Genomic DNA, 72,089 nt, shown 5'->3' on the forward strand with positions numbered 1-72,089 from the left:
TTGCCAAAAAGAAGAGTTTGACCTCGATCGAATAACGACGGGTTAATATTTTGACGAAAGTTTGAAATAACACCCTTAAGGCCAAGGGCCTTCGCCAAAAAGACGAGTTCGACCTCGATCAAACAACTACGGGTTAATATTTTGACAAAAGTTCAAAATAACACCCTTAAGGCCAAGGGCCTTCGCCATAAAGAAAAAGAGAGTTTGACCTTGATCGAACGACGACGGGTTAATATTTTGACGAAAGTTCGAAATAACACCCTTAAGGCCAAAGGCCATCGGCAAAGAAAAGAGTTCGACCTCAATCGAACAACAACGGAGTAGTATTTCATCGAAAGTTTGAAACATACCCGGGGCCAAGGGCCATTTTAAATGAAAAAGGGTGGAAAATAAAATTGGGTCTCACGGCGGGATAATATTTCGATATAAACTAGAAAGTAACATCCCTACGGCTAAGGCCGACATTAGAAAAAGCGTTCGGTGCCATCCGAACTGCAATGGGGCGGTACTTTGACACAAGTTCGGAAGTATAACCCCGACAATTATGGCCGCCATCGAAACCCTACTCAACACGTGTGACGCTAAATTCCCTAAAAATCGGGAACTCACCATACAGAGATCTATTTCTTTGCACAAGAGTTACGAAAAACAAGATAGGGAAAGAAATACAGGAGGCGTGCAACAATGAAAAATTCCTCTTTGTACGAAACTACTGCGCAAATAGTCGCAGGTTACACACGGTTAAACCGATAGAGTCCAAGAAAAAGCAATAAACAACTAATAAAAAAGAAGAGAGAAAATGAACAAAGACAACATTTCTTTTCACTCGGCGTCATCACCTCCACCCTCCTCACCACCATCTTCGGGAAGTCCTCCTTCATCATTACCACCCTCATTGACCTCCGGCATCGCAGGGTCATATCCACAGTTAACACGAGTTTCTCGTGCCTTCGTCCGTGCTCCTTCATATGCAAGCTCGGGAACACTGCCCACCTCCTGTAGACTCTTGTAGATATCCCACTGTGCTTCAGCATAAACCCTAAGCTCATGCAAATGACAGGGAACAACAATAGAGAAAGATCTGACTTGAGCCAATAGTTGCTCCTTTTAGGCCTCAAGATCAGTGACCCGGTCCCCTAAGGTCGACACCTCCCGATTGATCTCACCAATATGCTCCTCAAGCCTCGCTTCCATTAGCGTGGTCGTCGCCCTCTCCAATTCCTACTCAGATTGGAGAATGTTGATGGTGTTCTCTAGAGCCGCCGCCCTCGCCAAAGCCGATGACCAAGCACTCTCAATATTTTCCAACCTGAAAACCTTTCTCTCCAACTCGGTCAACTTTCCCATCTACTCTGCGCTCATCGTCTCGACCCTGATAAGATTTTGAGCCATCTCAGATTGCATCGACCTCAGTTTCTCCTAAAGGTATTCGCACTCTGCAGCAACCCCTTTGCCTAACTCAAGCTCTTCGTCCTTTGCATGAAGTTGCTCCTCAAGTACGCTACTTCTGCGAATAACCTCCATCAATTAATGGTCCCTCTTCTGCAATTCCTCGACGGAGGATCGAGTATCAGGGTTCGCCTTCAGCCGCTCGTGCATCTCACGACACTTATCGTGATAGCGCCGATATTTCTCCAGCATTGTCAGGAAAATCTTGTCCTGAGTATTAGCCCTACGAGCATTTTCAATCTCCACCATATACCTCTGAAAAACAAAAAGACAAGCTAAGGCCAGATGGTCAAGAAAAACGAAAGGAACATAAAAGAAAGGTGAAACGTACCCTCAAGCCCATAGCGGCCACTTCATGCATCAAATCAATATCAGGAACATTCTGAAGAGCCTCGCTCTCGGTGGCAGAACACAAAAGGTCAAACTGCAGCACCAGATCCTCCGTATATCCTAGAAGGTTGATATCCAATGAGATCTCAAGAATATGGATCAGACCTCCCGCATGAACCACCAAATGAGTAAGGCCCTCTTCAAATATCCTAACATCATCAGGATCAAGATCAGACTCAGATTCGTAGTCATCGACCATGACACCATTTCCCCTTTCTGGGGCCGAGGAGGAAGCACGACTAGGTATCGAGGACGAAGGTCCGTCCAAAGCATAGTAGTAACAACGGCCTCAAAAGTCTGACCCCCCATCGCGGCAGGTCGCTAATCAATCATAACGGCAGGGATCTCCATCGATGGGGCAGACACAACGGTTCACGTTGTCTCTTTAGATCCCGTCAAGGGAAGGTCTTCCTTTAAATGTATCACAGGCGAAGGAGCTGTTTCGGACTCCACTCGCCGCCTCTTTGATAGCCCCTCCCTATCTTCCGCATGGGAAGACTCCCCCACTAAGGAGGTGACAAGGGTCGGAATCTCAGTGCTAGGGGTAGCCTCCGTGCGCACGGCCGTAGCCATAGACTCATTGAAGCGGCCCTTGACGAAGGTCGGGCAGTAGACACTAAGGTAGGAAGAGTGGACGAGGCAGGTTGACAAAAATCTCGTGGAGGAGTCCTCGCTCTCCGCACTCTCCCTAGCATCGACGAACATCACATAAGAAATAAAGTAATAAATAAAAAAGAAAAAGGGGAAAATAGCGAACAAAAATGATATTACTCACCAGTAAGGGGCTTGCGTCCATATTTCTCATAGAAGGACGACCAAGTGTAGACCCTCGTCGTATGAGGAAGGATGGTGTTCACCTACTCGTGGATACCATCAATAGGTGCAGGGGGTAGTTTCGCGGCTGTAAAAACATAAACAGATTAGTACCACCCATAGGAAAGCAGTCGAACATCATTTCGACCAAAAGTATAGAAACTTATGTGCGAATTTCCATTTCTCAAGGAACCCCATAGGATCCACCACGAGGTGCTCGGTCCGCACATAAAAGTAATTCCCGTAGAAGCGAGGGTTGGCTTTGTCGTCCATCTTCACCACTAGGCCCTTCGACCCTTGGTGGCGCATGTGAATCATCATGCCACGAATGAGTTGGGGGAGAAGATATTGAGCATGTGCCCTAGAGTGATCTCACGACCGGCAAGCTTCACAAACTTGAGCAACATGAGGAACAATTCACATAGGTACGGCGAAAGTTCAGCCAGGCATACCTCATAAAAGCGGCAAAAGTCTACCACTAAGAAAGAGAGAGGAAGCGCGTACCCAACAATAAAGGGGTAGGCGTAGAACGCGCAATACCCTGGGCGGTCAAAATGAACTATGTCATTCCCTACCGCCGGTAGCATTTCGACGTAGTGAGGAATTCCCCACCTAGACTTCAGTTCTGTGATCCCCTTCTCATTTATGACAGAGGAAGCAGGTTCCGGCTCCTCCTCGGCGGGATTGTGGAAATCGTTCCATGCTTTCCCAGGGCGAGGCAAGATCTCATCCACCGACTGGACCTCCTCATCTTCTATCACGTTTACTCCTCCAATGGCCAGAACATCGCTTTCTGACGCCGAAATTGTGGTAGGGAGGTCAGCGCGAGAAGTATCTCCAGCAATTTGTATCAATTTGATAAAGCAAAGGGATGAAGAAAAGGAAACACGAAAATTCCTGGCTAACTGGAGAAAATCAAAAATCTGAAGTATCAGGAGAAAAGAAGATTCGCAAAGTTCTTTCAAGTAAAGGAAAATAAGTATGTCATTCGAATGGTGCATTCCTTATATTTATAAGGGACATAAATTCCCCAAGAACGAAACACAAGAGTCGCCAATCGAAGTTGATAGGACATGAAACGGTTCAATCCCCTAGGAACATGTGTCATAAAGGCGGCAACCACGAACAACGTTTCAAGTTAAATGATGTTTCGGTTCCGAAATGGCCGTAACAGTTCAAGGATATCGAAAGGGCGTCGTTACGTTACTTGACTCTAAAGACCATACCCAAGGGGTAGGTAGTCAGATTTCTCTTAGATATGTAACAATCATAATCCGTCTACCAAACACGACAAGAGACGACCCCGGCAGACGGAGGGACTAACTGTATTGGTCAAAATCTTACTGTTGTGGTCAACCCAACCGAGATCCCGTCCAAGCGGCGAGATAGCAGAAGACGACAAGGTTTGCTCCAAACCCCGTACTCACAACACTCGTCAAGTCAAAGAACAATACTCAGGGAACGATGAAAGCGGATGTGGTATGAAAGTGTATTAACCCAAGGACATAATAAAGATTCCATAACTATATAGGAAGGGAACCTTCCGACAGAGGGGGGCTTTTCTTTCTCTCTTTCCTCTCCTCTGTAGGCTAAAAATATTTCCAAGAAAACGTCTTGGCATGAGACAATTAAAGGCTTGATGTAAACCGGAGAATTATTGTCCCTACATACTATTGTAAGTAATAAGTATTTTATTTTATTTTTTAATTATCAATTACTCTCTCTCTCTCTCTCTCTCTCTCTCTCTCTCTCTCTCTCTCTCTCTCTCTCTCTCTCTCTCTCTCTCTCTCTCTCTCTCTCACACACACACACACACACACACACACACACACATATATATATATATATATATATATATATATATATATATACATTTACATGTCCATTTTAGCCAATCAAGAGAAAGACAACTTTTTTTTTGTTTTTTAAATCATTTCTCATGACATTTTGAAATGGTATCATTATTATGGGTAAAGTAATAAAATACATACTTTATTTTTTTTTATTTTAAAGGGAGTATAAAATCAAAACTAAAAATGAACGAGAGGGAACACTTTCTTATTCTTTTATTCTCCTAACTTCAAATATCAAATAAAACTTTGGGGTATTATTAATTTTATCCTGTGCCAGAAATTATTTATATTTGGTAGCCGAAAAAGTGTATAAATTTTGTATAATATTTGTAGATAACATAAAAAATGTGTGTGTGTGTGTGTGTATATATATATATATATATACACACACACACTTTTGTCACGACTCAAACCGATGGGCCGCAACGGGCACCCGGTACCTACGTAACGTATCTTTCATATCATACTATCATAGCTAAATGAGCCAGAGAGACTTTCGTGAGATAAGTAGAATAAAACATGGGGAAATACTTGACATTGGACAACCCAACATGTAATCCAAACTTATACATATGACGTACGGACCTATAAGGCCGACATGATCCTTTATGCACTCAAAATATAGGCCGACAAGGCCATACAAGTATATGTATACATGACATCTGTCTACAAGCCTCTAAGAATATATAATATCATAAAGGTCGGGACCGGTCCCTGCCATACTAATCAATATATGTCCTAATTATACTGACCAAATAAGCAATGCCGGAGCAATTGGAGTGTACCAACATCTTTCGCTGAGATGATAGCCTACTTGGAGGGGTCTCGACCTGTCTATCGGGACCTGCGGGCATGAAACACAGCGTCCCCAGGCAAAAGGGACGTCATTACGAATAATGTACCGAGTATGTAAGGCACATAAATAAGTACATAAAAGACATGGAAGAAATATAGAGTAAATGACTCAACCTGTAAGTTTGGATAACTCTGTAAATCATGAAATACTTATGGTGTCATGAATATACGTATGAATTTCATGTCGTGCATAGGTACATGTGTTCATAATATCATCAAGCCTCTGAGAGCATCCTATCATATTATCTCGGCCACTATGGGCAAAATCATCAACGTATACCAGCTAATCAGGTGGTGCTGCGTATATAACGTCGTAACCTTTTTCCATATCCCATATACATATATATACGTATATACACGTATATAACGCCATCTAGTCATGGGTCAAAGTAAATGAATGCAATGCATGAGAAGTACGTCAATAAAATCTTTCGGAGTGTCATAAGACCATTATGTCTTTGATTTATATCATGAAATAAACTTTTTTCAACTTATGTATTTTTTTGAGACCCGTGAATAGATGATAGAATAATATAACACACGGGGAATCAAGAACTTAAGCATCTCTAGTATTTCTATGAATAGAATCATATATGAAAATTGTGCATTTGCCCGTTTCGTTTGTGTCGTATAGATCATGCCAAAAGAAAGAAGGGATAGCCTTAATATACTTGAAGTAGGAAAAAATCAGTATGATATTCTTGGAAAAGATTGCATTGTACTCCTTTAGAACCGCAAAATTTTACGTTGCTAAGGTGCTAATAATTCTTGTTGGAATTTTTAACGCCTAATGTTGAAAGCTTATAGGAATTGTTGCAAGAAATTTTTGTTGAAAGCTTATAGGAATTGTTAACGTCTAATGTAGTGTTCTTGTATTCAAAATTTTAGAAATGAAGTGTCTTTTAATTATCATAGTAGGTTGCCACCTAATCAACACTGACTAAGAGTCATTTGTTTGGTTTAGTGCTTGCTGCCACGTGGGAGTGGGTGGGGATTTTAATCTTATCCAATAATTAATTAATTAATTAATTAGGTAATATCCCGCTACCTTGTAATTAACTAATTACCTGTATAATTAAGAATTGTCTCAAATTATTTGAAATTTTACTTATTCTTAATACACTTTATACATCCTACTATCATGGTCATATGGTACCTTATATGGTACTAGTCCATAAATGCTCGGTATTATAGCTCAGACCGTATTTTATCCCAAAATGTCAAATTTTGACAAAACTCATTTTCTTCGATTTGCTTACCTTCTCACCTTCCCAAATTTACTCATCACTTCTTTGAAATAGCATAATGCTTATAATCACAAAATAATTCCATTCCCGAACTTGTGTCGATTAACTTACAACGAAACTTTAACGTTAGAAAATACGGGATGTAACATCTTATTTCCGAGCTTCCGTTAATTTATTTATGGCGCACTTTCACGTATGAAAAATATGGGGTGTAATATCATTCCCCCCTTTGGAACATTCATCCTCAAATGTTGACTGTTGCTCTTATCATTTTCATAACTTATAGCTCTTGTGAATACCTTAATACTCTCCTTGCCATTTAGGTAATTGTTCTATGAATAAATTCAAAGGCCAGGGCATTCTTCCCCTTTAGGACTCTTTCTCATGCCGTGACTTGTGGCAGGAATCCTTCCAATCTCATAACTGTTGCTACCTTCCTTCATGCAGCCTGTGCGATTTTGACCTTGTAAGTGCGCTAGGCGACTCTTCTCTCCTTTTTCCTCCAGCGTTTAGTCAATCTCTAATCCTTACTTTATGAACATATACAGAGCTTGACAAGATGTCCCTCTAGCATCTATAGGTATACTGAAGTTCTTCGCTCGATACTTTGTTGCATTACGAATATTGTTATACCTTATTCCACGGATCTGTTTATCCATCCGTATGACTCTGCTGCATCAAGATAGGTCATACTATACCATAACTCTTACTTCAATTTATCGTTACTGAGGTTTGCTGCCAAATTCCAGCTTACTCTCGTTGCTTATACTATATGCATAAGTCTAAGTCCTTTAATGCTTCCTCATTACTGTTCATCTTAAGAGTGACGACCTAACCTTATTTTATACTTTGTGACTTTTATCCATCCATTTTTTATTCACCTCAATATCGATCTACAATCCACCACTGATATTTTGTCACTTTCTTACTAGTTTTTTCTTATCCTCACTCCTGTCTTCCTAAAACCTTATCGCTCTACCATACTTTAGCTTCCGACTGATTTCTTTATGCTTTTCTAGAACATCAAGCGAGGCATCACGTCGTCTCAAACTCTTCCTTACTCTTTTAACTAAACCTCTCGATACCTACAAACCATAGGCTGGAAGGTATGCCATTGTCGATGGCGCTATCGATACTAAATACCAGCGCTTCTAGCCTTCTATCCGAAATATGGACTATTCCCAACCTTCTGCATCTGAGTATCTCGTACGTTGTTCACTTTTACCTTACTTACCTTAAAATCTCGCATCACATCTTTTTCTCTTTCATGACCTCCTTTCCACATAGGTATCAACGACTTGAAGCTCTATTATAATACTTGCATCTTTGGTGCATACACAACCCGGTGGGAGCTTCATATTGACTTCTTATGCTGTTATAAAATATGGCTACTGTACTATCTCTCTTGTACCTCTGTTATCTAATAGTGATTCTGCCATGTTATCAAGCACAATTTCTATACTTTTCTAGGTCCAATAATCAGACTTCTGATTTACTTCGTTGTTGTAACTCTTTAGTTTCTTCTTTCTTTTGATCGGCTTTTATGTAGGCTTAAGCTAGTTTCCAATCTGTGGCTCATAGTATTAGTTATTACTTTTAGCCTTTCATGGGCACTATAGAATATCCATGATACCTTCATCTAACAATTTAATCCTTTGTCTATGACCTGGACTCAAATCTTTCTTTTAACTTATACCGGAGTCTTCTACGACTGTATGATTGTCAACATATATTCTACATGGATAATGCTCCGAAATCTTATGTGCGTTCGCAACATAACTAACTCTGGATCATTGATCGAATAATTCCTTTCGTTCCTTCTTAGCTTTCTGCTCCCTTATTGCGTGCATACTTAGCTTATATTAGTTCTCACGCATGCCGGAATTTTGTGCACTTCATATGGTCTCGAATATTACTTTTGGTTCATTTTCCCGTTCATTAGCCATGATAGGTGCCACTTTCTTATGAAGTGCATACAATGTTGTTGTGAGACTATTGCTACAAGACCATTTCCTCTTTTAGATCACTGCGCTTAGGTTGAAGCCTTCTTTCTTATATCCACAGCTAGTCTTTTGGTTGTAGTAATTAAGGGCCTTCTGACACTTTTAAAGCTGCTTATTATATCGAATACTCGCCGGAATTTTTGATGTTCTTCCTCGCCTATAATTATCTGTAGTTCTTACCTCCACGCCCTTGTGCTTTTAGGGTTGCTCAACAACTGATAATTTGATTGTTTTCCTAGTAGCACTCTCTTTTATTTCCCTAACACTTATACGGTACCTTTAACTACTCCAACTCTTATCTGAATATTTCTTAAGGATTATGATGTCACATTTGCAAGACTGAATTCCCCATGTTGGGGTTCATTATGTTTATCTTGCATGATCTATTGATTTGTCGATATCCTCTTGTCTAGCCATAACTAGGCTCTTCCTGAATCAACTACTAACTACTCATTGGCCCATTCTCATATCAATATTCCATGTAACCTTTCATGGGTTATTTCCTTTGTCTTAACTTATGTCTCGCACTAGTTATTTATCTATCAATAACATCTCGGGCAGGAACCTAACCTTCTCTCCTTAACGTTGTACTTGCATAATGTTCTGGGATTGTATCCTATCTGTAGGCTTTGAATAAGTGCAATCTCATCCCTTTCTTATTTTTATTGCACTCTTCCTTTACCATTTCATAGCTACTAGAACCACTTAATTCTGACTTAACGTCATATCACTCCATATTCCCCCTTTAAGGGAGTACTAGGAGTTGAAGCCACGAGGATCTACCTATAGATGTGTTACCTCTTCATCTTTGGTGTCTTTTCACATCATCGATGACCCTTACTTGCCTTGTGGCAATCCTTCTGTACCAAGGATAACAAAATTCCTTACTCGCGATGGTAACACCTAGTGTAATTGGCACACACTGTTCCTTAAGTTTAATGACACCTAATGTAATTGGCACACACTGTTCCTTAAGTTTAACTTTACTCACATTGCTTGCTTTAGGGAAGCGTCTGCCTGAATGACCATTCTCTGACTTTCTCATGAATCTTCTTCTGTTGTCCATTCTATTATTGCCAGAACGAAATATGAAATTCTCATGATGCCGACTATTATCAAATCACTCAGTCCCTAATTCATGTTTAGCTTATCTTGTTCACCAATCCATACTAGTTTATATTACTCTGGGGTCTAACTTTTCCTTTTAGTAATCGCGTCAGAGTTGCAAACTTATTTCTAGAAATGAGGATATGACTTTATGGCCTATATTTTTTTGTTGTCTCATGGCCTGTCACCTCTCGTTTTTTCCTTCACTTGACTATAGATTCTGTAATACTGTCATCTTTTGATCTACTGTTTGTCATCCATGTATCACATCTTACTCATAATGCTTCCTTATCGCTCTTCTTATTTTCCTGCTAATATTTCTGCCTATCCCTTTCTTTTGAAAACTCCAACAAGACATTCTTTTGCTTTTAGCTCCCCTTACTTCATTCATTGGCTCGTCGGTTTGCTCAACGTTCTCGCTCTACTAGGGACGGGAGCCACATTAAGATAATATTTACCCCTTCCAGGATTCCAGTGTCTATCGTTTTAGTACTCATATCTAGTTGAACTATTTTAGAGTGTCCCATCTAAGTATCTCACAAGGAGATCTATTAGCACCTTTGTAATATCTTTCGAAAATGCCAACTAACACAAACCATCCATCTATCATTTTGGGTTACTCTAACCCTAGTCGGATCCTGCTATCCTGTCCTTCTCTTAAACTATATCTGTTAGCTCCCATAGGGCATGACTGAGATAGGTGTGGCTGATTATACGTACATTTGTTAGTGTTGAAGGTAACTCAAAATGCTTATATCTCCCTTCTTGAATGGTAAATAATTATAATTTTTATTAACTGGGTACCTCGTACCCTTCTTCACCTTGCTTCTTTTACTTGCTGAAACTTGTGTCTAGCTTCTTATTCTGTTATTCCTTTTTACTGTAAGGGTGGATAAGCATTCTTTCCTTAAAGCTTCTTATCAAGAACCTTACATATTTTAGTACACGCGTGATCTGCTGAAGACCTCACATTTACTCATCATAAGCAAGACGCAAAATCAAGTTCCTCTAACTCAACACTTCCACAGCTATATCTCTTATCGACCGTCTTTTTGAATATAGGTGTCATCTTATTACGAATAAAATAGAAGTTTGGAATTTGAATTCTTATAAGTGAGCTCTACCACACGATCTAGAATAAGAAGAAAGAGTGATAGTCCTAAATGTCATGTAGTCTCGTGGTTATAAGTGTGGTGCACAACATACCCATAAACAAGACTCTACTAGACACGGCTTGTAGACTTCCTAAGACAGAACTGCTCTGATACCACTTTTATCACGGCCCAAACCGATGGGCCGCAACGGGCACCCGGTACCTTACTTAACCGGGTACCTACATAATGTATATTTCGTATCATACTATCATAGGTAAATGATCCAAAGAGATTATCGTGAGATAAGTAGAATAAAATATGGGGAAATACTTGACATTGGACGACCCAACATGTAATCAAAACTTGTACATATGACGTACGGACCTATAAGTTCGGCATGAACCTTTATGTACTCAAAACATAGGCCGACAAGGCCATACAAGTATCCGTATGTATGACATCTGTCTACAAGCCTCTAAAAATATATAATATCATAAAGGTCGGGACCGGGCCCCGCCATACTAATCAATATATGTCCTAATCATACTGACCAAATAAGCAACTCCGGAGCAATTGGAGTGCACCAACATCTTCCGCTAAGCTGATAGCCTACTTGGAGGGCTCTCGACCTGTCTATCGGGACCTGCGAGCATGAAACACAGCATCCCCAGGCAAAAGGGACGTCAGTACGAATAATGTACCGAGTATATAAGGCACATAAATAAGTACATAAAATACATGGAAGAAATATAGAGTAAATGACTCAACCTCTAAGTCCGGATAACTCTGTAAATCATGAAATACTTATAGTGTCATGCATATGTGTATGAATGTCATATCGTGCATAGGTACATGTGTTCATAACATCATCAAGCCTCTGAGGGCATCCTATCATATCATCTTGGCAAGTGTGGTCAAAATCATCAGCGTATACCAGTTGGTCAGGTGGTGGTGTGTATATAACGCCGTAACCTTTTTCCATATCCCATATGCATATATATATATATATATATATATATATATATATATATATATATATATATATATATATATATATATATATATATACACACACACACACACACACACACACACACCATGGGTCAATGTAAATGAATGCAATGCATGAGAAGTACGTCAATAAAATCTTTCAGAGTGTCATAAGACCATTATGCCTTTGATTAATATCATGAAATAAACGTTTTTCAACTTACGTATTTTTCTGAGACCCATGAACAAATGATAGAATAATATGACACACGGGGAATCAAGAACTTAAGCATCTTTAGTATTTCTATGAATAGAGTCATGTATGAAAATTGTGCATTTACTCGTTTCGTTTATGTAGTATAGATCATACCAAAAGAAAGAAGGGATAACCTTAACATACCTGGAGTAGGAAAAAATCCGTATGATATTCTTGAAAAAGGTTGCACCGTACTTTATTAGAACCGCAAAATTTTACGTTGCTAAAGTGCTAATAATTCTTGTTGAAATTTTTAACGTCTGATGTTGAAAGCTTATAGGACTTGTTGCAAGAAATTTTTGTTGAAAATTTATGGGAATTGTTGCAAGAAATTTTTGTTGAAAGCTTAAAGGAATTATTAACGTCTAATGTAGTGTTTTTGTATTGAAAATTTTACAAATGAAGTGTCTTTTAATTATCATAGTAGGTTGCCACCTAATCAACAACGACTAAGAGTTATTTGTTTGGTTTAGTGGCTTGCTACCATGTGGGGGTGGGGTGGAGATTTTAATCTTATCCAATAATCAATTAATTAATTAGGTAATATCCCGCTTCCCGATAATTAACCAATTACCCGTATAATTAAGAATTGTCTCAAATTACTTAAAATTTTACTTATTTTTAATACACTTTATACATCCTACTATTATGATCATATGGTACCGTGTATGGTTCTAGTCCATAAATGTCGGGTATTATAGCTCGGACTATATTTTATCCCAAGATGTCAAACTTCGACGAAACTTATTTTCTTCGATTTGCTTATCCTCTCGCCTTCCCAAAGTTACTCATCACTTGTTTGAAATAGCATAATGTTTATAATCACAAAATAATTTCATTCCCGAACTTGTGTCGATTAACTTACGATGAAACTGTTTGACTCAAAAGATATCGGAACCTTTTTGAGCAAATCAATTAAAGAAAGTGAAGGGGTAAATCTTAGTTAAACATAATAAATTCCAGATCAATGAGCTAATTGAAAGAATAGTACATGAGATGAAATAGAAGTAATCGATCTTATTGAAACTCTTCGTTGCGGCCCACTTTAATCGCTGGGGGAGATAGTTTTACATGTTTTTTCCTAGAAGTTACTTTATTCTTCTTCTTTACTATAATGGTTACAGAGAAAGAAGCTCGGGAGAGCACATGAAGAAGAAATAAGAAATCCTCCCCTTTACAATGGTTTTCTCCCTCCTATATATAGTCAAGGGACCTTTGCTATTTACATGGTCCGATGCTCTCTCATACCAAGTTTGTCTTGGTCGTCCTCTAGACATTATTTCTTCTCACTCGACGGGTAACGAGAGTGCCGGATGTGGAATAGGCAATGTCGTCTTTCGCTGTCTTACCGTCTGGACGGGACATTGATCAGCTTGACCGCAGCGGTCAAATTTTGACCAATACAGAAACTTTAATATTCGAAAATGCGAGATATAACATCTCATTTTCGAGCTTCCGTTAATTTATTTATGGCACACTTTCACGTACAAAAATATAGGATTTAATAATTTTTTCGTCTATTATTTTGAAAGCGGCTATATAATGTCGTTTTCCCTAAAACAATTCAAAAACCAACCTGCTTAAATGTGAGCTCAAAAACATTCCGGTTATCTGCTACCTTATTCGCAACAATACTGACTCTTATCACAATTTACTACTTTTAGGGGCGTAGCTAGTAATATTGTTCACGTGTTCGGCCTAATCTAATACTAATTTTGGTCTAAAATATATATTAGTCTAAACATATTTATTAAAAATATACAATTATTAATTTAGATTCTAATAATTTAAAATTTCGAATTTTCGATTTAAAAGCTTCAAATCTTAGATGCATCTCTAACTATTTTAGTCGTATGCTCAGTGTTTAACTTATTGCTATCAGGAGAAGGAGAAGAATGATTTGATTTTCTGTTACAAATAAAGTAATCTAAGGTTTGCACCCAAAAAAAAAATCTAAGGTTATATTATTCAGTACTACTTAGAAAACAAAAAAGTGAATCAAAATTTTTTCTTTATATCTTTAAAGAGTAAAAGGACAGTTAAGTTGTATCGAAGTATAAAAGGCCACTTGTCACATGTCTTAATCAGTCATGAAAGTCCACGTAATGCGAATGCAGCAGCCCCCTGACTTATTACTACTTGTTTGGATGTGGCTCTTCTGCAAAACCGGATAAGTATTAGCCTTCTAAATTGATTAAAATAATGGTTCTCTTTTCTGGATAAGAATAACTACCGGAATAGACGTCAACCCCAATCATCCCACTTTCACCGCTCACCTCCATTACACCCGATCCCTCTTCCTACGTATATGATTTGTCACAAAATATTAAGTACTTTTTTTAATATTATAATAATAATTTAAGATTTTACAAAATTGTGATTAAAAGATTAATTGAAACAAATATCATCAACTTAGTATTTTAGCTTTTGAGTTAAGTAAATTTGATCTCTTAATAATTTTAAAACTTAACAATATAATTAAAAAACAGTATTTTTAATATAGAAATAAAAAATAAGTCGAAGAAGATTATATGCACAGTTTCAGCAGTAAAGAGTTATGAACAGGTGGACATGCTCCTCAGAATTACCATATCATGATCCACGTGGATCTTCTTTTTATTTTTTAATTACTGAAATTCTTATTGGTACTAATATCGGAATAGGGACTAGTATTTTTTTTTAGTGTAATAATTGGATCACTTTCATAGAAAGCAACAAGCATCGAATTATTGATTTATTTGTCAGCAGTTTCAATCACTTTGTTAACAACCAGAGAGGAAGAAAGAGTGAATTTTGTAGGAAAAAGAAGAAGAAGAAGAAGAAGAAGAAGAAGAAAGAGAGAGATGGTGATGGAAGAAGGATGTCAAACACCAAGAAGCCCAGAAGCAAAGGTAGGTATGCAAGTGGAAGATCTATGGGATGTACAAGAACCACAGCTTAGTCCTACTGAGAAGCTCAACGCTTGTTTCGAGAACATTCCTGTTTCTGATTTTCCTCCTGCTCCTTCTAATCAAGGTAAATCTACTACTTTTCCTTGTTTATCATAGGTTTCTTGTTGTTAAAGCAATATGATCGTCGTCTTAATTATCTGAATTCTGCATACTGATCCTTTAATTATTTGTTTTAGAGGTCAAGAATTTTAATTGTAGCTTGTTGGTGTGATTGATAACACGGCGAGCTGGGGTGAATTTAACATTTTCCTTCATTCTTAGCTGAAGGAATTTATAGGATTTGTGTCTACTTTTGCTCAATCGACTGTATGTAGTTCAAATACGATCATGCTTACATGCTTTATCAAGTGAATCGTAATCACTCTACCCTGAGATCTGATCAGAGTTGAGAAACGTGATTATTTTTGTTCCTTTTTTCTCTTTTACACCCCCCCCCCCCCCCTGTGTGTGTTTTGTGGTTAGCTCTCTGTCTTCTGACGTTCTATTATTGATGCTTTCACTCTCTTCCCTTTACGTTTGCCTAGCATAGCAAGAAAATACAAAGTAAGCTACATAATCTTGCCTCATTCAAGTTGGGAGGAGGTTTCGTAGATATTTTTGGTTGGTTAAGCGTTGTTTATTTTGAGTTGAAAATTATTGAGAAACTGAATCTAACAATTAGAGAAATTTTCTGCATACTGTAATTCTCTTATACGCATCTTGTTGAGTTAAGCGACCTAAGTTAGGATTCTTAAATGCCTGCCAGTGAAAATTGATCAGTTAGCCGTTAGTGTTCTATGGTTTATTTCTCTTCTGGTATTAATAGTATCTGGTTGTTGCAATGATTGTTATTCTTATCTGCAGTAATTGAGATAAGATCAGATGCAACTTTGGCCGAAGCTGTTAAGTTACTATCGCGGCACAAAATACTAAGTGCACCTGTTGTGGATGTTGATGCCCCTGAAGATGCTAGTTGGATTGATAGATATATTGGCATCGTGGAATTTGCCGGCATTGTGGTATGGATCCTGCATCAGGTATGCACCCATACATAAATCATAATTAAACATGTATCTTCTCATTCACAACTAGGGAATTGTTGATCATATGTTGCGTTTAAAAGTTGGGGAAAGGTTAAAAGCAAGTTCTCAAATGGATCAAGGTCTAATAAATTGTTACAAAAACAGTGGTATTCTTGTTGTACATTGTCCTCCTTTCCTATGAAGATGCTTAAACCAATTTGTCACATACTTTTCAGTCAGAAAAGATGGAGGGCAACTCTGCTTTTGATTCGGTAATCGATGGACCAGATGATACACTCAGCCCTGCATTGGCAGCGGCTGTTAGCGGAGTCTCTTCTCCGAGATTCAGAAGTTTGCATCCTGAATCTCCAACTGCGACTTGTGGAAACTTTTTTGAGACATTAACTTCGTCAGATCTCTATAAGAATACAAAGGTTATTCTTTATACTGAATTAGTTATTTTTCCTTAAACATTTACTGATTTTCCTTTTAGAAAGCTATTCGGGCAATTGTACTGACTAACACGTGGTTACTTAGGTTCGGGACATTTCGGGTTCATTCCGCTGGGCTCCATTTCTGGCTTTGCAGAAATCAAACTCTTTTCTGACAATGCTTCTCTTACTATCAAAATACAAAATGAAGAGCATTCCTGTGGTTGATTTAGGGGAATGGAAGATTGATAACATCATAACTCAATCTGCTGTTATACACATGCTAGAAGAATGTGCTGGTCTTCATTGGTTCGAGAGCTGGGGTTCTAAAAAATTATATGAACTTGGCCTCCCTTTAATGAAGCCAAGTAGCATCATTCAGGTATGAACTTTGGAGTTTTTATGCTTCTGTATTGAGCATGCGGTTTGTTGTTTGTAAATAACCAAGTAACTGTTCCATAATCTATGGACATATATTATTGAGTTGCCCTTCTATTTGCTATGGTGTTCATTTTATTGCAAATCTTGCTAAAAGATGATACTTCAATTTTAAGATTCCTTGTGTTTCTATTTCTTTATCATGTGTTTCGGTATGCGAAACTAAGTGCTTGAAGTTAGTATGCCAGCCCTTGTGCATATTTGTTGCAGCTGGTTACCTGATTGACTGATTTATATGTTTTCTTTGTGCTTTTGTAAGTGCTCCATTTTGTTCTGTTTTATTTTATTCTTTTCCGTGCCCCCTACTTTGGCTGCACGGTTGATGATCCACTTACAATCACATGGTTGGTAGTTGGTTTGTTTTGGTAAATATTTTCTTTTATACGTTATGATCAAGCAGATCAATGCGAGAGTTTAAAGAAAAGATATCTACATTCTATACATATTGGCTGAATAGCATATGACACTTAGAAGCTATCAACTGTTACCTTCAACAAGTTCAGTTTCTGCTGTCACGAAGCAACAAAGGATATAATTGCTTTGAGTAGCTTGATCTTCTGCTATATTGTTGCTATAATAAGTTCAAGTGTTATGTATAGAAACTACCCCATAATAGAGCACAATTTTGTTTCCATTGCATAGAAATATGAATCTAAGGTCTCAAAAGCTCAAATTTAAGCAGAACCCGAGCTCATTGTGAACGATTGATTTTCCAGATTTTTATTCTCTTCCTTCGCAGAGTAGCTCATATTTTGCAATTTCCCGTCCGCAAATTTGATCTACCTGTTCATTTTTCTGTCAGATTACCTATATGAGCTGGCAGGACTCTGCAAGTGATAAAATTAGAGTGTATGTCTTCAGCCACATGTCTTCTGTTGATACCAACACCATACAACTTCTGCTATTGAGCATGTGGTTACAATTTTTTCACGTCACCTTTTATTTTAGGAACTGTCTCAATTTGGAGAATTCGTTGGCATACAAGCTGCTAAGTGCCAAGCATCTTATTTGTTGTGTTCTAGCCATTTTTTTACCTTTGCAGCTGGTCTTCCAAGTCCATTATTCTTTTGAGATTCTACTAGTTTTTGCTGTTATATCTTTAAATTGCAGTAATCAAGAAACTATGGAAAAAAACCCATTTATCTTTAAGCTTCTTTAGGTTGATCTAGGTCCGCAAAGCAATGGAACAAACTATTTGTATGAGTAACTCATTCCTTAGGCGGCCGTGTCAGTTTATCATTTAAGTGGTATATCCTTGGACAATTAAGCCTTGAGATAGCATTTGGTTCTAGAAAGAGTGAGTAGTAACAGCGCCCAAAAACTTAAGAATCCTATGAACCAGATATTTCGATATAGCTTGGGAGAGTTACTTTAACATGCAATGAACATTCATGTCATTATCACCCAACCAGCAACTTGATGGAGATGCTATGTTTTGACGCTTATTATTTTTGCGTTCTTTTCAAGTCAAAAACACGTACCAATTCTACAGGCAAGTTTTTCTGACACATCTGCATGGTGTATTTTGTAACCTCCTAGCTGTATCTGCATTCTCTTTTCCAGGTGAATGAGGATGAACCAGTGCTGCAGGCGTTCAAGCTGATGAGACAAAAGGGAGTTGGAGGAGTCCCTGTGGTCGAAAGTGGTGGAAGGAAAGCTATTGGTAATATAAGCATCAGAGATATTCAGTTCCTTCTCATTGCTCCTGAGATCTACAAGGACTACAGGTTTGCTTTGGCCTTCATACATTTATATGTTCAATAACCACTTAAGAGAAAACATATAACTAACAATATAATTTCAAGGCTGTCACATGCAAAGGCAGAAATGCTACATACTTTTCTAGACATGGAACAGCATAAATGCTAGCTGTAAACATGTTTTAAATAGCATATTTTCCTATTTAGTCTGCAAACAGTTTTAAGTCCGTCTTATCTTTCTTTGTTCTTTTTATTGAATCTGAACCAATCATTTTGGCATTGATTTCTTTATCATTCACACTAAAGCACATCCTCTTATGACATTCATTGGATCACACATGGTGTGGAGATCAAATAATGCACCAAGTGTATCACTTCATTCCTCTGCCAAGAAGTGCGATGAGTGCATTTAATGACAAAATCATCCTCATTCTCTAATTGGTTATCGCGCTGCAGATCTATAACAGCAAAGAACTTCCTGACATCAGTTCAAAGCTATCTGGAGAAGCATGAGAAGCACTCCCCTTATTTAAGTAGCATGGTTACTTGCAGAAGGGATAACAGCCTTAAAGAAGTTATCATGAAGCTGGATTCAATGAAGATACACAGGATCTATGTCGTCGATGACAAGGGAAATCTCGAGGGGGTACTCACACTTCGAGACATAATCTCAAAGCTAGTTCACGAACCTCGTGGTTACTTTGGTGATTTCTTTGATGGTGTTTTGCCATTGCCAGCAAATAGCAGGGTCTAAGTCGTAATAATAACTTTAAGAACTTATGCTGATCTTTTACTTCTCTAGTGAACTGAATAATTCTAATATGTGTGGAGTCTGTTTAAATTTTGGTTTTCTTTCAAGGTGAGTTTCTTGTAATTTTGGGTTGTTTCTTACAAGTGGATTCCTTTCTCTTGTACACAAGACCCTTCTTGGTGCTGTAGAAATTGAAAGAAATGCAAAGGCTTTTTTTCTACTCTATCCTGTCTTTCAATGTTTGGTGTGACTTAAGCTATTATGCAGAAATTTGTATAGCAAAGCACCATATATATATGAGTATCTGGCAATATCAATAGTGCTCCGCCCAAAATATTAGGCGTGAAGCCTGTCTTGGTGGCAATATCAATAGTGCTCCGCCCAAAATATTAGGCGTGAAGCCTGTCTTGGTGGCAATATCAATAGTGCTCCGCACAGAAATGAAAATACATATAATCATAACCAATAGTCTTCTGTTTACATCTTGTGCACAGTAGGACAATATCAGTTGTTCATTATAATACTATTTTTGTGTATTACTTGCAAATAGTATCACAAATAACCAACTTCCTATTGTAGGACAGGTAAATAGTAGACTCTGAAAGCTTGTGGCACTTGAGTCATTCGAGATGACAGTTGTTCAATGGTGTTAGGATGCCATAAACAAAATGCCTAAGTTGGCAAGTGAAGTCAAGCATCTCTTTATAAAGGTGGAACTCAAAGGGGATCCTAACGCCCTTCAGCCTTTTCCAGTTTGATTTTGTTGATTTCTTTAACAGCCACCCCAAGCTAATAAAATTTGACCTCCATGGTTCCGTGCTGCTCTTTCTCAAAGAAAACAATTTGAGAAATATGAGTCTGCTATTTTTCATTGCCCAACTGTTCCACATGGTGCACTTAACGCTTGTGTCTTCAAGCACATAATAGCTTGTAGTCCACTATTTCCTATGAGTACAGGATGTAATGCGCATCTTAGTAGTCAATCTTGCTAATCTGAAAGCAATAGCATAGCAAAATAATAAGCAGGAAAAGAGAAAGATAAAAGCTACCATTCAACATGTAAATTTCAATAATTGCAGTGAAGCAATCTTAAGGAGCTAACGGCTTAATTATGCTATAAAACAAAAGGATGTTACACAATTATTCTCCTTTAAAGGCATAAAAAACCAACAATCAACTTACCGCTTTTGATGTCCCACGATTCTGCTCGTTTAAAAACGAAGGAGAAGGATAGGGGTCGCTAGGTCAGAAAAGCGATAACTAAAAAATCTCCCCAAGTAGGATTCGAACCTACGACCAATCAGTTAACAGTCGACCGCTCTACCACTGAGCTATTGGGAACATCGGACTTAATGTTGGAAGCCGACTCTCGTTCTTTGGACCAACCTATGACCGAATACAAATGAGTTCGTCGCTCCTTTTCATATATTGGGAGAAAAGGTTACGATAGCAAGCCTCTCCCCGGCCGGAGAGCCTCCAGGACAAGGAGGCGGCAATAAAATCAAATTTACTGCTGAAGAATAATATAGTAAAAATGCTCATAAATAAAATAAAATAAGGAAATTTGACTAAACCATTAATTTTTCCTTGTTTATTCTTTTTCCTAATATCTATCTTGTTCATGTGTATATACCTACATCTAGTATCTCCTAGCAAGCAACGACAATCTCCTCGATGGGAAAATTAGAGCTTCACTTTTTGCTGCAACAGCTGGCTATTGGATTCGTTTGAACTTAACAGAATACATTAACCATACATTATTCAGGTTCCTTGTTTTTATTTTTTATTTTTTTGGTTTCAGGTTCATCCAGTATAAAAAATTAAATTAAAAAGGTAGAAGCACCAATATTTTGTGTAATTTCTACTCCAATTTCAGAAACGCAACTAAACTTTCAGATAAAAAGAAGAATATGGCTTAATCATTAAACCAGACGACATAAAGAACATAAACTCCAATATATTGCATCTAGTTTCAAATAACAGATAAGGAAAGAATTATGGATATCCCGTGCAACCACATGGAATGTGTGTATGTGTTCAAGTGTTTCAGAATAAATTCTGCAGCTGACAAGTTCGACAAGAACCAGAATGTACATAGACTTCCACAGTTGAAGAGCAACTAACCAATACATAATTGCAATGTGATAACTAAAAGTGGCTTCATCAAGATTATAAACTTGCTAATCCCTTAATATTCAATAATCTCTTCTTTCTATTAATAATGCACCTTAAATTTTACAGGCTTGATCAATTGAATTCCTAGAGCCTTTGGGAATATCATCCTTCCTCCAAATACAAATGAACAGAACACACTTTTCAAAGTGGACTAAGACGCTAAAGCTAAAGCCCTTCCTGTAAGATATATATATAAAAAAAAGAAAAAAAAAAAAAAAAAAGAAGAAGAAAACAAAAACATGAAACTGGGTAGAAATATCTTGCTCAAGAGACTCTTCATACTTCTCTCCTGCTCAAGCAACCATGGTCTCACCACTTTAGGATAAAAGGTTTCTAAATTTATGTGATGAGCTAAACAACTCAGTGAACCCGCCAAAGTTTTACTCTATTTTTTTTTCGTTAATGCAATTAATCTATCCACTATGAGTTAAAAGTACGTCATATTCCCTGAATGCACGCCTGCTTGTTCCCCTCAAACCATGAAATAAGTCCTCATTCGTATTCTCATTAACTCGCAGATGTCCTGAAAAAATAATCCTTCCATATAGCCCAAACTTCTACACCTCTATAATTAGTAGTCTCTGGCAGTCTGCTTCGACACTAACTATTTGGCAAAAACAGATGCTTACAAGGAATTCTACCTTCACTATTGGCATGTTTTGTTTGGTTCCTCAAAAGGGAGCGAATGGAAAGAGGTAGAGAGACTTACGGGTTTACCTCTAATTGTTTGGTAAGTTGGTATAATTGCAAATGAATTAGAAAAAGAGCAAAGCTGCATATGCCTCCACTTTACCTTTTTTGAAACCAAGAGAGAAAACTATCACTGGTTATTTCTTCAGCATATCATTCAAATTACCAAATAAAATGAGTCGTACATATTATCAAACACATAGGGTGCATATTCCCACTTCAAATCATAAATTGACAGAGAAATTTAAAGAAAAAGCATAGGGCATATGAAGAGACCCAGTCTTCCAACAATAAGTTTGATACCTTATTTTTGCAGGACGGATTAATTATTCACTAATCAGTAGCATAAGAAAAAATTCATCAATAAGACATAATGCATGTTTAGATTAGGTACAATTACTCACATGCAAGTAAAAATTGTAGCAGCACACTTTTCAAAAAGAACAGCAAAACTATGTTCTTATAGTCTCGGGAACAACTACTAATTTTCAAGACAAATCCATATAAAATTAGGAAGGTCGAGAATGTGGTTTGCTTTCTATTAACAACTGAATCAGCAACAAGGTTTCCAATAACTCCTATTAGAAGAACATCACATACCATCAATGAAAAAACCAGAAAGGTCCGACACTGAAACAGAGGCGGCTTAACACAGTTTGGGACTTGAACCAAAGTGTAATGAGGGGCCTTAAGTTCTTCTAAAAAAAATTATATATATTTTATTTAAAGGCTATTTTCTAGCTTTTTGAGTTACAAAGTTATTAATAATTTTTTTATAATCTATTTCCTCTAACAATTCTTTTTCAATTGATAAAATGGCTAATCCATTTAATCTCTCTTGCGACAGAGTTGATCTTAGGTAAAATTTTATCAATTTTAATTTTGAAAAACTTCTTTCCGCAGAGGCAATTGTTATAGGAACTGTTAACATTATTCTATAAGCAATATAGGCATTTGGAAAAGAATCAAGTTTTTTATCTGATTGAGTATGTCGACTAGAGTATTATCTTCTACTTGTACTATTTCCCTCAATACTTTTAATTCAGAAAATAAGTCTAGACCGTCAATATCAGAGTGATTATTATGTCTTAAAGACATTTCAAGGTTAAGGCAAAAAAAATTCAAATTCTCATCATCTAATGACTTTAATTTTTTACCACTAAACAAAAAACCAAAAATATGTTCATACGCTTCGAATTGTTCAAATCTATTTTGAAGCAAACGAATGGCTTGATCTACTATATACAAAAAGTAATCTATTCTAAAAGATTCTTCAAGAGACTTTATGGTTTCATTTTCAACATTCTCTTCAAATTGTATTTTTCTATAGATTACACGTTTTTTTACGAAATTCAGGTTCTATATTCATCTCAGATGCAATTTCCTTAGCAGAAATCATAGCAGTTGTGAACCCTTCTTCTCTATATCTTTGAAAATAAGAAATAAGGCCTCTTAGTTGATCTATGGCTACATCAATATGCATATCTTTTGATTGCAAACTTTTACTAACTGAATTAACAGCAAACAACATATTATACCAAATAGTCATACCCAATAAAAACTCAAAATTTTGAAGCTTGTATGTCGCTAAACAATTTACTTCACTTTTAGTTTTTGGATCCACACTAGCTTCTACTAATTTCAATAAAGCATCTCTTATTTGTGGAGTTTGAAATCTTGCCATCAAAGTAGATTTCTAAACGGAATTAAAATTTTAACTCTAAACTATAATAAGCAGCATAAAAATTTTATTGTGAAAGTATGAGTCTTATGAGATTGCAGTCATATCATATTGTGAAATTTTAAGTAATAAAAAATCAATACATATTATATAAAAAAAAATTCAATCCTCTCTTAATTGACTAATGACTACCAAATCAGTCCCAAGTACAATATGTAGGAAAAAAAATGCTTGAAAAGAAAGAAAAAAGTTATCATTAAAAAACAAATTGTACTTACCAACTTTGTATTTTATTCCACAAAGAATGATCACAAGATTCTTGTAATTCTTTTGACAGGAAGGAGTAAGAAACTAAGAATTATCATAAAGCTTTTTAGAAATTAACAAAGAAAAGAATTAAAGAAGAAGGCAGAGGCGGTTGAAGAAGGCAAGGTAGGGTATAAACTTTGTAGTTGTGAATAAATATAAAGAAAAAAAAGAAGAGAAGTCACTCCCCAAAAGGCAGAAACAGTAAAAGCAACCATTCATATCCCCGACATCCAGTAATGATAAAAGTAAACGTTGTTTTCCTTTTCCACAGCAAAATTATAGCTTTTCACATTAAATACTTAAATTTTTTAAAAGGAAAATAAATACATAAACCTAAAAACACTAAAAGATGGGGCCTTCAAATTTAGGGGGCGTAAAGCCCTAGCCTTACCTGCCTTGGGCTTCAGCCGCCTCTGCACTGAAAGAGTAAAGACAAAAGAGAAGCACATAATAAAGCTTAGAAACTCACAAAGAGAAAGAGAGAACATCCAAAGCAATGGAAGAGAAAGTGAATTTCAGGGTTTGAGACCCAAAATCTATCTAAAGTGATACACCTGGTTGGGTGCAATACACGTGTTTATAGTAAGGCAAAGAAACTCAAACCATAATGGGTCCACCTCTACAGTACAATTTACAGTGTTTTTGGTACAACTATTAGTGCAGTGTTCGTACACCTTGTTCGCTTATATATAATAGAAATATATATATTAGTTTCTCGACACGTGCGTTGCACGCTGTCGCGCACCCTTTTCCCTCGCGGAATCGGGTTCATGACATTTGGAGGGACAACTCGTTCCTTTTGGGAACTGGGTTTGCATTTGAAGAGTCGTCACCTAATGATTTAAGGTGCATTAGGACACCAAAAGAGTTTGATTTGAATAACCAGAGATAGGGTAAGGGTTTTGTCACACCTCCTTTTTCCCGCGCCCTCGCAAAGGGAGTTTGTTCAATTAAGGGACAATCGAAACGGAATTTATTTTTTAATTCAGAGTCACCACTTAGGAGATTTATGGTGTCCCAAGTCACCGGTTGAATCCCGAATCGAGGAAAAGATTGACTCTGTATTACAGTCCGCGAACCAGAAATCCGGATAAGGAATTCTGTTAACCCGGGAGAAGGTGTTAGGCATTCCCGAGTTCCGTGGTTCTAGCACGGTCGCACAACTGTCATATTCGGCTTAATTATCTGATTTTTATACAATTATGAACCTATGTGCAAATTTTAACTTTTAACCGCTTTTATTATTATCATCATTACTTTAACAGAGAATTGCAACGTTGTGAAAATGTATCTCGAACCACGTCACATCAATGTACCCGTGGTTATCGACACATTTCGACTCCGTTGAGATTTGGATTTGGGTTAGATAAATGAGCACCCGAGTTTAAGAGAGTAAATTATTAAAGGCGCGCCTAAAGTGACTATCGTATTATCATTTTGGGAAAGGCCGTGACCTTTTGCTAAACGGCCCCACCCGAAGTCTAAGGAATTTTGCAAACTCTTATAGAGGGCCCCGTAGCTTATGTATTTTATTTGTCGAGGCTCATCTCATTCATTATTAAAAGGAATTGCAACGTCATGGAAATGCATCTCGAACCACGTCACAATCAATGTACCCGTGATTATCGACATATTTCGACTTCGTTGGGATTTGGATTTGGGTCACATAAATGTGCACCCAGGTTTGAGAAGATAATATTATTTAAAGTAAGCGCCTAAAGAAACTAACGCATTTTTATTTTGGGAAATGGCCGTGAAACTCGCTAAACGGTCTGTCCCGAAATCTAAGTATTTTAATATATACAATTGTCGAGGGCCCCGCAATCTAGGTGCTTTATTTGGCGAGGCTCATCTCGTTCGTTAATTTATAGGGCAAACTTAAAGTAATCTATAGTGTTCTACTTAGTTCGTTTCTAAAATAAAAGGAGGAGTCCTAGCTAATTATATGGTTTAAGAGCTTTTATAATTGGGTCATGAACACCACCCGTTTAAAATCAGAACCTAAGTACGCAGACGGGCATGGTTATTCACTAACCTGGGCCCAGGTCCGAATGAGTGTAGTGTTAAAAACAGGACCTGGGCCATCTTATTCAAGTGCTGAGGCCCAATCCGCCTAAATACAGGCTAACGATCTCTTTTCGACAAAACACATTACTCTTCCGATTTTAAGCGAACTAAACACTTAATGAAACTTACTTAAGTTATTCTACGCATATTCAACAATTTGCCACGCAGAAATGTGAAGTGATTATATCTAATTAAGTATATTACTACAGGTTTTAGAAGAGCGATAGTTAGAAAGAGGTAATTTTGATGTCTATTCCTAATCCTAAACTCAAACCATTGATGTTACAATTAGATTGATGTATTAATTGACTAGTCTATTAGGCCAGATTCTAACGGACATGCATTCGAAATACACTACCTAATAGTCAAGCTAAAACAAACCAAATATTATTGACTACAACTATACATTCGGAATAGACAAGAGCAGATACATGATATAGAGTCCATTCGAAAGTTCATAAATTAAATCATTACAAGAATTGTCCAGTTATACATCCCGCGGGCATTTACATGATATTAGTGAGTGAGATATCCTAATATTCAAGTCAGTAGAAAAGCTAGATTAAACTTAAAGCTTCAAATCTTCATGTATATTCATGCTTATGTTTTCGGCTTACAAATGACCAGGGTTACAGTTGTGTAATAATAATAATAATAATAATAATAATAAGAAGAAGAAGAAGAAGAAGAAGAAGAAGAAGAAGAAGAAGAAGAAGAAGAAGAAGAAGAAGAAGAAGAAGAAGAAGAAGAAGAAGAAGAAGAAGAAGAAGAAGAAGAAGAAGAAGAAGAAGAAGAAGAAGCAGTAATGCGAGCAACAATACAACAGCAGTTCGCAACAGCAATGCACCAAAAGATAACCGGCGGCGACTCAGGAAAAACCAGTTAAAACTCCCAACAGTACCAACAGCGACACAAACAACTGGTAACTGACCCCAAACAACATGACAGCAACCAAATATCAGTCAAAACACAAGCAGAAATACCCCCTAGAATTCAGTAATCAAGAGAAAACTCGAAAATACAACTCCACAGTCAAGCTGAAACTCATTTCAATCTCAATGGAATAGTACTAGTTGAACTAGGCTTACTCTTAAGACTCTTCTAGTTTTTCAGAATGTTCAAAATACCCTCAAGATTTCAGAATGTTCTCCTCTTAAAGTCTACCCAAAAGAAACAGCCAGACCAGACTCAAAAAGCCTAAAGAGAACTGATCTTCTGCTCTTAAAACCAGCCCCTATCCTCTGTCAAAAAAAACCTCCTCATTATGTCCAAACCTTGCTCTATTTATCTGCCCAAAACAGACCCTTCCCCCTCTCAAAAGCACTTAAACTAATACCACCACCACATTTTTCCCATGATATTCTCTTACAGCCCATTATCATGTGTCTTGTGTCCAAAGATATGGGCAGTTTATAATATTCAATTAATCCCCCCACGCTATTATGTTTCCCAAGCCACCACTACTAGACAAAGTATTAGTTTAATGGTCAATTAAGTACCCTTACGGTCAGACCACTAGCACTAAACATTTCAAGCCTTTTTAAAAACCCAAAACACCCTCCTAGGGTCCCTGAAACTACTGTCCTAACCAATCCCCAGTACCTCATCAGTTATAACAAATCTTCTTAAACAGATACCTAAGTTGATTCCTAGTTAATCACCAAACTACAGCAGCTATAACCAATCCAGCCTATCAAATTCCAACAGTGATTCAATCAGAATTGAAGCAGCATGAGTCAAATCAGGTTATTCTAACATTCTAGCATGTAAAACTAATCGACGACACTTATCTAATCGACGACACGAATTACAACACTTACAATCAATAGCAAATAAGAATCGAACAGGCACACAGGTTATTCGAATCGTATTGATAGAAACATGGATTCATAATAAAACTTAACTAATCGACGACACTCATTCAAATCGATTATATAATTTTATCACATTCATTAACCATGACCAGAAAAAGTTCGACCAAATAAAAGGCCATTGAAGAAGGACAGAATCAATCGACAAAAAGAATTGAAAAATCAATAAAACTAAACTAAACAAATAAACAGATATAAACACATACAAAATGGGACCAACAGAAAAAGGAAAATACCTCAGGAACTCGGAGACTAGATGATCCTGACTTAGACTCTGACTCGGACCTTTTTGAGGTCGAACGGACCTTAATCGAGTGTTCTCAATTGAGAACACTTCGACTAAAGTCGATTAGACCCCAAATCATCCTTTAATTTGGACAAATTTCAACCTTTGGCTTTCTAGGGTTCTTGAGGGGTTTGATTTGGGGTTTGAACAGTTCTGTTCTGATTCGAACCAAACCAACGGTGGTTTGGTGACGAGGGAGATCAGGGAGATGTCTGGTATGAGTTTGGGGCCGGTTGGGGTAGGTTTAGGTTTTGCTCGAATTTTTGATTGAAGATTCGAGGAACTGGAGGTTGATTCGAGGCAAGAGGTCAACGGATCTGTAACGAGGGTGGTCAGGGGGTGCCTTGGTGTGAGTTTGGGACTGGTTGGGGTGGGTTTCAAGTTTTGCTTGAATCTTTGATTGAAGATTCGAGAAGCTACCGGCTGATTCGAGCAAAACGGGTAAGGGATTCGTGGAGAGGGTGGTTAGGTGCTCTAGGGGTGTTAGTTTTATGGTCATCGGCGTTGTTGCCGCCGGCTTTCAGGCGAAGGGGTTTCAGGGCGGCTAGGGTTTGAAGGGTTGTTTGGCTTGTCTCTGAAGGAGACGATGAACAGGGATATGGCTTAGGGAGGGGTGTGAGGTGAGGGGTTGAATTTATATACGGAGGGGGTGGTTTAATCCTGGCCGTTGGATCAAGCACGATCAATGGCCTGGATCAGTTCACTTAAAGGAAACGGTGACGTTTGGCCATTCCTCGAGACTGGGTCGACCCGGGTTGAAATGGACCGGGTTATGGGGGAAGCCTGGGACCGTTAGATCAGAACAAATCAATGGCTTGGATTTATTGGCCAGATGCGACGTCGTTTGGATATATCTGGAGATTGACTGGACCGTTCGATCGAGTGAGATCAACGACCCAAATATTTCACGCCTGAACGGCGTCGTTCCATCCTCCCCCAAGGCTGGCTAGGTTGGACCGGGCAAGAGGGTATTTGGACTGGGCCTGGACTGTCTTTTAAAATTGGCCCAGTCCGATTTTCTTCTCTTGTTTCTTCTTTTTCTTCTATTTTCTTTTTAATTCCTAATTACCAACTAAAAATCCTAATTAAATTATAAAATTGACAATTAACCAAAACATTAACTCTTAATAATCTATCACACGAGATTAAACAACAAATAAGGATAAAATCACACAATTCGGACATTAAATGCTGAAATGCAAAGTACATATTTTTTGTGATTTTTCCATTTTGTAAAACAAACTTGATTGTTTAATTAATTCCAAAATTGTAAAAATCAAATCCTAAATGCACATGCAACACATATTTTTGTATTTTTCTTAATTAAAGTAGAAATAAACATGCATAGACAAAATACAAATAAATCACAAGCAACACAACTATTTTTTATTTTGAATTTTTGTGGGAGTAGTTCTTGTAGGGCAAAAATCACGTGCTCACAGCTGCCCCTCTTTGTCCGAAAACACAAAGAGTTTTCGTGCAAAGATAAAGTGAGCGGATACGAGCGATTTTTACCCGTTTGGCTACTCCGTGTGAAGCATTTTGAAAGATTTGACCGAACCTCTGCTTCCAAGGTTTCCTCCATATCCTTGGCTAAAAGGGAATCAGGTCAATGTAGTTCGGGAAGTTTTGGTAGCTGAGACTACCATGGGACTGCATTTTTGCTGTTACTGCTGCTGCATGCTGTTGCTACTACTTTTCGATCTCCTTATTACATCGTGCTAAAAGAAAAACAAGAAACTAGACTAAACTAGGGATTACAATATCTTATCTATCTTCAAACTTGCTCTTGTAGTCTTCCTTCCGATTTCTGCGATGGGATTCATGTTGGGGGGTATTTTGTTGCAACCCTCCGCATTACTGACCTCTGATTCGATCTTGAAATGTATTCCTCTGTTCTGCAGGCGGGCTCCTGACTTTAACAACTTAAAAGTAACGCCCTCATTCTACGGGTGGGCTCCCGAATGCAACAACTTTAGAATTTAACAACCTCCGTTTTACAGGCGGGCTCCTGACCTCAATCTTGAATTTTATTCCTCTGTTCTACAGGCGAACTCCTGACTTCAACTATTTCTTAAAAATATAATACCTCCATTCTCCAGGTGGGCACCTGACTCCAACAATGACTAAAAAAGATAACAACCTCCGTTCTACAGGCGGGCTCCTGACCTCAATCTTGAAATTTACTCCTATGTTCTACAGGCGGGCTCCTGACTTCAACTACTTTTTAAAAATATAATACCTCCATTCTCCAGGCGGGCACCTGACTCCAACAATGACTTAAAAAGATAACAACCTCCGTTCTATAGGCGGGCTCCTGACCTCAATCTTGAGATTTACTCCTCTGTTCTACAGGCAGGCTCCTGACTTCGTTTTGAAATGTACTCCTCGATTTTACAGGCGGGCTCCTGACTTCTTCAACTTAAAATATAACAACCTCCGTTCTACAGGCGGGCTCCTGACTTCGACTTGAAATTGTAACAACCTCCGTTCTAACAGGCGGGCTCTTGACTTCAACCACAACTATAACAATAAACACCTCCATTCTACAGGCGGGCTTCTAACTCCTTCAACTTAAAATGTGACAACCTCCGTTCTATAGGCGGGCTCCTGACTCCTTTAACTTTTAAAATATAACAACCTCCATTCTACAGGCGGGCTTCTGACCTCAACTACGACTCAAAACGTAATACCTCCATTCTCCAGGCGGGCTCCTGACTTCAACTGCAACTTTGAAAGTAAATCAGCCTCCATTCTCCAGGCGGGCTCCTGACTCCAACAACAACTTTGAAAGTAAATCAACCTCCATTCTCCAGGCGGGCTCCTGACTCCAACAACAACTGAATAGTGGCGTTGAGTTTCATTCTCCAGGCGGGCTCCTGACTCCAACAACAACTTAAAAATAATTCAACCTCCATTCTCCAGGCGGGCTCCTGACTCCAACAGCTTCTTAAAAATATAGTACCACTATTTTTCAGGTGGGCTCCTGACTTCAACTACAACTCAGAATGCAATAGCTCCATTCTCCAGGCGGGTTCCTGAATTCAACTTCTTCTTAAACAATGCGTTTTATTGATGTTGTTCCTTCCTGCCTCCCGAACCATTTTCCTTCTAACTTGAATCATCCTCTTTCAGAAATGCTTCCCTCTGAAAATTGCTGGGGATAACACCGATATTTTATTCATAAATATGTTATTCTCCTTCTTCAAAGACTACTTCCTTTAAAGCTGGTGTTTTCACTTCTCTGAAACCTACCGGGGATAACTCTGCTGAGGAATTATCTTCCTTCTTTAAGACTAGTTACTTTCCTCCTCTTAACAATGGTGGGGATGATACTGATTTCAAGAAAATTTTCGCAATGAGAGAACATTTACTGCCCCAGTTTGATAATCTTCTTTGTGGCCATGTCTTCCCACTGTCAATAACATTTCCTTTCCCTGCTTCAAATCAAAGAAAAATTTGTTAGTTTAAAACGTGGTGAGTGGTCGTGCCACTCCTGCTGGGGATGGTTTTTCCCTTTTTCCTTCCCCTGCTTTGCGCTTTATTACAAAACTTGCTGGGGATGATATTATTTGTTGGGGATGATATTCCTGCCGGGGATGGTTTTTCTTTTCTGTTCCTTCCCCGCTCTGTGTTGTCCGACCATCGCGGAACTTGGTCAATAATCTGTCGGAGTTGTTCCTGCATCTCGCAAATCTGCTGGGGATCCTCTTGGAATTTGATCCATAACTTTTCAACTGTTGTTTTTTCTATTTTTCTCCAACTTCCCCTGGAATCCTAGACCAATCCGTTACTTGGTCTTGCAACGAACGTTTTTCTCGTTCAATTGCATTATCTTTGGCCCGTCCTATCCATATTGTGCTTTTGCACCATCTTGGCAACTGGTAATAAGCTCTGAAAATCCTTTTCAAAAACAAACTGCTGGGGAGATAAAGTCTTTAGACCAAGAAATGAAAAAAGTGATGATTTCAAATGATAGAAAAAGAAGAAATCTTTCTGAACAAATGCTGGGGGGAAAGGAAAGAAAAGAACTTATCTGAATGATATAACCGATCCCAACGACCATGTCGTGCATTCCGGATTAATCAACCCAGTCTATTTTATCAATCAATCTTTCGGACAGCCTCATCTTGCTGGGGATAAACAGGCACTCAACCCTTTGCCAAATGCGGATCCTTTCCGCCAATCTTGTCTTGTCGCCTCATAGTGCCCTTCGAGAGGTTTTCACTAATAAGACTCTCTCATTTCTCTCAACTCCCGTCGCCTTATGGTACCTGTGAAGGTTTTCACCGATAAAACTCTCTCATTTTATTTTTCTCAACTTCTGTCGCCTTATGGTGCATGTGGAGGTTTTCACCGATAAGACTCTCTCATTTTATTTTATTTTTCAGCTAGGGATTGGAGTGTTACCGATATGACTCTCTCTGTCGGGGACTCTTTCGGCTATCAATTCATTTCCAGTTTATGATCCTCTTCTCTACTGGGGATCAGAGTGTTATTCCCGACTTCCATTTGCAAGCTTTGGCACTTCTCGGAGACTGATCGGGAGGTCTTTTTTGGACATCAATATGGGTTTTTGTGTATGGCTAAAAGAAAAGGGGTATCAAAAGGGTTCAAAATCATTTTGATGGGTGAAACATTACAACTCTTGGAATCGAACTTTCTTCCCAAAATTACAAACACAAACTTCTACCCCAGTTTTTCTTGCTTGGAGATTTTTATTTTTTTGTTACACTATGTTACATTATGACCAAGCCGTGAGGCGCCTACGTATCCTTCTTTGAGGAATCAGGTCAAACGTAGTTCCCAATTCCTTTGTTTTTCTTGTGACTTTTCTTTTGTCTTTATTATCGTTATTTTTCTCTTCTCTTTTCTTTCATTTTCATTACTAATTCCAAAAGAGGGGTATGAAAGAATAAATATGGCTCAAAAGAGGAAGCAAAGGTTAAAGTGTTTGGATAGAAGAAAGAATTGCCTCCGTCATTTCATTCTCCGATAAATGCCAAGCACAAACAAACAACAATTACAATCAAAAGAAATCATATATAATATCTCTTAACTGCGTCCGAATTGATAGCCATGTCGACGCATTTCCCTTCGATATCTGTTAAACATAAAGCGCCATTGGACAACACTCTGGTTACAATGAATGACCCTTGCCAATTCGGGGCGAACTTGCCCTTTGCCTCAGCCTGATGTGGGAGGATGCGTTTCAGCACTTGCTGCCCCACTTCAAATTTTCTGGGGCGCACCTTCTTATTATATCCTCTTGCCATCCTCTTCTGATACAGCTGGCCATGACATACTGCTGCCAATCGCTTTTCATCAATTAGGCTCAACTGCTCCAATCGGGCTTTGACCCATTCATCATCATCAATCCCAACCTCAGCGACAATCCGAAAGGATGGAATTTCAACTTCCGTCGGTATCACTGCTTCAGTTCCGTATACCAACGAATAAGGAGTTGCACTTACTGAAGTACGAACAGTAGTGCGATAACCCAATAATACAAATGGTAATTTTTCATGCCACTGCCTCGAACCTTCTACCATCTTCCGAAGTATCTTCTTTATGTTTTTATTGGCTGCCTCAACTGCTCCATTCGCCTTGGGACGATATGGGGTAGAATTGCGGTGTGTAATCTTAAACTGCTGACATACCTCTTTCATCAAATTGCTGTTGAGATTAGCACCATTATCTATGATGATCACCTTTGGGATCCCAAATCTACAGATGATATGGGAATGAACAAAATCTACCACTGCCTTCTTGGTTACCGACTTGAAAGTTTTAGCTTCAACCCACTTAGTGAAATAATCGATGGTCACCAGAATGAACCTATGCCCGTTGGATGCTGCTGGCTCAATTGGTCCAATGATATCCATGCCCCAGGCGACAAATGGCCATGGTGCTGACATTGTATGCAATTCTGTCGGCGGAGAATAAATCAGATCTCCATGTATCTGACACTGATGGCATTTCTGCACGAAACTAATACAATCACGCTCCATAGTGAGCCAATAGTACCCTGCTCGAAGAATCCTCTTCGCCAATACATATCCGCTCATATGTGGCCCACAAACTCCAGCATGTACTTCTGTCATAACTGTCGTGGCTTGACTAGCATCTATACATCTCAGCAATCCCAAATCTGGTGTTCTTTTGTATAACACTCTTCCACTGAGGAAAAATCCATTTGCCAATCGCCGAATGGCTCTCTTTTGATATTCGGTGGCCTGCTCTGGGTATATCCCCATCCTAAGGTATTCCTTGACATCATAAGATCATGGCTCGCCATCCATTTCTTCCTCTATCCTATTGCAATAAGCATGCTGATCTCGGACCTGGATATGCAACGGGTCAACATGAATTTTGTCTGGGTGGTGCAACATTGATGCTAATGTGGCCAAAGCATCATCAACCTCATTGTGAACTCTTGGGATGTGTCTGAACTCCACTGATCGGAATCATTTACTCAGATCAAGCAAGGATTGTCGATATGGTATGAGCTTCAAATCCCTTGTTTCCCATTCACCCTGAATCTGATGCACCAGGAGGTCCGAGTCTCCCAAGACCAAGACGTCCTGGACATCCATGTCTGCAGCTAACCGTAAGCCCAAAATGCATGCCTCATATTCAGCCATGTTATTGGTACAATAGAAACGTAGCTGTGCATTAACAGGATAATGATGTCCAGTTTTAGAAATAAGTACCGCTCCTATTCCAACTCCTTTCGCATTTGCGGCTCCATCAAAGAAGAGCTTCCAACCTGGTTCCTTAGATAATTCCAACTCATCTACATGCATCACTTCTTCATCAGGAAAATACGTCCTCAAGGGCTCGTATTCTTCATCAACAGGATTCTCAGCCAAGTGATCAGCCAATGCTTTGGCCTTCATGGCCGTCCTTGTTACATAGACGATGTCGAATTCTGTGAGTAATATCTGCCATTTCGCCAATCTCCCTGTGGGCATAGTTTTCTGAAAAATATACTTCAGTGGATCCAAGCGTGAAATGAGATAAGTAGTATATGATGACAGATAATGCTTCAATTTCTGGGCCACCCAAGTTAGGGCGCAACATGTCTTCTCGAGTTGAGTGTACTTAACCTCATAGCCTGTAAACTTCTTGCTGAGATAATAGATGGCTTGCTCCTTCCTTCCTGTAATGTCGTGTTGCCCCAGTACGCAGCCAAACGAATTCTCCAGGACCGTTAGATAAAGAATTAACGGTCTTCCCGGCTCAGGTGGAACCAACACAGGTGGATTTGATAAGTATCCTTTGATTTGGTCAAATGCTTCCTGACATTCTGCCGTCCATTCTACCGCAACATCTTTCTTCAGTAGCCGAAAAATGGGCTCACAAGTTGCCGTGAGTTGCGCAATAAACCTGCTGATATAATTCAACCTTCCCAACAGACTCATTACTTCTGTCTTGTTCTTCGGCGGTGGCAAATCTTGGATGGATTTGATCTTTGACGGGGCCAACTCAATGCCTCGTCGACTGACGATGAATCCCAACAACTTTCCAGATGGAACACCAAATGCACATTTGGCTGGGTTGAGCTTAATATCGTACCTTCGACGTCTTTGGAAAAACTTCCTTAGGTCTGCTACGTGGTCCTCCTGATGCTTTGATTTTATGATCACATCGTCCACGTATACCTCAATCTCTTTGTGTATCATGTCATGAAACACAGTAGTCATTGCTCTCATGTACATTGCCCCAGTATTCTTCAAACCAAATGGCATTACCCAGTAGCAATAAGTCCCCCACGGCGTAATGAAAACCGTCTTTTCCGCATCTTCTTCATCCATCAGAATCTGATGATACCCAGCATAGCAATCCACAAAAGACCCGATCTCACGTCCGGTGCAATTATCAATCAAGATATGGATATTGGGTAATGGAAAGTTATCCTTTGGGCTTGCCTTGTTCAGATTGTGGTAATCGACACACACCTTGATCTTCCCATCTTTCTTCAGCACTGGCACCACATTAGCCAACCAATCGGGATATCGAGTGACCCGAATAACCTTTGCTTGCATCTACTTAGTCACTTCCTCTTTAATCTTCACACTCATGTCCATTTTGAACTTCCTCAATTTCTGCTTGACGGTAGGGCATACCGGGTTAATGGGCAATTTGTGAACCACTAAATCCGTGCTTAACCCCGGTATGTCATCATATGACCATGAAAAAATGTCTTTAAACTCAATAAGTGCTTTGATTAGTTCTTCCCTGATATTCGGTGCAATGTGGATGCTTATTTTAGTTTCCCTGATATCATCTGCATCCCCTAAATTGATGGCTTCTGTGTCATTTAAGTTGGGCTTGGATTTCTCTTCAAACTGACTTAACTCTCTGTTTATCTCTTCGAAGGCTTCATCCTCATCGTATTCCGATTCATCATCATAATCGACCTCTCATATAATTAGTTCGGAATCAGATTGATTTTTTAGACTGGGTTGAAGATTCGTTGCGCATGCCATGTCATTAGAACCAATATAAAGAGAATTGTTCAGAAAGAGAAAAGAAGAAAACAAAATTAGAACAAAATAAGAAAAGAAAAGCTTTCACTTTATAAAAATACGGGATAACAGAGTTTCACACTTTGCCAAATACAAAACAAAACTGGATTACAACACTGGAATAATCCAAAAACCAGAAAGAAAATCCAGAGCCTACTACCAAGATTCCCTCCGGGTAGGAAGGGGAGTAGCCATCCAATTGTTGATATTGGCACTAGGCCCGACAAACTGTATATCTAACCTACTGGACCCTTCTCCAGCTTCTATTATGTTGACATCGGCGAACAGCCTTTCAAAGCCCTCATTCAAATCTCCATCTGGCCCAATCAATGGTCCGAGAATTTTTGGGACCGATAACTTTCTGATACCTGCTCTGACAAATGATCTGGATAGGGGCGGGGGATTGGCTTGGGAAGGACCCAGACTCTTTTCTTCAACTTGAGGGCCCGCCTTACATCTGCCACCGTAGGCTTGAACCCCAACCCAAAGGTATCCAAATTTTTGGGCAAAGAAACCGGCTGAACAATACCCTGAAGATCAACCCCTAAACCTTTTCCTGGCACAAACCCGTTCTTCAACATCTCCGAGGCTACCATGACAGTCGCATCTGCGATCCAGGGAAGTGGAAGGTCCTCGCCTTCAGAAATTTTATCCACTGAAACCGTATCGAAGACCTGGTAAACCCACGGTCCCTTATCATCATCAGTCTCTATGAAGGGCACGATGGCATCACTTACGGTGCTTGCATTGTCTTCCCCCATGTACTATGACCTCTTGCCTATCCCACTCGAATTTGACCATCTGATGTAATGTAGAAGGCACTGCTTTGGCGGCGTGGATCCAGGGTCACCCCAACAGAAGATTATATGACACTGCCACGTCTAACACTTGAAACTCTATGGTGAACTCGACTGGACCAATTGTTAATTCTAGTATGATGTCACCCACTGTGTCTGTACCACCACCATTAAACCCTCGAACATAGATGTTGTTCTTGTGAATCCTGTCACCATCGACCCTCAGTTTGTTCAATGTGGCCAAAGGACAGATATTGGCACTAGACCCATTATCAATCAGTACTAGAGTGACCACCAAGTCTTCACACTTCACAGTAAAATAAAGGGATTTATTATATTCTGTACCCTCCACGGGCAACTCATCGTCTGAAAAAGTGACCCTGTTGGCCTCGAAAATCTTGTTTGCTATTTTCTCCAGATGATTCACAGAGATCTTATCCGGAACATGGGCTTCGTCCAGAATTTTCATCAATACCTGACGATGCTCATCTGAATGGATCAACAACGATAACAATGAGATCTATGCCGGGGTCTTCCTCAACTGCTCCACAATGGAGTAATATTGCGCCTTCATTTTCTTTAAAAATTCCTCCGCCTCTTCCTCGGTAACTGGATTCTTTGTTGCTACTGGATTGGCCCTTCTTAACTCTGAGGGAGCAAAACACCTTCCCGAACGAGTTAACCCCTGTGCCTCACATATTTCTTCCACAACTTCCTTCCCCCTATGCATTACCATTACTTGATTGTAGCTCCACGGCACAGCTTTCTCGCTGATTATCGGCAACTGCATTACTGGCCTGATAACAACTGGTCCTGTGCATGCCCCCTTCACGGCTACTGGCTTGCTTGATATCCCTTGCACTGTTACTTGGACCGGCTCTGGATTCTTGGCAACATTAGACGAACTCTTCCCCATCACCGCCACTGGCTTGCCTTCTTCCCTTTCCGACTGTACTACCGCCTCTCCACTGATCGACTTTTCTTTCGAAATGACACGAATCATCATTACCGTTTGTGAGGGCTTCTTGAGCTTCCCTCATTCGTGCACTAGTTCGATCATGTGGGCTTCATAGTGTGCCGGCAATGGGTTCTGATTGATGTTAAGTGTCTCTGGCTCCTGGACCTCGATCCTATTTGTGTCAATAAGATCTTGTATGGCAGTCTTCAACTTTCAACATTTCTCAGTATCATGCCCGGGAGCCCCCGAACAATATTCACAGCTTACCGAGTGGTCTAGATTTTTGGGAAGGGGATTTGGCAATTTGGGCTCCACAGGACTCAACAGGCCTAACTGCCTCAATTTGTGGAACAGGATAGTATAGGTTTTTCCCAGCGGAGTGAATGTTCTCTGCCTTTGCACCCTTTCATTACTTAAAATCTGATTCCCACGGAAACCCGGTCCTGGAGGATTCCTGTAGGCCCTTGGTGGTGGATATGTGTTTTGTGGAGGTGGATATGTGTTTTGTGGAGGTGGATATGTATTTTGGGGAGCCAACGCGCGCCATTGCGGGCGAGCCGGGGGCTGGGTGTAAGTTTGGGCATGATGGACAGAGAAATGTGGCTCTTGTGGTGGGTAGTAGGGCTGTGGAGGGCCGTATGGAATGTATGGGTAATTTGAGTGATGGGGTCTAGGTTGGTAGTGAGGGGGGACCTCTGGATCTGGACCAAGTACCTGGCTCGACTATTGTGACATCTTCCCTTTTCTTCTTTCCGAGCGCACCTCCCGTGCCGCTCTAGATGGCTTGAGTGGTTGCTTTAATCGCCGAATAGCTCAGGATTTTGTTGGACTTAAGGCCCTCTTCAATCATACCGCCCATTTTTACTACTTCGTTAAAAGATTTGCCAACTGATGTCACCAGGTGACCGAAGTAAGTTGGCTCCAGAGTCTACAGAAAGTAGTCCACCATTTCCCCCTCTCTCATCGGAGGATCAACTCTTGTTGCCTGCTCTCTCCAGCGGAACCCAAATTCTCGAAAGCTTTCCCCGGGCTTCTTCTCAAGTTTCAGCAATGTGAGACGGTCAGGGACGATCTCAAGGTTGTACTGAAAGTGACCTGCAAATGCTTGTGCTAGATCATCCCAGGTGTACCACCTGCTTGGATCCTGTCTTGTGTACCATTTCAGTGCAGAACCGCTTAGACTCTGACCAAAGTAAGCTATCAGCAGCTTATCTTTACCACCTTCTCCTCTCATATTGCTGCAAAAACCTAGCAAATGTGCCATAGGATCGTCGTGCCCCTCGTATAGATCAAACTTTGGCATCTTGAACCCTGCCGGCAACTGAACGTCAGGGAAAGGGCATAGATCTTTGTAAGCCACACTGACTTGGTTGCCTAACCCATGGATATTCCTGAAGGACTGCTCCAGGCTTTTAAACTTTCGAAGCACTTCGTCTTGCTCTGGGCTCTTAGCCGACTTTTCAGTCTCTATCGGGATATCGAAGTGAGTATTATAAGTATGAGGCTCGGGTGCTTTGAAGGTTGGTTCAAAGGGGTAATATTGGTTATCGTGAGCCTGAAACAATGGCTCGCTGGATGATCTTTGCAGCGTGGCTGGTGGGGGTGCCACGAAAACAGGAACATTTGGTGGATGAGGGTTCTGATTGGGTTGTGAAGCTTGGGGATCATAGGCATTTCTTCCTTGATAGTATTGGTGACTGGGGAAGCTTGTCGAAGGGTCAGGGGGAGGGTATTCCGGCGTGTGTCCTGGTGGGAGAGTGGGAATAACGGGAGGGTTAGGAACTTTTTGTACCCTGGCTAAGGCCAGCTGCATTTCTTTCATCTCCTGTCTCATCTTATTCATTTCCTCCTTCAGCATTTGATTCTCCGTCCTTTCATCCTCGACACTTTGGTCTGAACTAGTCATGCTTTTTAGTACGGGCCCTTTGGATCATGTTTGGTAATGGTAATCTGCCAGAACGTTCTAACAAACTAACTGGTTCGAAATCTCTGGAATAAACAACAAACTTGTTAGCGTTAGAGTTTAACACATATTGCAATTTCACGTTGGGGGATGCAATGTTCCTAGGCAGTTTAACCATTTCTAACATGTCTTTGCTTCGACCGCATGCGTCATTCCGACTTACTTTGTTTGTGCCTCGTTTAAGTGTTTCTAAAACTTTCTTTATCTCTCTTTTTATTTTATTTTCCTTTCTTTTATTCACTTTGCCTTTTTTCTTTTCTTTTTAGTGGTGGTCGAATCTTATGTGGATTGCCTACGTATCATGTCCCCGCATGAATCAGACCGAGCGTAGTTCTGCCCTATAAGTGCGAAAAGTAAAAAGATATTTTTTTGGAAATTTTTGATTTTCATTAATATACATTCTATTACAAACCAGACGTTTCTTGGAAAGGAAAATAACAGACTCGAAACCCAACCAAGTACGAACTCGATAACTACTGACAGACTTTGATGCGAAAGAAAGACAGACTTTAACAGACTCTAGGGAAAGGAAAAAATGCAGATTCAAACTATGAAAACATTAAAATTTTAAATTTGGGTGCCCGCGGGGCGTCATTCGGCCTCGCCGTGGGTTTAGGTGCAAGGTTCCTTTCCAGCTGTTCCAATTCATACATGAAGTGCTTCACAAATATCATCACCGCCAAGAAGAAGGTAGTACGGGTCATGTTTTCACACTCCCGACATTTCCTGGTAATAACACGAGCAATAGTCAGAATCTTGTTCCTGTTTCGGTCTTTCTCTAGGAGTAGGCGTTCCATCTGATCCCCTCTAGCCTTCAAAACCCGAGAATCATGCAGATGCTGTTTCCGTAACTGCTGTATTTCATCTTCCATCGAGGCCATCATATTATAGCAGTGTTTACTCTCGGTTTCAAAAGCCTTGGCTTGTTTAGCCGTCTCGCTCTCTAGGGTGGTCACCTTCCTTTTTAGACTGACAATGGTCTTTTCATGACCTTTCCTTGCGTGCTGTAAGTACTGTGTGCGCTCTTTTGTTCTCTTCACCCATTGTGCCTGGAGTTGTGTTATGGTATCCTAAGATTTCTTCAAATCATCCCGGCACTCACCGATTTCCTTTTTAACCCTTTTATTAACCGTTCATCCGATCGACTCCTTTGTTGTTTGTCAGCATCTCTCCTCATCTGTCGGATTTGGGCTTTCAGCGCCTCGTTTTCTTGGGCCAATTTGCTCTTTTCTCCCTGATTGGCATCAACTTGCAGACTATTTTCAAATTCCAGGTCTCTAATCTGTTGCCTCAGCTTGCCTATTTCTGCCATGTAACTCTCTTCTTTAGCCAACCAATCCCACTGTTCTTGCGACGCCTGGACGAACTCCTGGAGATGAGGCCTTTTGGACGGTCTCCCAAACTCGATTTCTTTCCTAAACCAAGCAAGGTATCCCGACGAAACTTCACCTTTGGACCGATCACGTACACATGTATTGGTTGTTAAGTATTGACACTCGCTCCAAATTTGTCGGACTGCTGCTTCAGGAAAATGTTCGTTGGGCCCGATCTCGACTACTTGGCCACTAAGATCTTCTTCTTTTGGAACTATTTGGCATCTCCCCAACTGTCTCAAGACTCGATACAGGGCATAGGGTTGAATACTCCGGAGTCCCATCAAAAGGAAATGGGGTCCAGTGGCTGGCATATATATGATTTCATCCACAGACAACCATCCTAGTGTCCACTGGATTTGGCTGGCGGTGAGGGTCCGAAAGAATGATGTCCACGCCGTAACTCCCTCGGGTAGACCGACCCCCTTGATTCTTGCGTAGAACTCTTCTATGCAAGTTTTCTTCGAGGAACCATAACTCAAGAGCTGGGAACGGGGGCAGAGATGCTCAGTCATCCATATTTGTAGCAACAAGTTACACCCCTCGAAAAAGTTCCCTCTGGCTTTGCAGGCTGTGAGAGCTCGGAAGATATCAGATACTATCATAGGCACAAGAGTGCTTTCATCTTGAATGAGCAAGGTACTGATGACCCCGGCTATTTTCAGATCAATATTTCCGTCTTTCCTTGGAAATACCAAAAGGCCCAAAAAGGTTATCATAAAAGCCACTCGTCTATGCTCGTCCCACTTCTGAAGGTTGCTTTTGCTGCATAACTTGTTACCCGGGTTGTTGAATCCTCCGACATGACCGTATCTGTCGTATATGAAGCGCGGATTACAAAAACGTGCGGCCAAATCTGGGTTATGGACCGTCCTGGGTATCTTTAACAAATCTAAAAATCGATGCACAGTGACAGCTCTTGGAGCAACCAGGTATTTTTGCCTCAACGGAACTTCAGCATTTCCGATGTACCCGGCTATTTCCTCCAAAGTCGGAGTGAGTTCAAAATCGGAGAAGTGGAGGACATTATGTGCCGGGTCCCAGCAGGTGACCAAAGCTCTTATGATATCCCCCCGAGGCTGGATTTCCAGTAAACCCGTAAGACCTTTTAGATATTTCTTGACCTCATCTTGCCCTTCACCACCCAAATCATCCCACCATAGCCGCAACTTGAAAGGAATTTTAGTCATTATTGAAAAAGGTTCATTTTGCATCGTGCTCATCCTGCACATTTATTAAGGTGATTAAGAAATAAAATTTATTTGACTCAACAAATTGACTATTTTTAATTTCTCACAGATTAAAAGGAAGATCCGGCTCCGCACACGGCTTTTCAGCACTTCGGGAACGAAGATTTTAAAGCTGGGTGAGTAAACCGGTCAAAATCCAAAAATGACGAAAAGTGGCCGTTTATGCAAAGTCAGCCCTCCGGCGTCCCTTTCGGGAACATTCGGCTATTCGTTCCCAAAACGGCATCACCCAACTTATTTATATTGACAATAAAAATTTGACATTTTTTTTTGCTATTTTTGCAAAAAGGGAGGTTGGACCCGATGAGGGTTGCCTACGTATCCCGCGCCCCGTGAGAATCAAACCGGCGTAGTTCGAGTAGATAAAACGAACTTCTTTTTGATATCAAGACTCTTCTCAATGGCAAATAAAACCATTTTTCATAAACAAAAACCCCTTTCTTTCTTTTTTTCTCAAAAATTCGACAGAGTTTCGACGCTATTTGGACATTGATGATTTTTCAAAATAGGCGATTAGCTACCTCTATCTCTCTTTCCTTAAAGTATTCAAGAGCTGGTCAGCATGCAAGTCCGAAGCAAATAAATGCACAAGTAGAAGCAAGTAAAATGCATCAGGATGGTCATTTTCATTTTTGGGTACATCTGTCCTAGACAGACCCAACCCCTGTGTTGAGCCTCCAAAGTCAAAAGCACGTGATGCAAACAAACGTTCCTACTAGGGATCCGACATGAAGCTGAGTTATTCTAGGTTCATAACCTGGGTATTTGTTCTAGACTGTGTACCCGAGCAGACAACTCGAGTCGAGGAGGGGGCTACGTACCGGGAACCAAAAGGCCATCCGACTTAGTAACTTGTCCGGCCTTTTTCTTATTTCAGGTATTGATACTAACAGAATAGGGAGTCTCGACCAGCAAGCTCATCCCCAGAGGTAAGAAGAGAAAGGTTTCGGCACAGTTTATATACAGTTCAGATAATATCAAAGCGGTAAAAGCAGTATTTAGCACATTAGGCTCAAACATGTAAAAATCATATAATAAACAAAGCCAAATATAACAATTTATCTAAGCTCGAATTCTGAACCCTGAACCAGAGATTCTGGGTTCGGTCCCCAACAGAGTCGCCAGAGCTATCACACCTCCTTTTTCCCGCGCCCCCGCAAAGGGGCGCAGAGGGAGTTTTTCCAATTAAGGGACAATCGAAACGGGATTTATTATTTAATTCAGAGTCGCCACTTAGGAGATTTATGGTGTCCCAAGTCACCAATTAAATCCCGAATCGAGGAAAAGATTGACTCTGTATTACAATCCGCGAACCAGAAATTCGGATAAGGAATTCTGTTAACCCGGGAGAAGGTATTAGGCATTCCCGAGTTCCGTGGTTCTAGCACGGTCGCACAACTGTCATATTCGGCTTAATTATCTGATTTTTATATAATTATGAACCTATGTGCAAATTTTAACTTTTAACCGCTTTTATTATTATCATCATTACTTTAACAGAGAATTGCAACGTTGTGAAAATGTATCTCGAACCACGTCACATCAATATACCTGTGGTTATCGACACATTTCGACTCCGTTGAGATTTGGATTTGGGTCACATAAATGGGCACCCGAGTTTAAGAGAGTAAATTATTAAAGGCGCGCCTAAAGCGACTATCGTATTATCATTTTTGGAAAGGTCGTGAACTTTTGCTAAATGGCCCCACTCGAAGTCTAAGGAATTTTGCAAACTCTTATACAGGCCCCCGCAGCTTATGTATTTTGTTTGTCGAGGATCGTCTCATTCATTATTAAAAGGAATTGCAACGTCATGGAAATGCATCTCGAACCACGTTACAATCAATGTACCCGTGATTATCGACATATTTCGACTTCGTTGGGATTTGGATTTGGGTCACATAAATGTGAACCCAGGTTTGAGAAGGTAATATTATTTAAAGTGCGCGCCTAAAGAGACTAACGCATTTTTATTTTGGGAAATGGCCGTGAAAATCGCTAAACGGCCTGTCCCGAAGTCTAAGTATTTTAATATATACAATTGTCGAGGGCCCCGCAATCTAGGTGCTTTATTTGGCGAGGCTCATCTCGTTCGTTAATTTAAAGGGCAAACTTAAAGTAATCTATAGTGTTCTACTTAGTTTGTTTCTAAAATAAAAGGAGGAGTCCTGGCTAATTATATGGTTTAAGAGCTTTTATAATTGGGTCATGAACACCACCCGTTTAAAATCAGAACCTAAGTACGCAGATGGGCATGGTTATTCACCAACCTGGGCCCAGGTCCAAACGAGTGTAGTGTTAAAACCAGGACCTGGGCCATCTTATTCAAGTGTTGAGGCCCAATCCGCCTAAATACAGGCTAACGATCTCTTTTCGACAAAACACATCACTCTTCCGATTTTAAGCGAACTAAACACTTAATGAAACTTACTTAAGTTATTCTACGCATATTCAACAATTTGCCACGCAGAAATGTGAAGTGATTATATCTAATTAAGTATATTACTACAGGTTTTAGAAGAGCGATAGTTAGAAAGAGGTAATTTTGATGTCTATTCCTAATCCTAAACTCAAACCATTGATGTTACAATTAGATTGTTGTATTAATTGACTAGTCTATTAGGCCGGATTCTAACGGACATGCATTCGAAATACACTACCTAATAGTCAAGCTAAAACAAACCAAATATTGTTGACTATAGCTATACATTCCGAATAGACAAGAGCAGATACATGATATAGAGTCCATTCGAAAGTTCATAAATTAAATCATTACAAGAACTATCCAGTTATACATCCCGCAGGCATTTACATGATATTAGTGAGTGAGATATCCTAATATACAAGTCAGTAGAAAAGCTAGATTAAACTTAAAGCTTCAAATCTTCATGTATATTCATGCTTATGTTTTCGGCTTACAAATGACCAGGGTTACAGCTGTGTACCTGGATGTTGGAAATATAAGAAGAAGAAGAAGAAGAAGAAGAAGAAATCAGCAGCAGCAGAAATGCGAGCAATAATAGCAGTTCGCAACAGCAATGCACCAAAAGATAACCGGCAGCGACTCAGGAAAAACCAGTTAAAACTCCCAGCAGTACCAACAACGACACAAACAACTGGTAACTGACCCCAAAAAACTTGACAGCAACCAAATATCAGTCAAAACACAAGCAGAAATACCCCTTAGAATTCAGTAATCAAGAGAAAACTCGAAAATACAACTCCACAGTCAAGCTGAAACTCATTTCAATCTCAATGGAATAGTACTAGTTGAACTAGGCTTACTCTTAAGACTCTTCTAGTTTTTCAGAATGTTCAAAATACCCTCAAGATTTCAGAATGTTCTCCTCTTAAAGTCTGCCCAAAAGAAACAGCCAGACCAGACTCAAAAAGCCTAAAGAGAACTGATCTTCTGCTCTTAAAACTATCCCCCTATCCTCTGTAACAAAAAAACCTCCTCATTATGTCCAAACCTTGCTCTATTTATCTTCCCAAAACAGACCCTTCCCCCTCTCAAAAGCACTTAAACTAATACCACCACCACCTTTTTCCAATGATATTCTCTTACAGCTCATTATCATGTGTCTTGTGTCCAAAGGTATGGGCAGCTTATAATATTCAATTAATCCCCCCATGCTATTATGTTTCCCAAGCCACTACTACTAGACAAAGTATTAGTTTAATGGTCAATTAAGTATCCTTACGGTCAGACCACTAGCACTAAACATTTCAAGCCTTTTTAAAAACCCAAAACACCCTCCTAGGGTCCCTGAAACTACTGTCCTAACCAATCCCCAGTACCTCATCATTTATAACCAATCTTCTTAAACAGATACCTTAGTTGATTCCTAGTTAATCACCAAACTACAACAGCTATAACCAATCCAGCCTATTGTCACACCTCCTTTTCCACACCTACACCCGCAAGGGCGCAAAGGAGTTTTTCCAATTAAAGGATAATCGGAACGAGATTTAATTATTAATATTCAGAGTCGCCACTTGAGAGATTAATGGTGTCCCAAGTCACCGGTTGAATCCCGAACCGAGGAAATTTATGACTCTGTTCACAGTCCGCGAACCAGAAATCCGAGTAAGGAATTCTATTAACCCGGGAGAAGGTGTTAGGAATTCCCAGGTTCCGTAGTTCTAGCACGGTCGCTTAACTGTTGCATTTGATTTTATCTGATCTTTTTACCTGCTAGCTTATGTGCCTTCTATTCGTAAACCGCTTTTTATCTCTATTTATTTTAAAAGAATTGCGACGTCGTGAAAACACGTTTCAAACCACGTCACAATTAATGCACCCATGGTCGTCAACACATTTCGACTTCGTCGAGATTTGGATTTGGGTCGCATCAATGTGCACCCGAGTTTAAGGAAGTAATTTAATTAAATCGCGCCTAAAGGTTCTCACGTAATATTATTCTGGGGAAGACCGTGGAGTTCGCTAAATGGCCATCCCAAATTCTAATCATTTTTAATAACCATTTATTGAGGGCCCCGTATTTATTTATTTCTGTTCGGTGAGGCTTGTCTCATTTTATGAACCTATTTTTTTCGATCATTATTTATTTTATAAGAATTACGACGTCGTAAAACGCGTTTCGAACCACGTCGCAATCAATGCACCCGTGATTGTCAACACATTTCGACTTCGTCGAAATTTGGATTTGGGTCACATAAATGCGCACCCGAGTTTAGGAAAATAAATTATTAAAATAGTGCGCCTAAAGCAACTACGCATTAAGAATTATTTTTCCAAAACTAGTTTTCCACGACCCTCGACCAATGACTCTGCTTCGATTCAACCCCGTCATCACATAATCCATTGACAAAACTTCTTATAGCATATTAGACTTATACTCACGCCTTTTTATTCCATATCATAAGACAAACCCATCTGAAATAAGTTTATACAAATCACTAAAGCAAAATAACAAAATACTAACAGAGATAGGAACCATTTGGATCTACCTATTTGTGACACAAAGGAGGAAAAGTAATTTATGGCTATTGACAGTTGATAATGACATAAGTTAACTTTGCATTCTATCCTTCACAGAACAAACAAAGCAATGTTCACCAAACACAACTAATGGAAAATCAACAAAACTAATAAGATATCATGATTTCAAACGCAAGAGAGAACAAAATAATGCCCATAAATGAAATCAACGAAATAATAGTAACGAAAGAGAGAGAGACTAAAAAACCTTTATTGCTAAAATTTCCAGCAGCTACAGTGAAGAAGAAGCTTGCAAACAGCAAAAGTTCAAGACCAGCACCTAACCGGAACCTCAACGACGGAACTCTAACGCGACTTCACTTCGGCATTGAATTTTGACGGTATTCTTGGGACTGATTTTAGGTGATTTGAAGCTGGATTTTTGGGTATTTTTGAGTGAGTTTATGGCTGGGTTTGGGGTGGATTCATCATAGAATTTGGGGTTGTTTTTAAGGGGAAAAATTGCTGGAATTTTGGCTTGGTTTTGCTGCGTTTTTGAAGGGAAAAGAAACTGATTTTTGGCTGATTTCGTGGCTATTTCGAGGGTGCGAACTAGCAGCATTCCTTTGGTTGTTTTGGGGGCTGTTATGGCCGCAATTTTGCTGCTCCTTTGGACTAGTTTTCACTGGGTTTTGCTTCTCCTTTTTGACTGAAGTTTGCTGCATTTTTGGGCTCATTTTTGGTCATTGTTTTTGTATCATTTTCAGTGGAGTTTCATGCCATTTGGGGAAGAAGAAAGAGGATATTTTGGTGGTTGTTTGGGGCTGCAATTGAAGTGGTGTCCAGGGGTGTACTTTGGAGGTTTTGGTCGAAGAGGGAAGCTAGCAGAAGAAGAGACTCCAAAAAGAAATTCATTCCCCTGTATCTATCCCCTCCCCCAATTGTGAAGAGATCGATCCCCCCCTCTGTAAAAGAATAGAATAGGATATATATATATATATAAAAAGAAAAGGAAAGGTCCTTCCCCCTCTCCAAAATGTTATCCGATGAGAGAGGAAAAGGGGATTCTTGTGCATGTGAGGATGAGTCCCATAACCAAAGTGCATGTGATTTTTGAATTGCCCAAAACCAAAATCTGTTATGCCATGTGCTAGTTTGTTAAGTAAGATAGAGAGGAATCTTTGCCAAATGACAATTTTTAATTGTTCTTTCTTTCTTCTTTTTTTTTTTGTAGTATTTTGTTTATAACAAATAAACAAAAATAAAATTTACCCCTACTAAATTAAAAATAGCAAGATAAAATGACTATACACTCAATCTTCATTTATTGAAAGTGTCTAGTTTTTTAAAAAAAAAGTTGCAATAAACTAATAAAACTAATTTTTGACACTTTTTTTCTTTTCTTTTTTTCAAAACAAAAATAAAACTAATACTCTAGAAATATGTAACTTTTTTTTTTTTGTAATTTTCCATTTTTATGACGAAAATAAAGTAACGAAGTTAAAAATAGTTGAAATAACTATATTATGCCTAAATTAAATATTTATATGCAAAAATAAGAAAAATCTTGGGGAGGGTCAAAAATCACATATCTACAGCTGCCCCTCTTTGACTGGAAAGACGTAGTATTTTCAGACAAAGACTGACTAGACAGGTTTTTGACCCGACCCTTATTTGGAGAGACTAAGGCTAAGAGAGAAGGGAGTGTGACCGAGCTCTGGCATTTGAGCTGCCTACATATCCTTGGCTATAAAGGAATCAGGCCACGTGTAGTTCAGAGATGAGTGAGATGCCGAGGTATGCCGAGGTGGAGATCCGGTCGAGGTGCCGTTCCGTCGAGGTTCCGGTCTGCGGTCCCTGTTATTACATCAAAAATCAAAAGATGAAAAAGACTAGCTAAGCCTATCGACTACGAGCTACAAGATTCCTATCTATAAGTCTTCTGAAGCTTGATCTTGAGTCTTGAATGGTTCTTCATACAGACTTTAGATTTGAACCTTGACACTTGTTAGCTGCAGGTGCTAGCTCGTTCTTCTACAGCTTCTAGGTCAGGACCGGACATGTAGTGCTTGTGACCTCGGCCATGTCTTGAGCAGCTCACATCCTTCATCAACTTCTGAATTGCATTCTGAATTGAATTCCCTTTTTTTTAGGTGGGCGCCTGACTGCTGAACTTGAAATTGAATGTATTTCTCTGTTATCCAGGCGGGCTCCTGATTCTATTATACAGGCAGGCTCCTGATTTCCGAAACTTAAATTGTATGTCTCTATTCTCCAGGCGGACTCCTGACTTCTGAAATTTGAAATGTATTCCTCTATTACCCAGGCGGGCTCCTGATTTCCGAAACTTGAATTGTATAACTCTGTTCTTCAGGCGGGTTCCTGACTTCAAAAAGACAAAGAAATCAATTGAGAACTAAAAATTTGAATTGTATCACCTCTGTTCTTCAGGTGGGCTTCTGATTGCTGAAACTTGAATTGTATGTCTCTATTCTCCAGGCGGACTCCTGACTTCCGAAACTTGAAATTGAATGTATCACCTCTATTATTCAGGCGGGCTCCTAACTACTGAACTTGAACTGAATGTATTCCTCTGTTATCCAGGCGGGCTCCTGACTTCATAAAAATAAACGAACCAAGAAAACTTTCTGCCCCAGTTTGGAAACTGGGTACATGTTACTTGATATTAATAAGAATTTGATTAAAACTTGACTTGAAATACCTCTGTTATACATGAGGGCTCCTGACTTCCGAAACTTGAATTGTATGCCTTTGTTCTTCAGGCGGGCTCCTGACTTCAAAAGACAAAAGGTCTATTGAAAACTAAAATTTGAATTATATCACCTCTGTTCTTCAGGCGGGCTCCTGATTGCTGAATTTGAAATTGAATGTATTCCTCTATTATCCAGGCGGGTTCCTGACTTCACAAAAATAGACAAAACAAAGAAAACTTTTTGCCCCTATTTGGAAACTGGGTGTTTGTTACCACATACTAATAAGAACTAAAGCTTGAATTGTGATAAGACTGAAATGCAACTTTTAAAAATTTAGAGACCGCAATGTATCTTAAAATTTAAACTTTATCTCAGGTGAAAAATTCATCAGACTAAGATTCTCATCTTAGGTGAAAGATTCGACGGACTAAGATTTATCTTTATCTTAGGTGAAAAATTCATCAGACTAAGATTTTCATCTTAGGAGAAAGATTCAACAGACTAAGCTTTTTATCTTTATCTTAGGTAAAAAATTCATCAGACTAAGATTTTCATCTTAGGAGAAAGATTCAACAGACTAAGATTTCTTTATTTTAGGTGAAAGATTCAACAGACTAAGATTTCTTTATCTTTATCTTAGGTAAAAAATTCATCAGACTAAGATTTTCATCTTAGGAGAAATATTCAACAGACTAAGATTGTGACTCTAGGAGATAATTCATCAGACTAGGTCCATTTTTGAGTGATCCCGACTTTGTTAATTTTCCAAATTCCAACTTCCTTTCTTTTCAAATTCTGCCTTCCTTTCTTGTTCCCAAATAATGCCTTTCTTCCTTTCTTTTTTTTCGACTTCTGCCTTCCCCTTCTTTAAATTATTCCTTCCTTTCTTTCTCCTCAAATTCTGCCTTCATCTTTTTCCAAATTATGCCTTCCTTTCGTTTTTCCAACTTCTGCCTTTATCTTAGGTGAAAGATTCATCAGACTAAGATTTTATCTTAGGTGAAAGATTCAACAGACTAAGATTTCTTTATCTTAGGTGAAAGATTCAACAGACTAAGATTTCTTTATCTTAGGTGAAAAATTCAACAGACTAAGATTTTTATCTTTTAACCATTTTCCTTCGAAATTTGTTTTACCTACCCACTAACTTGAATTATCTTCCTTCAGAACTGCTTACCTAAAAACTGGTGTTGTCCTCCTTCAAAAAAAACCACTTCCCTAAAAACTAGTGTTTCATTCCTCCAAAAATTACTTTTCTTAGAACTGGTGTTTCTTTCCTGAAAACTATTTCCCTCTCTTTTTCTCTTTTTAAAACACTTGTATTGACCTTTATGTTCTTCAGATGGGTACCCGACTTCAAGAAAATTTTCAACACGACAGAAAATTTTCTGCCCCAGTTTGATAATCCTCTTGTAGTATATCTTTCTGCCATCAATAACATTTCCATGCCCCTGTTTCAAATCAAAAAAAATTCTGTCAGTTTAAAAGTGCGGTGGTTGGTTGTGGTACTCCAGCTGGGATGGCTTTCCTTTTCTCCTTTCCATGCTTTGCGTTGTCCGACCATCTTTGAAACTTGGCTGATAACTTCCGCCTTTCTTGACGACTATCTCTCAATTATTACTTCTAGTCTTCTTATCTGACCCCATATGTTTTCTGTGACAACTGATTCTTCTTGAAGGTCTTGCATGTTTACTGATTAACCACTTTCCCCGTCATTTGTGTCACTGAAATACCCTTTTTCCCCGTTCAATCCCAATACCCTCACCTACCAAACTTTGTGTTTCATAAGGATCCCAAAGTATGTTGATTATTACCAGCTCAGTGCTCTTGTTATTTTTCCTGACTTGTGACCCCATTTTGTGCAATTGGAAAGCTGGTGGAAAATTTTGAAGTCATTCCTCACTTGTTACGACCAAAAGACTCAGAAAGGGGAAATAAACAAAACAAAAGGAACAGAGTAAAGGACAATAGAAAGAGATGATTCCTAACAAGAAAACTACACAGTAGAAACCTATCGGATGTGGATACCGACTCTAATGACCTTGACATGCACCTGCGACCTATTCTATTAAGCAAATCTGATGTTCATCTCTTGTTGTTCCTTTTTGCCGTGAAACTGGGCTTCATTGCTCCGCTTATCCAATTTTATTCGCATTCCTTATTCGGCTTCTAGTGCCCCAGAAGGTTTTCACCATCAAACCTCTCTCATTTTGTTCTTTATCTCAACTTACTGTCGCCTCAATGTGCCCGTGAAGGTTTTCACCAATAAGACTCTCTCATTTTTATTTCTCTCAGCTTTCATCACCTTGCGATACCCATGAGGACTTTCATCAATAAGATTCTCTCATTTTCATTTTCCTTGTTTGGACCAGAGTGTTGCCCCTTACATGAATTACCTTACCTTCTTGACTTGGCATTTCTCAAAGACTGATCAGAAGGTCTTTCTTTGGACCGTAATGTAGGCTTTTGGATGGGTTAGAAAGAAAGGGTATAAAAGGCTCAAAACAATTTCGATAATGGGTTAAATTACAACTTTCGGAATCCAACTTCTCACAACAACCACAATTTTCGCCCCAGTTTCTTGCTTGGGGACTTTTGGATTTTTGTTTTGGTATGACTGAACCTCAGAGAGGCTGCCTACGTACCCTTTCGGGATCAAGTCAAACGTAGTTCACGTCATAGAAACTACGTTGTTGCGATTTTCTTTCTCTCTCTTTCTTTTTTTTTTGTTTTTTTTCTTTTTCTTTTCTTTTCTTCATTTTCTTTTTTTTCTTTTTCCTTTCTTTTCTTCATTTTTCTTTTTCTTTCTTCTCTTTCTTTTCTTTCTTTTCTTTTCTTTTCTTTCCTTTTCTTCCCTTTTTTTCTTCTTTCCCTTTCTTCCTTTCTTTCTCCTTTTCCTTTATTCCTTTTCCCTTTTTTTTCCTTTTCTTTTTCCTTCTTTTTCCATTTACGTATCTCCGGCACTTGCATTTCTTTAATTGTGCCGTTGATTCCGAAAGAGGGGTATGAAAGAAAACAAATAAGGCTCAAAGAGGTTGACAAAAGGGTAAAGTGTTTAGATAGCAGAACAAAACGCCTTCGTCATTTCAAACTTCAAAATATGTCAAATACAAACAAGTACAATCAGAATAAAGAAACCATACACGTCATCTCTTGACCGCATCGAAATTGACGGCCATTTCCACACATTTTCCTTCTACATCTGTCAGATATAATGTGCCATTCGACAACACTCTTACTATTATTACCACGACCGACCCCCTGTCAATTTGGCCAACTTGCTTTTACGGGGATTTTTATGTTTTACTTTCCCCAGTTTCACATGGTTCGGGCGTCAAACAATCTCAAAATGTCCCAATCTGTTCTCATTTCCTCAAGTGTCCTTATCGTTTTCAAACTGGTCTCATTGCTTCGCCAATTTTGAAGATCAGACTGAGAATTATGCGTGCATGTCATGTCACTAAAACCGGCAAAAGGCAAAACAAAAAGTTAGAAAAGAACTAAACAAAGAAAATGATTGGGAGTAACAACAGATCGGAATTTGCATTAGACAAACGATGAAATAGTTCGAATAACAAAACAAAAACAAAACAAACTAGATTGCAACCCTAGAATGAACTGAAACAAACCTAGACAACCCTAGACAAACCACTACGACTAAACAAGCTAGACAAAAATGAAAGGATAGGAGGGTTTGAACACAAGACAATATCCGGATTACAACCCTGCAAATAATCCGGACAACAGAAATGACAGCCAAATGGACCACCAAAGCTCCTCCCCAGCTGACTTAGGAATGGAGCGTCTTTCCAATTACAAGCACAACATCTTAGCCACTAAGCTTCGCATCCATATTGCCATGACCACTATCTGCTTCAGTATCTTCAACTTCAGTCAACAAGTTCCCAAGAGTATTCTCATACCTCATGTCACCGGGCATCATCCCCACCAAGTGTGCCTCCTCATGTAAGAGATGCAGCGTGATATTCTGGTTGCCACTGTCTTGAATCAAATTTTCCTGGATCATCCTTTCTATTTCTGTTTTCAAATCCCGACAATTTTCCACATTGTGCCCCAGAGCATTGGAGTGGTATTCACACCTTTTAGATGAGTCAAAGCTTCTCGTACGTCGGTCCACCTGATTTGGAGGAATGGGTGCAATCATGTCATGTTGTTTTAACTTCTCAAATAAGCTTGCATAGGACTCTCCTATTGGTGTAAAACTATCTTTCAAATTTTGTTCCCTTCTATACCCCTGGCTTGGATGTGGGTTACAAAGTAATTGAAAATTTTGTGGAGGCTGGTGGAGATTTTGTGATACCCGTGCTCGCTTTCTTGGGTGATTTGGTGGCGGGTGTGAGGGGTTCGGAGGTGGATAGTAATGCTTAGGGGGGTCATGGAAAACCTGATGAGGCTGCACATACTTTCGAGATGTTCTCCTAGGACCTCTTCTCGACCATGATATCACCATGATTTCTTCATCCCTCTCATTCGTGTTACCAGATTCAATTTGGACAGCTTGAGCTGCAGCTTTGAGAGTTGTTTGGCTTATAATTCTGCCTGTCTTAAGACCGTTCTCCACCATTTCACCCATTTTGATTGCTTTCGGGAATGATTTACCCACTGCAGATGTCATGTATTGAAAATAATCTGGCTCTTGAGCCTATAGAAAGACAGTGATTAACTCGTGGTCATCCATGGGTGGCTTAGCTCTAGCTGCCTTCTCTCTCCATTTGATGGCATATTCCGTGAAACTTTCAGTTGGTTTCTTTTTTAGGTTAGAAAGGGAAATGCGGTCTGGGGCGATGTCGATGTTATATTGAAATTGTTTGACAAAGGCTCGTGCCATGTTATCCCAGACGTACCAGCAAGATATGTCCTGATCCAAAAACCATTCAGATGCTACTCCTGTGAGGTTTTCCCCAAAATAAGCTATAAGCAATTCCTCATTTCTTCCCACACCTCTCAATTGGTTGCAATACCTTTTCAGGTGGGCTATGGGGTCTCCATGTCCATTGTACTTTTCAAATTTGAGAACCTTGAAACCAGGCGGCAAGTGGACATCGGGGAACATGCATAGATCTCTAAAGGCAACGCTCTTTTGACCTGCCATTGCTTGCGTGTTTTTCAACCGTTGTTCTAATCTTTTCACTCTTTGGGTTATTTCTTCCTGTACTCTCTTTCGGTAAGGCTTCTCGATGTTTACAGGAAGCTCAAACGAGTACGAGTGGTACTCGGGATAGTGGTACTGTTCTTGATGTGTAGCAAATTGTGACTCGTGACAAGGCTGTCCTTGGCCATTGGCCCAGGCTTGACGCATTTTGGTCATTTATTGTTTCAGTGTTCTATTTTCCTCAACCACAGTAGACCCTTGTTGAACCCTCTGACCCTGAGTCTCTTGAGCACTCGTAACAGCTTCGATGTCAGTTATCATTTTCCTTGGATCTTGTGTTTCCAGCTTACCACAACCGACCACCTCAACTTTCTTTACAATTCAAAACAAAACATGTTAGAATGGATTGGGTCGGTCCTCATTATTCACAACATCTTTTCCCATTTTTTCAATTCTTCTTTTCTATTTTTCACTTTTCATTTTTTTTTGGTTGCGGTCGAATCTTATGGAGATTGCCTACGTATCATTACCCCGCATGAATCAGACCATGCGTAGTTCTTGCAAATAAAAGGTAAACGACAATAAAACATTTTTTTGGAATTTCCCATTTTCATAATAACAACAAAACTAACCAACTTAATGATGAAATACAGACTCGAAAATCAAACGACCCATATACTCTAATCAAAAGAAATACAAACCCCAAAATGACAGATTCCTTCCCCTATATGCCAATTTTGACCCAAAATCTGAACAGTGTTCATTTGACCACTGTCTCTTTTTCTTTTTTTTTTTAAATTAAATAAATGACCCGGTATTGCAAACACGGCCTTCCTGCGCCTCGGGGGCGAAGATTTTAAGGCTGTGAGGGTCAAAAATCAAAATACGACCAAAGGTGGCTGTTTATGCAAAGTCAGCCTTCCGGCGTCCCGTTTGGGAACATTTGGCTATTTTTGACAAAAACGGCATCACCTGGTTTATTTGTGACAAAAATTAAAATTTTGATATTTTTTGGTTATTTTTGCAAAGGGGAGGTTGGACCCGATGAGGGTTGCCTACGTATCTCACGCCCTGTGAGAATCAAACCATGCGTAGTTCGGGCAACTTAACCGAACTATTTTAAAACATGACTCTTTTACATTTTTATTTTTGGCATTTCATAAGCGAATAAAAACTATTTTTAGAAACAAGACTCTCTTTTTCTTTTTCTTTTCAACAAATAAAACAGCCTATTTTTCCAAGCTAAAAATAACAGACTCTTTTTTTTTTTTCATTTTCCACAGATAATAAAACAACCTATTTTCCAAACTAAAATAAAAGACTTTTTTTTTCCTTTCCTTTTTCAACAAATAATGAAACAACTTATGTTTTTCAAACTAGAACAAAAACTTTTCTTATCCTTTTCTTTATCAACAACCAACTTTCCAAAAATAAAAGACTCTTTTTCTATTTTCTTTGCTTTTTTTTTAGTAAAACAAAATAAAACATTTTCTTTTTTTTTCAAAATTTCGGCAGAGTTTCGCCAGTAATTGGTCATTGATTTTTTTATTTCTAAGATAATCAATTTACTCCCTAACTGATATTTCTCTTCTTTTTTTTTAACCTTTTCTCTTTTTTTTTTTAACAATTTTCCAACATTCCCGAGATTCAGAAACCGGTCAACATGCAGGTTCGCAACAAATATATGTACAGAGCAAGTAGGATGCATCAGGATGGTCTTTTCATTTTAAGGTTGCTAGTCCTAGACGGGCCTAACCCCTGTGTTGAGTCCCCTAAGTCAAATGCAACGTGATGCAAATAAGCGTTCCTACTAGGGATCCGGCATGAAGTCATGTTATTCTATGTTCAAAACCTGGGTCAGTGTTCTAGACTGTGTACCCGAGCGGACAACTCGAGTCGAGGAGGGGGCAACTTACCGGGAACCAAAAGGCCATCCGGCTTCGTAACTTATCCGGCCTCTTTCTTATTTCAAGGTATGACACTAATAGAATAGGGAGTCTCAACCAGTAAGCACATCCCCGGAGGTGAAGAGAAAAGGGTGTCGGCACAGTTAATATACAGTTCAGATAATATCAAAGCGGTAACATTCGGCATATTCAGCATAAATCATGTAGGAAAATCAGATACAATTAAATACAACAATTTATCTAAGCTCGAATTCTGAACCCTGAACCAGAGATTCTGGGTTATGTCCCCAGCAGAGTCGCCAGAGCTGTCACACCTCCTTTTTCTACCTACACCCCGCAAAGGGCGTAAAGGAGTTTTTCCAATTAAAGGACAATTGGAACGAGATTTAATTATTAATATTCAGAGTCGCCACTTGAGAGATTAATGGTGTCCCAAGTCACCGGTTGAATCCCGAACCAAGGAAATTTATGACTCTGTTCACAGTCCGCGAACCAGAAATCCGAGTAAGGAATTCTGTTAACCTGGGAGAAGGTGTTAGGCATTCCCAGGTTCCGTGGTTCTAGCACGGTCGCTTAACTGTTGCATTTGATTTTATCTGATCTTTATACCTGCTAGCTTATGTGCCTTCTATTCGTAAGCCGCTTTTTATCACTATTTATTTTAAAAGAATTGCGACGTCGTGAAAACACGTTTCAAACCACGTCACAATCAATGCACCCATGGTCGTCAACACATTTCGACTTCGTCGAGATTTGGATTTGGGTCGCATCAATGCGCACCCGAGTTTAAAGAAGTAATTTAATTAAATCGCGCCTAAAGGTTCTCACGTAATATTATTCTGGGGAAGACCGTGGAGTTCGCTAAATAGCCATCCCAAATTCTAATCATTTTTAATAATCATTTATTGAGGGCCCCACATTTATTTATTTTTGTTCGGTGAGGCTTGTCTCATTTTATGAACCTATTTTTTTCGATCATTATTTATTTTATAAGAATTACGACGTCGTGAAAACGCGTTTCGAACCACGTCGCAATCAATGCACCCGTGATTGTCAACACATTTCGACTTTGTCGAGATTTGGATTTGGGTCACATAAATGCGCACCCGAGTTTAGGAAAATAAATTATTAAAATAGTGCGCCTAAAGCAACTACGCGTTAAGAATTATTTTTCCAAAACTAGTTTTCCACGACCCTCGACCAATGACTCTGCTTCGATTCAACCCCGTCATCACATAATCCGTTGACAAAACTTCTTATAGCATATTAGACTTATACTCACGCCTTTTTATTCCATATTTTCAAGTTCATAAGACAAACCCATCTGAAATAAGTTTATGCAAATCACTAAAGCAAAATAACAAAATACTAACAGAGATAGGAACCATTTGGATCTACCTATTTGTGACACAAAGGAGGAAAAGTAATTTATGGCTATTGACAGTTGATAATGACATAAGTTAAATTTGCATTCTATCCTTCACAGAACAAACAAAGCAATGTTCACCAAACACAACTAATGGAAAATCAACAAAACTAATAAGATATCATGCTTTCAAACGCAAGAGAGAACAAAATAACGCCCATAAATGAAATCAACGAAATAATAGTAACGAAAGAGAGAGAGACTAAAAGACCTTTATTGCTAAAATTTCCAGCAGCTACAGTGAAGAAGAAGCTTGCAAACAGCAAAAGTTCAAGACCAGCACCTAACTGGAACCTCAACGACGGAACTCTAACGTGACTTCACTTCGGCGTTGACTTTTGACGGTATTCTTGGGGCTGATTTTAGGTGCTTTGAAGCTGGATTTTTGGGTATTTTTGAGTGAGTTTATGGTTGGGTTTGGGGTGGATTCATCATAGAATTTGGGATTGTTTTTAAGGGGAAAAATTGCTGGAATTTTGGCATGGTTTTGCTGCGTTTTTGAAGGGAAAAGAAACTGATTTTTGGCTGATTTCGTGGCTATTTCGAGGGTGCGAACTAGCAGCATTCCTTTGGTTGTTTTGGGGGCTGTTATGGCCGCAATTTTGCTGCTCCTTTGGACTAGTTTTCACTGGGTTTTGCTTCTCCTTTTTGACTGAAGTTTGCTGCATTTTTGGGCTCATTTTTGGTCATTGTTTTTGTATCATTTTCAGTTGAATTTCATGCCATTTGGGGAAGAAGAAAGAGGATATTTTGGTAGTTGTTTGGGGCTGCAATTGAAGTGGTGTCCAGGGGTGTACTTTGGAGGTTTTGGTCGAAGAGGGAAGCTAGCAGAAGAAGAGACTCCAAAAAGAAATTCATTCCCCTGTATCTATCCCCCTCCCCCAATTGTGAAGAGATCGATCCCCCCCTCTGTAAAGTAAAAGAATAGAATAGGATATATATATATAAAGAAAAGGAAAGGTTCTTCCCACTCTCCAAAACGTTATCCGATGAGAGAGGAAAAGGGGATTCTTGTGCATGTGAGGATGGGTCCCATAACCAAAGTGCATGTGATTTTGAATTGCCCAAAACCAAAATCTGTTATGCCATGTGCTAGTTTGTTAAGTAAGATAGAGAGGAATCTTTGCCAAATGACAATTTTTAATTCTTTCTTTCTTCTTTTTTTTTTGGAGTATTTTGTTTATAACAAATAAACAAAAATAAAATTTACTCCTACTAAATTAAAAATAGCAAGATAAAATGACTATACACTCAATCTTCATTTATTGAAAGTGTCTAGTTTTTTAAAAAAAAGTTGCACTAAACTAATAAAACTAATTTTTGACACTTTTTTTTTTCAAAACAAAAATAAAACTAATACTCTAGAAATATGTAACTCTTTTTTTTGTTGTAATTTTCCATTTTTATGACGAAAATAAAGTAAAGAAGTTAAAAATAGTTGAAATAACTATATTAGGCCTAAATTAAATATTTATATGCAAAAATAAGAAAAATCTTGGGGATGGTCAAAAATCACATATCTACACCTATCAAATTCCAACAGTGATTCAATCAGAATTGAAGCAGCATGAATCAAATCAGGTTATTCTAACATTCTAGCATGTAAAACTAATCGACGACACTTATCTAATCGACTACGCGAATTACAACACCTACAATCAATAGCAAATAAGAATCGAACAGGCACAGAGGTGATTCGAATCGTATTGATAGAAACAGGGATTCATAATAAAACTTAACTAATCGACGACACTCATTAAAATCGATTATATAATTTTATCACATTCATTGACCATGACCAGAAAAAGTTCAACCAAATGAAAGGCCATTGAAGAAGGACAGAATCAATCGACAAAAAGAATTGAAAAATCAATAAAACTAAACTAAACAAATAAACAGATATAAACACTTACAAAATGGGACCAACAGAAAAGGGAAAATACCTCAGGAACTCGGAGACTAGACGATCCTGACTTGAACTCTGACTCGGACCTTTTTGAGGTCGAACGGACCTTAATCGAGTGTTCTCAACTGAGAACACTTCGACTAAAGTCGATTAGACCCCAAATCATCCTTTAATTTGGACAGATTTCAACCTTTGGCTTTCTAGAGTTCTTGGGGGGTTTGATTTGGGGTTTGAATAGTTCTGGTCTGATTCGAACCAAACCAATGGTGGTTTGGTGACGAGGGAGATCAGGGAGATGTCTGGTATGAGTTTGGGGCCGGTTGGGGTAGGTTTAGGTTTTGCTCGAATCTTCGATTGAAAATTCGAGGAGTTGGAGGTTGATTCGAGGCAAGGGGTTAACGGATCCGTAACGAGGGTGGTCAGGGGGTTGCCTTGGTGTGAGCTTGGGACTGGTTGGGGTGGGTTTCAAGTTTTGCTCGAATCTTCGATTGAAGATTCGAGAAGTTACAGGATGATTCGAGAAAAACGGGTAAGGGATTCGTGGAGAGGGTGGTTAGGTGCTCTAGGGGTGTTAGTTTCATGGTCATCGGCGTTGTTGCCGCCGGCTTTCAGGCGAAGGGGTTTCAGGGCGGTTAGGGTTTGGAGGGTTGTTTGGCTTGTCTCTGAAGGAGACGATGAACAGGGGTATGGCTTAGGGGGTGTGAGGTGAGGTGTTGGATTTATATACGGAGGGGGTGGTTTAATCCTGGCCGTTGGATCAAGCACGATCAATGGCCTGGATCAGTTCACTTAAAGGAAACGGTGATGTTTGGCCATTCCTCGAGACTGGGTCAACCCGGGTTGAAATGGACCGGGTTATGGGGGGAAGCCTGGGACCGTTAGATCAGAACAAATCAATGGCTTGGATTTATTGGCCAGATGCGACGTCGTTTGGATATATCTAGAGATTGACTGGACCGTTCGATCAAGTGAGATCAACGGCCCAGATTTTTCACGCCTGAACGGCGTCGTTCCATCCGCCCCCAAGGCTGGCTAGGTTGGACCGGGCAAGAGGGTATTTGGACTGGGCCTGGACTGTCTTTAAAATTGGCCCAGTCCGATTTTCTTCTCTTGTTTCTTCTTTTACTTCTATTTTCTTTTTAATTCCTAATTACCAACTAAAAATCCTAATTAAATTATAAAATTGACAATTAACCAAAACATTAACTCTTAATAATCTATCACACGAGATTAAACAACAAATAAGGATAAAATCACACAATTCGGACATTAAATGCTGAAATGCAAAGTACATATTTTTTGTGATTTTTCCATTTTGTAAAACAAACTTGATTGTTTAATTAATTCCTAAATTGTAAAAATCAAATCCTAAATGTACATGCAACACATATTTTTGTATTTTTCTTAATTAAAATAGAAATAAACATGCACAAACAAAATACAAATAAATCACAAGCAACACAACTATTTTTTATTTTGAATTTTTGTGGGAGTAGTTCTTGTAGGGCAAAAATCACGTGCTCACAGGCTTGAAATTATTCTAAGGGGAAGGTGTTAGGCACCCCTCAGAATCCACTAGTGTGGTTCCCGGCCAGACAATTATTGTGAATTGAGGAGCAATTAACATATAGACAAATAAGGCTCAAATAGGAGGGGGTTTCACAGAAGAGTTTGAAAATAAACAAAGTTTGGAAGAACAAATAGAAAAGCTGATTTTTTTTTAAAAAGAAAGAACTAAAATGCTAAAGAAATAAGAGAGGGGGGGAGTCCTAGGTTTATTAAAAATATGGATCACCCCATACAATGTCCGGTAATCACTCCTCAATGAGGGGCTATACGTGGCATTATCGCGGGGTCATCATATCAATATCTACCATTCCCACCCCGTTAAGGTATTAAAGAGCGGATTGGTATCGATTACTTATTGCATGCTATTACCCGTCCCATTCGTATCAGTCCCGGAGGCACTTAGGACTACTAATCCTAAAAGGAGGGATATTAGGCTTATTTGTAGTTTCAAAGGTAAAAATTCTAAGGCGACATACAAAAATACATATTGCATATAAAAAGGGAAAACACATAAGCATATAGGCTCAATTATACCTCCTCAAACAAACACATAAAGTAGCATATCTTACACATACTGCTTAGGTATGATTCAAAAGTGTTAAAGACGAGGGAGATGAGATTGTTGAGCCAGTTTTAGTCTATTGCATAACTCAGATAAGAAGTCCGAATCAAACCTGCCTGCTGGTTGTAATGATTAACAAAAGCAGGTTCAGTTTACAGATATTACCCTAAGGTTTGCCTAAGTGTTTAGACGGGGTCCTATAGGCATGATATCTACTGAATTCAGAAGGTGGTAAGACAGTGAGACTCAAAATGAACTGTTTGCAATCCTATATGCATACTTGTTAAACTAGTTAAGGACTCAGATTATTAAAAGAGAGGCAGAATTTAAACGAATTGATTACAAGTTCTGCAACTGATAATTACTGATTTTTAGATCTGACATTGAGTGAAGCGGATCAGATTCAATTAGAAACTCCTATAGGCATGCTTTCTATACATTGCTGATTTTAAAACCTCATAGACGTGGTGTCAAAATGCAAAAGCCTTATAGACATGATATCTATATGTAGTTTGAATATGCAGAAGTTGAAAGTACCCTATAGGCATGATTTCTATATGAAGTTTGAATATGCAGAATTAGACTAGACCTATAGGCATGATTTCTATATGTATTTGAATATGTAGAAATATAGCAGTCCTATAGGCATAATTTCTACATGTATTTGAATATGCAGAAATATAGCAGTCCTATAGGCATAATTTCTACATGTATTTGAATATGCAGAAATATAGCAGTCATATAGGCATAATTTCTACCCCTTTTGCATACATAATTGCCCACCCTTTTCACTAACCAGCCCCAAGTATTTATTACAAATTATTACAAGCCCGAATGAACAAAATTACATCAGAAAAAAGTTTAAAAAGTACAACCAGAGGAGGCCTGATTCTTGGCTTCCTATCTGAGTTATGAGATAGACCAACTCAAAAGACCATTGATCCAAAACCTTTCTCAATTTGAGTGTGTCAGAGTTTCCTAAGAGCCTCAATGGGACTCCGGGCAGTGCTCACACCCAAATTGTATCATCAGAATGGGGACAAGTACGGTGTGGAAGGGCCATCCCTCAAGTGTACAAGTTCAGAGGGAGCTCAACGGGTCCCAAAGCAAGGCTCACAAAAGGGGGCAGAACTTAAAGTCTAAGAGAGAATGCAAGTGCAGAAACAGAGTTCTAAGGGGATAAAAGAGAGGGAAACAGCCACAAGCAAGTTGATAAATTTACACAAAAGGGTTTAGGGGATAGGGAAGTTTCAAAGGGGGGGTCAGCTTTGGATATGCACAACAACGGAGATGCTGGCATGCCTACAAGTCTACCAGAACATACAGCAGCAGAGAATCATAGAGGTTAGGATCCCAGGGATCAAGCTTGAGTCGTGGACAATAATATTCAGTACTGTCATGCCTCAAGCAAACCATAGCATCAAACACATAGGAGGGTTTGGGATTCATAATAAATTCAAAACAGGCAGAAAGGAAATTATAGCAAGCTAAAACAAGTACTGAACTGAACACCAGCAATAGACAAACAAGAGGGTAAAAGCATTAAGTAAACACATTGTTGTGAGGCTGAAAATTTAACCAGAACATACTAGTTCAAAGAAGCAAAATACAGTAAAAGCAGGTAGCAGAACTCCACAGTACCAGCAACAAGAGAATGCTTTTTGAGCGTGAGTGTGAGTTCAGAAAAACTTAGTGTATTTTTGTGTGTGTTAATGAAAAGCCAGGTATTCATAGTGTGAAAACAGGCAGAAAAATAAGACAAGAAAATAATTATGGAACTGTGTACCAATTAAAATCAATCAGTATAAGAACTTCCTTTAATTAAGGAGTTAAAATCAAACAGTAATATGCAATTGCTAAATAAGGAAAGAAATCACATAGGGCTGAATATGACTAATAAGGAAGTATCTCGAGTACATAGTAGGTAATAGAGGCTAGGTTCATCAGGCTCTAATCAAGGAAAGGTATGTAAGAATCCAATACAAATGTAATCAAGGTAAGGGGATTAATCAAATTGAGTAGAAAAGGTAGGGGTCGAAAGTTCAAAGGAAAGTATTCAAATAGGTCCAAGAGACAGGTAAATCAATACAACAAGGAAAGAATCAATTACAAGAGTGCAATCAGAATTACACAAAGAGGTTTGAAATCAGTCTACTATTAAGGGTTATTTTGAGAGGGAAATTTAGCTTATAAAAGAGTGCATAAACATTAGGCATGCGAGGCTGAACTCATGACAAAGGGAATAATCACATGACAGTCACATAGGTCAATCACCAACATTAGAAATAGAGAAAGGGGAGAGTATGAGAAGCATGCAAAAGGTCAAGTAGAAAGCCTTTCTGAAAACTGTAGTCCAGTTCCATTGATCACATAAAGCAACAAAAGTTGAAACAAAAATTTCGAAACTTGGTCGAGCAATAGATGAAACAACTTCAGAAACTCGAATAGGTCCAAAGAAAATAGGGTTTTGAAACCAAACAAGTTCAGAGATGAGGAACCAGCAAATCACATAGCAAATAGTCTCCGGACTCGAATGAGCCTAAAGTTTTAGGGTTTTCACCATCAATCGAGTCATAGAGATGAAAAACAAGCAATCGAACAAATACTAACACGAAAATATATTCAGAAACCTCAAAAGGAACTAAGACTTTTAACATGCACACTCCAGTAGAAGAACAACATAAAGAACACAGTAGAACATGTTAAAAATCAGAAAAACTTCGAAATAATTTAACAAAAACCCTAAAGCAGTAAAGGTAAAGAGGTTTCGAAAGCAGAGTTTTGAAAGAAACTTTGAGAAAACGTTTAAAAGCTTAGATAAAACACATATCTACAACGGATCTAAAAGAATCAGGAGAAACCTCGAAGGTTAAGGTTCCAGAAGAACCCAAAAGGTGAGAAAGGCTTGGAAAGTCATTGATCTAAGCAGGAGAAGTCAAGATCAGGCTTGAATAGCCATGGTTGGCCGGAGCAAGGTAAAAAATGACCGGAGACAGCATGGCACTGAAATAAACCAAGGTCTGGACCAAACTTCTTCAAGGTTTGGTCTTGAGACCATAATAGTCGAGCATGTAGGAGTCGTAGGAGGTAGGTACATGCCTTTAATGGCTTTGGAACCCATGGATTCTGGCGATTTTAGGGTGGAAGCGGAGGGAGACGGCTAGGGTTTGAGAGGAGCTTGAGAGAGAATTGGGAGAAGGGGGAATTCAAGGGCGGCCACAGATGAGAAATGAGTAGGTTTAGGGGTTAGTTCAGGTTGAAAAAAAGGAAGGGGCAAATGTGAGCCGTTGATCTAAGTAATCAACGGTTGGGATTAAAAGGGGATCGGGGCGGGTTATTTAAAAGGGTCATGGGTCGGGTAGATTAGGACTTGGGTCAGGGTAATTGGGCCTCTGGTTGTGTCTAATTAGAGGTTCAGATCTTGCTAAAACTGAAATGCAAATGGGCTAACATTTAAATAGCCATTTTTCCTTTATTTATTTTATAAAAAATAGTAAAATAATTTCTGGAAATAAATTAAAAGTACTAAAATGATTAAAAATACATAGCTATCAAATTAAAGATATTGCAGTCAATTTTATAAATATAATTACAATTAAATCTTAAAAGAGGCCAATATTGCAATTATATGCAATTTAGTTTTAAAAATAATAAAATAAATTTGTAAAAATATGCAAAAATTATGTTAGCTATATTTTAGTATAAATATGAGAATCCAATAAATGAATCACTAAAAATGATAATTCCGGGGATAATTATTGGGTTTTTCTTGATAAAATAGGGCAATAAATTGATTTAAAAATCTTTAAAAATTAAGGAAAAATAATATAACGTTTGGACATACTTATATATGCGTACATAAGCTATTTTGAAAGTATTTTGCATATTAAATATACAAGAAAAAATTGGGTATCAATAGTTGTCCCTTTTTACCCGGGAAGGATGAAAGAGTTGTCGGGTAAAGATATGATGGCCAATTTTGACCGAACGAAATGTTTCGAGGAGACTTAGGCCGTGATCTGGCTTCCGAGCTACCTACATATCCCTGGTCTTACAGGAATCAGGTAATATGTAGTTCAGGATCCATCGGCGGAGTATGCCGACGGAGACTTTCAAGCACGGATACAGTATTTAGGACGGAGTGAATGGTTGAAATCTGATGGGGCTGCGGGAACTGTAGAGGGATTGCTCCTACCGAGATGGTTGTTGCTTGCCGGTTCGCCTGTAAATAAGTAACACAAGTGTATATTGTGCGTAAATTTAAACATGATGCAAATTCTCGTCGAACCATGAATGTTTGTCTTCGGACGGTTAGGATAACGTCCTTAGACCATGATGTCCTGGGCCATGAAGCATATAATAAAGGATTTGCAGGCCATGAAATGATGCTCTCGGGCTATGCGAATGATGCCTCCGAACCATGATGCCTTTGAATAATGATATGCAAAAGATTAAAAGGGGTCCTCATGCCATGGCATGGTGTTCTCGGGCTATGAAAATGGTGTCTCCGAACAATGATGCCTTTGGACAATTTGGCGATCTTTCAGCCCATGAGATGCAGTAGGTGGCGATCTTTGAGCCCATGAAATGTATTAGTCGGCGATCTTTCAGCCATGCAAGTGTAAATAAGGCGGCGATCTTTCAACCAAGCAAATGTAGAGGTGGCGATCTTTCAGCCATGCAAATGTAAATAGTCGGCGATCTTTCTGCCATGCAAATGTAAGTAAGGAGGCGATCTTTCAGCCATGCAAATGTAAATAAGGCGGCAATCTTTCAGCCATGCAAATGTAAAGGTGGCGATCTTTCAGCCATGCAAATGTAAGTAAGGCAACGATCTTTCAGCCATGCAAATATAGAGGTGGCGATCTTTCAGCCATGCAAATGTAAAAGTGGCGATCTTTCAGCCATGCAGATGTAGAGGTTGCGATCTTTCAGCCATGCAGATGCAAATAGAGGTAGAGCTTAACCTCGGAAGGCAGAATGGTAGCCTTATGCAATGCAGATGGAGATAGAGCTTAGTCTCGGAAGGCAGAATGGTAGCCTTATGCAATGCAAAAATGCAGATGGAGACAGAGCTTAGTCTCAGAAGACAGAATGGTAGCTTTATGCTAGAAATAAAAGGGCAAATGGTCATAGCGTTTTCTTAGCTAATTGCAGATTGTGATATTGTGACTTCTGGGGACATTGTGCCTGCCGGGGACACTGTTGTGTGTGGATAGCAACTGTGAGTAAGTGCAACGATTCTGAGAGTTGTATTCCTAAACAATGTTTGTCTCGTGAGTGTATAGTAATATTGATGATTTTGCAACTCAAGTGCCTGTATCCAAAGAAAAATCGTGACACTACAAATAGTTTTCGTCAATAAACATGCATGGCTTAGTAAAAACATGACACAAGTACATAATTAAAATGGTTTTTAGATGAACCGACGACTACGACGTGGTTCAAGACATTGCAACCTCTCTTGCTATGGAATTTTGAGGGTCCTCCTCAAAATTCTGCCCCAGTTTAATGGGTTGATGTTTCTCACTGCTGCTTGCGGTGATTGACTGAAATCAACTTCGGAATTTTAAGGGTCCTCCTCAAAATTCTGCCCCAGTTTCCAATTGCGGGGGAAATGAAAATTTTACTGAATTGTGACCGAACCCATAGGGCTGCCTACGTATCCCTTCTTAAATGGGAATCAGGTTAGGCATAGTTCAATTACATCATATAGGAGAGCATAAAGACTACACATAGTAATGCTTGACCACATCTAAATTGATTGGCTTTGACCAAACTTCTCCGTCCATTTCTGCTAGTATGAGGGCTCCTCCTGTTAGAACCCGGTGAACCATATATGGATCTTGCCAGTTGGGAGAGAACTTCCCTTTGGCTTCGTCTTGATGCGGGAGAATTTTCTTTAACACCAGCTACCCCGGTACGAACTTTCTCGGCTTGACTTTTTTGTTGAAGGCTCTAGACATCCTGTTCTAATAAAGCTGACCATGGCAAACTGCATTCATTCTCTTTCCATCTATAAGAGCTAACTGCTCGTAACGATTCTTCACCCATTCTGTATTGTCTAGCTCTGCTTCTTGTATGATTCTTAATGAAGGAATTTCTACCTTGGCCAGAATGATGGCTTCTGTACCATAAACCAGCATATAGGGGGTTGCCCCGGTTGATGTGCGTACTGTGGTGTGATACCTAATAGAGCAAATGAGAACTTTTCATGCCACTGCTTATGCTTCTCTATCATTTTCCTTAGTATCTTCTTAATATTCTTGTTGAAAGCCTCTACAACTCCATTCATCTGTAGCCTATAGGCTGTGGAATTCTTGTGTCTGATTTTGAAGGTTTCACGCATAGCTTTCATCAAGTCACTATTGAGGTTGGAGCCATTATCAGTGATGATTGACTCTGAAATTCCGAATCGATAAACAATGCGGTCGCGGACAAAGTCTACCACGTCATTCTTAGTTATTGCTCTGTAAGATGCCGCTTTGACCCATTTGGTGAAATAGTTGATCGCTACCAGGATGAACCTATGCCCATTGGAAGCGGCAAGCTCGATTGGTCCAATAACATCCATTCCCCAGGCGGCGAACGGCCATGGCGAGCTTGTTGCATTAAGCTCATTCGGAGGTACCTTTATCATGTCTGCATGTATCTAGCAGCGGTGGCATTTCCGGACATACTGGATACAGCCCGTCTCCATAGTCATCCAAAAGTAACCAGCTCAGAGTATTTTCTTTGCTAAGACAAAGCCATTCATATGTGACCGCAGGTCCCAACGTGAATTTCCTCTAGTAGTTTGGATGCTTCTTTTGCGTCGACACACCTTAGTAATCCCAAATCAGGAGTCCTCCTATATAGGATTCCTCCGCTATGAAAGAAATTATTGGACAACCTCCGAAATGTGCGTTTCTGAGTAGGATTTGCAAGTTTTGGGTATTTGCCTTTTGCCAAATATTCCTTGATATCATGAAACCAAGGCTTCCCATCTGCTTCTTCTGCAACATGGGCACAATAAGCTGGCTGATCATGGATCTTTACTAGAATGGGATCAATAAAGTTCTTGTCTGGATGTTGTATCATGGATGATAGGGAGCCAATGCATCGGCGAACTCATTCTAGACTCTGGGAACATGTTGGAATTCCGTCTTTGTGAACCTCTTTCTCAATTCTTGTACATGATGCAAATACGGGAGTATCTTGGAGTTCTTGGTTGCCCACTCTTCTCGGACCTGATGTATAAGCAAGTCTGAATCTCCAATCACTAGCAATTCTTGAATGTTTATGTCGATGTCCATCTTGAGCCCTAAGATGCAAGCTTCGTATTCGACCATGTTGTTGGTGCACGAGAATCTGAGTTTGGCAGACACCAGGTAATGTTGATCGGTTTCTGGTACCAGGACTGCTCCTATGCTAACTCCTTTGAAATTTGCTGCTCCATCAAAAAACATTCTCCAACCTTCATAGCATTCTGCAATGTCTTCTCCTATGAACGATACCTCTTCGTCAGAAAGTACGTTTTCAGGGGTTTGTACTCTCCTTCCACGGGATTTTCAGCTAGGTGATCTGCTAATGCCTATCCCTTGATTGCCTTTTGAGTCACGTAGACAATGTCAAATTCACTCAATAGGATTTTCCACTTAGCTAGCTTGACAGTGGGCGTGGGCTTCTGAAAGATGTACTTCAAAGGATCCATCCTTGATATGAGATATGTAGTGTAAGCACAGAAGTAATGCCTCAGCTTCTGAGCTACCCAAGTCAAAGCACAATAGGTGCGCTCTAATAGAGAATACCGGGCCTCGTATGGGGTGAACTTCTTACTGAGGTAATAAATGGCCTATTCTTTCCTCCCCGTTTCATCATGTTGTCCCAGAATACAACCGAACACTCCATCCAATACTACAAGGTAGAGTAATAGAGGTCTACCTGGCTCGGGCGGGACCAAAACCGATGGTGTTGACAGGTACTCCTTGATTCTGTCGAAAGATTTTTGGCAGTCATTAGTCCATTTGGTAGCAGCGTCCTTCTTCAACATCTTAAAGATCGGCTCACATATAACTATAAATTGTGCTATGAACCGGCTGATGTAATTGAGTCTCCCCAAGAAACTCATCACGTCCTTCTTGTTCTTTGGCGGTGGCAATTCTTGAATAGATTTGACCTTTGATGGATCTAGTTCTATTCCTCGGTGACTCATAATAAACCCAACTAGTTTTCCGACAGGAACCCCAAATGCACGGGATTTAGTTTCAGGTTGTACCTTTGTAGTCTGTTGAAAAACTTCCTCAAATCTTCCATGTGATCAGTGGCTTTCTTGGACTTGACAATAACATCTTCTACGTACACCTCTATCTCCTTGTGTATCATATCGTGGAAAATGGTAGCCATGACCCTCATATAGGTGGCCCCCACATTCTTTAACCCAAATGACATCATCTTGTAATAGTACAATCCCCACGGTGTAATGAAAGTCGTTTTCTCAGCATCTTCTTCATCCATCCAGATTTGATGATACCCAGCAAAACAATCTACAAATGATTGCAACTCATGCTTGGCGCAATGTCAATCAGGATGTGTATGTTTGGCAAGGGGAAGTCGTCTTTCGGACTGGCCCGGTTGAGATCCCGGTAGTCGACACAGACTCTGACCTTCCCGTTCTTCTTTGGTACT

The 72,089-nt window shown here is 39.3% G+C and overlaps 1 protein-coding gene and 2 long non-coding RNA genes across 3 annotated transcripts; 1 reads left to right on the plus strand and 2 right to left on the minus strand.

Moving 5' to 3' along the window:
• Nucleotides 1-14,747: 14,747 nt before the first annotated feature.
• On the plus strand, nucleotides 14,748-19,552 carry LOC107761590 (SNF1-related protein kinase regulatory subunit gamma-1-like). Its single transcript, XM_016579828.2, has 6 exons — nucleotides 14,748-15,072; nucleotides 15,852-16,024; nucleotides 16,246-16,443; nucleotides 16,547-16,822; nucleotides 18,442-18,605; nucleotides 19,035-19,552. The coding sequence occupies exons 1-6, from the start codon at nucleotides 14,901-14,903 to the stop codon at nucleotides 19,330-19,332; spliced, it is 1,281 nt and encodes a 426-aa protein (XP_016435314.1). The 5' UTR covers nucleotides 14,748-14,900; the 3' UTR covers nucleotides 19,333-19,552.
• A 214-nt stretch (nucleotides 19,553-19,766) lies between these two features.
• Nucleotides 19,767-22,881, minus strand: LOC107761591 (uncharacterized). Its single transcript, XR_001642616.2, has 2 exons — nucleotides 22,795-22,881; nucleotides 19,767-20,274 (listed from the first exon to the last, which is right to left on the minus strand). It is a non-coding gene; the product is annotated as an uncharacterized LOC107761591 (long non-coding RNA).
• Nucleotides 22,882-53,999: 31,118 nt separating this feature from the next.
• Nucleotides 54,000-60,280, minus strand: LOC142182023 (uncharacterized). The gene is made up of 2 exons (XR_012710904.1): nucleotides 59,597-60,280; nucleotides 54,000-54,399 (listed from the first exon to the last, which is right to left on the minus strand). It is a non-coding gene; the product is annotated as an uncharacterized LOC142182023 (long non-coding RNA).
• Nucleotides 60,281-72,089: the final 11,809 nt, after the last annotated feature.

Source organism: Nicotiana tabacum, chromosome 6 (genome assembly GCF_000715075.1).
Source record: "Nicotiana tabacum cultivar K326 chromosome 6, ASM71507v2, whole genome shotgun sequence".
NCBI classification, from domain to species: Eukaryota; Viridiplantae; Streptophyta; class Magnoliopsida; order Solanales; family Solanaceae; genus Nicotiana; species Nicotiana tabacum.

Bases quoted from the DNA above. Each gene is read 5' to 3' on its own strand.
- LOC107761590 (XM_016579828.2), top strand. From the start codon at position 14,901: ATGGTGATGGAAGAAGGATGTCAAACACCAAGAAGCCCAGAAGCAAAG. The intron at 16,025-16,245 runs GTATGCACCCAT...CATACTTTTCAG, and splicing joins TGGTATGGATCCTGCATCAG to TCAGAAAAGATGGAGGGCAA. The intron at 18,606-19,034 runs GTTTGCTTTGGC...ATCGCGCTGCAG, and splicing joins GAGATCTACAAGGACTACAG to ATCTATAACAGCAAAGAACT.